Source organism: Spermophilus citellus (genome assembly GCF_964194105.1).
Source record: "Spermophilus citellus genome assembly, chromosome: 5".
In the NCBI taxonomy this organism is placed as follows: domain Eukaryota; kingdom Metazoa; phylum Chordata; class Mammalia; order Rodentia; family Sciuridae; genus Spermophilus; species Spermophilus citellus.
In genome coordinates, this window is record NC_138186.1 from 91,814,368 (window position 1) to 91,886,456 (window position 72,089).

Consider the following 72,089-nt stretch of genomic DNA (forward strand, 5'->3'; position numbering starts at 1 on the left):
GGATATACGTTTTACAGAGTTAAACAGTTTTTACATAATTCTGAACCCCCAATGTCCCAGCATGGAGCAGGGCACTTTTTAAAGCCCTTGATAAATATCTTCTGATTTATTCAGTAACACAGCTAAGGACAGATCATTGCCAAGAAGTTAGATGAAGAAAAATGTTTTACTCAGCTTTTCATCACAGTGACCAAAAGACCTGACAAGAAAAACTTGGAGGTGGAAAATTTGCATTGGGGAATCACAGTTTCAGAGGTTCAGTCCATGGTTAGGCAATTCCACAGTTCTGGGCATGAGGTAAAGCAGAACATCATGACAGAGGGCATGGTGGAAGAAAGCTTTTTGGTTCATAAAAGCCATGAAGGAGAGCGCAAGCACAAGTGAGAAGGAGATATCAGTGCCAGAGACAAAATAAACCCCAAAGGCATGTTCCCAGTGACTTTATTTTTTTTCTTTTTTTTATTGGTTGTTTGCAACATTACAAAGCTCTTGACATATCATATTTCATACATTAGATTGAAGTGTGTTATGAACTACCAATTTTTACCCCAAATGCAGATTGCAGAATCACGTCGGTTACACATCCACAATTTTACATAATGCCCTATTAGTAACTGTTGTATTCTGCCACCTTTCCTTACTTTATCTAGTCACACCCTACCTGTCTACAGTTACATCCAATTAACCCATTCAAGTGGATTAATCCACTGATTATGTTACAAATCTCATAATATAATCATCTCACCTTTGAAGGTTTTTGCATTGTCTCATAAATGAGCTTTGGGGGGACATCTCATATCCAAACCATAATAAGGAGCAAGGTAAATACCAGACCAAGATGCAGGGGTTGTGCCATAATTAAGGCAGCTAAGATTTCCTGAGATGATTCATACTACAGGACACCAACACTAATGAGCAGTAGTGAAGAAAATATCTTGAATACTTGAACTCTAATGTCCCTCTTATTAGCTGACATATGGGTTACATTTTCCTCTGACAGTGAATAACAGACAAGTTTTAGAAAAGAAACATCTATTCGAAATGTTAAGAAAAAGTCCACATAAAAGCGTTTTCTACTCCAGGGGCCTGTGAAACTCACTAATCAGATGAATCACCTGACCTATAGTCCCAGAATGTTAGAACTGGAAAGAGCCTCAAATATCATCTGATACCAGTTCCAGGCCCAAAAATATGAAATGATTTATTCAAAGCAATGTAGCTAGCTAGTGGCAGAGCTGAATCTAGAAACTAGGCTCTCTGGTTTCTAAGTCCCATGATCTTTCTACATCAATTTCATGAGAAGTAACAGAATTCTGGCTTGGTTGATGGAAACTGATTTTCTTCTTTAACCAACTTGGACCTCAATCACTGAAATTGTTCTGCCATGAAAGTTGGATTTTAGTTACCTCACCCATGTGTCCCATTATCCCTGCCCTGAAAAGTTCTAGGATGAAACCAACAATCTGCCTTCTCCATTTCTTCCCCAGACTTCTACCAAGCTGTCTTTATTTACAGTAAACCTTCCTTCCTTTTCCTCCATTTCTCTGTTTACTTCTTTAGGGCATTGATCTATCAACTTCCTCTTTCTGCTATACAACCAACTTCTCCTTTTTTTGTCAGTTTCTCTGAAACACATAAAAATATGCATATCTTTTCATATATATTCAAGAAACTCTTGACTTTCCATTATCCCTGTAGGTCCCACTCTACCTATCCCCTTCACAATCAGACTTCTTTCAGTGAAATTATTCTGGATCATTCTACTTCTTTGATTCTCATTTTCCTCATGGCACACGTTTAACTCAAGATGCTCACTCTACATCCTGAAGCTGCCTAGAAAAGGTCACTTATAACATCTTGACACACATTGTTCTTTTTGCTGGGTTTTTTGTTGTTGTTGTTGTTTGTTTGTTCTGATTTGGTTTGGTTTGGTTTGATATTGAGGATTGAACCCAAGGGCACTTTATTACTTAGCTACATCCCCAGCCCTTTATTGATTGATTAATTGGTTGGTTGATTGATTGATTGATTGATGCAGGGTCTTGCTAAGTTGCTTAGGGCCCCATTACATTGCTAAAACTGACCTGAAATATGTGATCCTCATGCCTCAGCCTCCCAAGTTGCTGAGATTACAGGCACACACCACTGTGTATTTTAGAATATTTTTTATTGTGGTAGAATATACATCATACAATTTACCATTTTAATCACTTGAAGTATATAGTGCTGGCTGGGGATGTGGCTCAAGCGGTAGCGCGCTCGCCTGGCGTGCTTGCGGCCCGGGTTCGATCCTCAGTACCACATACAAACAAAGATGTTGTGTCCGCCAAATACTAAAAAAAAATAAATATTAAAATTCTCTCTCTCTCTCCCACTCTCTCCCTCTCTCTCACTCTTTCTTTTAAAAAAAAAAAGAAGTATATAGTGCTATAGCATTAGTTACTTTCACAATGTCTTGCAAGCATGACCACTCTGAATTTCCAGCATTTTTCTTAATTCCAAACAAATAGTTCATATCCATTGTATAACTCCCCAGTCTCTTCCTTTCTCAGCCCACAGTAATTTCTATTGTTCTTTCTGTCTTTATAAATTTGACTAATCTAATTGGGAACCAGAAGATGGCGGCGAAGGGAGTGCATCACCCCCGTGCGCCGTGTCACTGTGTGGGAGAAAGACGAGGTGAAACAGCTGAAGGCTGTCTTGTTGGGAATTTCGAGCGAAATTGAGGTGCTCCAGAATCTAGCTGAGGGAATTCCATCAAGCGAGGTTTGGCTGCGGGGGCTCGGACGCGGGCGATTTCTCCGCACGGAGGGTCGCATTGCCTGATCGGCGGATCGCCCCACGGCTGGAGTCTGCGGCACGCACTGGGAAGCAGCGAGGTGCCGGAGCGGGGGTGCAGTGATGCGGATTCTGGGGGCTCCTGCCAGCAATGCAATGGTCGTGCTTAGTGCTGAGTTCTGGCTTTGAGACGGAGGAGAGAAGCAGTCCAGTTCGGTTCTCGACACCGGTCGGACCACGGAGGAGGACAGCGGCCGCCATCTTGGAGAGCTGATGTAATCATCCCTGTTTTCTACTGATCGCAGCTCATTCAGCTACGGAACAGGTGATTTCAGGCTGGTATTTGCCTGCGTCTCACAGACAGATCGCTCAGGCTCAGGGCTAGAGAACCTGTGGAGACTACTCCTTGGGGCTCGCTCCTAGTAAAGTGTGCACCGAGCTCTGAGCCGCCGGGTTCTGGTTCCTGGAGCTGCTTTGGCCCAGGGCTGGGGAACCCGCGGAGACTGTGTATTGGAGCCAGCTCCTAGTGGAGCGTGCACTGAGCTCGAAGCGGCTGGGTTATGACTCCCGGAACAGTTTTGGCCAAGGGCTGGGGAACCCGCGGAGACTGCATCATTGAGCCTGCTCTCAGCAGAGCGTGCACCGAGCTCGGAGAGCTTGGAGCGGCCGGGCTCTGGCTCCCGGAGCTGCTTTGGCCCACGGCTGGGGAACCCGCGGTAACTGCATCTTGGTCCAGGTCCTGCTGGGTGCTGTGGGGGCCAGAGGGGCAGAGTGGAGCTGCCGCATGAGCCCAGAACAGGCCAAGTGACCCGCTGGCATGGTATCACGACACCCCAACTGTAGCTGGGGCCGAAGAGAGTAGCCGCCCATGCCTGGAACAGGACCAGCGACCCGACGGCGCGGTAGCCAAGTCACCCCATTTGGAGTAGGGGCTATGGAGAGCCGCCATCTGAGCCTGCAAGGTAGGCAGACCTGCGACCCACTGGCAGGACAGGCCCAGTAGCCTGCCAAAGTGGTGGACACGTAGCACCGAGGCAGTCACGTCACACTGGTTGGAGTGGGGGTGGAGCAGAGCCGCCGCCCGTGTCTGGAAAAGGCCCAGCGACCCGTTGGAGAGGCAGTCAGGTAGCCCCATTTGGAGTGGGGGCTGAGCAGAACTGCCGCCCGAGCCCGCAAGGTAGGCAGACCTGCGACACACCGGCGGAACAGGCCTAGAGGCCTGCCAGCATGGTAGACACGTCACACCAGTTGGAGTAGGGGCTGAGCAGAGCCGCTGCCCACATCCGGATCAGGACCAACGACCCGAGGGCGTGGTAGTCACGTCACCACAATTGGAGTGGGGGCAGAGCAGAGCCACTACCTGCGCCCGCAGGGTGGGCAGACCTGCAACCGACCAGCGTGGTAGACAGATCACCCTAATTAGAGGAGGAGCACAGCCACTACCCGCCCTGCAAGAGAGATCTCCCAACTATACAAGAGCAATATAAATAAATAGGGGGAAAATTTCAAAAACACAACAGTTTCACCAAGCAGAAAGAAATGCGAGCAGTATGAAAAGACAAGGAAAGAAAGGACCAACAAGCAATGCAGGTCAACTCAACTTTAGAAGAGGTAGTAGCTGCAACAGATGGAATGTCAGATAAAGAGTTCAGGATATACATACTTCAGATGATCTGGAGTCTCAAAGAAGACATGAGATAGCAAAATCAGACAATGAAAGATCACTTTGACAAGGAATTACATAAACAAATCCAGGAAGCAAAAGATCAATTACACAGGGAGATAGAGGTAATAAAAAACAAACAAATAGAAATCCTAGATATGCAGGAAGCAATAAACCAACTTAAAAACTCAATTGAGAATACTACCAGCAGAGTAGATCACTTAGAAGATAGAACAACAGACAATGAAGACAAAGTATTTCAACTTGAAAAGAACATAGACAGCTCAGCAAGACTGCTAAGAAACCATGAGCAGAACATCCAAGAGATATGGGATAGCATAAAGAGACCAAACTTAAGAGTCATTGGGATACAGGAAGGCACAGAGCTCCAAACCAAAGGAATAAACAATCTATTAAATGAAATAATTCAAGAAAACTTCCCAGACTTGAAGAACGAGACAGAATCCCAAATCCTAGAAGCCTACAGGACGCCAAATGTGCATAATCATAAGAGATCCACACCTAGACACATTATAATGAAGATGCCCAACATACAGAATAAGGAGAGAATTTTAAAAGCTACAAGAGAAAGGAAGCAGATTACATTTAGGGGTAAACCAATCAGGATAACAGCTGATCTCTCAACACAGACTCTGAAAGCTAGAAGATCCTGGAATAACATATTTCAAACACTGAAAGAAAATGGGTTCCAACCAAGAATCGTGTATCTGGCAAAATTAAGCTTCAGGATGGATGATGAAATTAAAACCTTCCTCAATAAACAAAAGTTAAAAGAATTTGCAGCTAGAAAACCATCTCTTCAAAAAATCCTTGGCAAAACATTACAGGAAGAGGAAATGGAAAATAACAATGAAAACCAACAGTGGGAGGTAGGACAGTAAAGGGGGGAAAGTAATCAAAGAGGAAAACAAATCAGGTTTAATAACATTAATAAACAAATATGGCTGGAAGAACAAACCATATCTCAATAATAACCCTAAATGTTAATGGCTTAAACTCACCAATTAAGAGACACAGGCTAGTTGAATGGATCATAAAACAAGACCCAACAATATGCTGCCTACAGGAAATGCATCTGATAGAAAAAGATATACATAGACTGAAGGTGAAAGGTTGGGAAAAATCATATCACTCATATGGACTGCGGAAACAAGCAGGAGTGTCCATACTCATATCTAATAAAATAGATTTCAAGCCAAAGTTAATCAAAAGGAATAAAGAGGGACACTACATACTGCTCAAGGGAACCATACACCAACAAGACATAACAATCATAAATATATATGCCCCAAACAATGGTGCAGCTATGTTCATCAAACAAACTCTTCTCAAGTTCAAGAGTCTAATAGACCACCATAAAATAATCATGGGGGACTTCAACACACCTCTCTCACCACTGGACAGATCTTCCAAACAAAAGTTAAATAAGGAAACTATAGAACTCAATAACACAATTAATAACCTAGACTTAATTGACATATATAGAATATACCACCCAACATCAAGTAGTTACACTTTTTTCTCAGCAGCACATGGATCCTTCTCAAAAATAGATCATATATTATGTCACAGGGAAACTCTTAGACAATATAAAGGAGTAGAGATAATACCATGCATCTTATCTGATCATAATGGAATGAAACTGAAAATCAATGATAAAAGAAGGAAGGAAAAATCATGCATCACTTGGAGAATGAACAATAGGTTACTGAATGATCAATGGGTCATAGAAGACATCAAGGAGGAAATTAAAAACTTCTTAGAGTTAAATGAAAACACAGATACAACATGTCGGAATCTATGGGACACATTGAAAGCAGTTCTAAGAGGAAAATTCATTGCATGGAGTTCATTCCTTAAAAAAAGAAAAAAAACAACAAATAAATGATCTCATACTTCATCTCAAAATCCTGAAAAAGAAGAGCAAAACAACAGCAAAAGAAGTAGAAGGCAAGAAATAATTAAAATCAGAGCTGAAATTAATGAAATCGAAACAAAAGAAACTATTGAAAAAATTGACAAAACTAAAAGTTGGTTCTTTGAAAAAATAAATAAAATTGACAGACCCTTAGCCATGCTAACGAAGAGGAGAGAGAACTCAAATTACTAGCATACAGGATGAAAAAGGCAATATCACAACAGACACTTCAGAAATACAGAAGATAATCAGAAATTATTTTGAATCCTTATACTCCAATAAAATAGAAGATAGTGAAGGCATAGATAAATTTCTTAAGTCATATGATCTGCCCAGATTGAGTCAGGAGGATATAGACAACCTAAACAGACCAATAACAATTGAGGAAATAGAAGAAACCATCAAAAGACTACCAACTAAGAAAAGCCCAGGACTGGATGGGTATACAGCAGAGTTTTACAAAACCTTTAAAGAGGAACTAACACCAAAACTTTTCAAGCTATTTCAGGAAATAGAAAAAGAGGGAGAACTTCCAAATACATTCTACGAGGCCAACATCACCCTGATGCCTAAACCAGACAAAGACACTTCAAAGAAAGAAAACTACAGACCAATATCTCTAATGAACCTAGATGCAAAAATCCTCAATAAAATTCTGGCGAATCAGATTCAAAAACATATCAAAAAAATTATACACCATGATCAAGTAGGATTCATCCCTGGGATGCAAGGCTGGTTCAATATACGGAAATCAATAAATGTTATTCACCACATCAATAGACTTAAAAATAAGAACCATATAATCATCTCGATAGATGCAGAAAAAGCATTCGACAAAGTATAGCATCCCTTTATGTTCAAAACTCTAGAAAAATTAGGGATAACAGGATCATGCCTCAACATTGTAAAAGCAATCTATGATAAGCCACAGGCCAGTATCATTCTGAATGGAGAAAAATTGAAGGCATTCCCTCTAAGATCTGGTATAAGACAGGGATGCCCTCTCTCACCACTTCTGTTCAACATAGTCCTCGAAACACTGGCCAGAGCAATTAGACAGACGAAAGAAATTAAAGGCATAAAAATAGGAAAAGAAGAACTTAAATTATCACTATTTGCAGATGACATGATTCTATACCTAGCAGACCCAAAAGGGTCTACAAAGAAACTATTAGAGCTAATAAATGAATTCAGCAAAGTGGCAGGATATAAAATCAACACGCATAAATTAAATGCATTCCTGTATATCAGCGACAAATCCTCTGAAATGGAAATGAGGACAACTACTCCATTCACAATATCCCCCCAAAAAATAAAATACTTGGGAATCAACCTAACAAAAGAGGTGAAAGACTTATACAATGAAAACTACAGAACCCTAAAGAGAGATATAGAAGAAGATCTTAGAAGATGGAAAAATATACCCTGTTCATGGATAGGCAGAACTAACATCATCAAAATGGCGATATTACCAAAAGTTCTCTGTAAGTTCAATGCAATGCCAATCAAAATCCTAACAGCATTTCTTGTAGAAATAGATAGAACAATCATGAAATTCATATGGAAAAATAAAAGACCCAGAATAGCAAAAACAATGCTAAGCAGGAAATGTGAATCAGGCGGTATAGCGATACCAGACTTCAAACTATACTACAGAGCAATAGTAACAAAAACAGCATGGTACTGGGACCAAAACAGGCGGGTGGACCAATGGTACAGAATAGAGGACACAGTAACCAATCCACAAAACTACAACTATCTTATATTTGATAAAGGGGCTAAAAGCATGCAATGGAGGAAGGGTAGCATCTTCAACAAATGGTGCTGGGAAAACTGGAAATCCATTTGCATCAAAATGAAACTGAATCCCTTTCTCTCGCCATGCACTAAAGTTAACTCAAAATGGATCAAGGAGCTGGATATTAAATCACAGACACGGCGTCTGATAGAAGAAAAAGTTGGCTATGAACTACATACTGTGGGGTCTGGCTCCAAATTCCTCAATAGGACACCCATAGCTCAAGAGTTAACAACTAGAATCAACAAATGGGACTTACTCAAACTAAAAAGTTTTTTTCTCAGCAAAAGAAACAATAAGAGAGGTAAACAGGGAGCCTACATCCTGGGAACAAATCTTTACTCCTCACACTTCAGATAGAGCCCTAATATCCAGAGTATACAAAGAACTCAAAAAATTAGACAATAAGATAACAAATAACCCAATCAACAAATGGGCCAAGGACCTGAACAGACACTTCTCAGAGGAGGACATACAATCAATCAATAAGTACATGAAAAAATGCTCACCATCGCTAGCAGTCAGAGAAATGCAAATCAAAACCACCCTAAGATACCATCTCACTCCAGTAAGATTGGCAGCCAACAACAACAAGTGCTGGACAGGATGTGGGGAAAAGGGTACACTTGTTCATTGTTGGTGGGACTGCAAAATGGTGCAGCCAATTTGGAAAGCAGTATGGAGATTTCTTGGAAAGCTGGGAATGGAACCACCATTTGACCCAGCTATTCCCCTTCTTGGTCTATTCCGTAAAGACCTAATAAGAGCATGCTACAGGGACACTGCTACATCAATGTTCATAGCAGCACAATTCACGATAGCAAGATTGTGGAACCAACCTAGATGCCCTTCAATAGATGAATGGATAAAAATAATGTGGCATTTATACACAATGGAGTATTACTCTGCATTAAAAAATGACAAAATCATAGAATTTGGAGGGAAATGGATGGCATTAGAGCAGATTATGCTAAGTGAAGCTAGCCAATCCTTAAAAAACAAATGCCAAATGACTTCTTTGATATAAGGGGAGTAACTAAGGACAGAATAGGGACGAAGATCTTGACAAGAAGATTAATATTAAACAGGGATGAGAGGTGGGAGGGAAAGGGAGAGAGAAGGGAAATTGCATGGAAATGGAAGGTGATCCTCAGGGTTATACAAAATTACATATAAGAGGAAATGAGGGGTAAGAGAAGAATAATACAAGTGGAAGAAATGATTTACAGTAGAGGGGGTAGAGAGAGAAGAGGAGAGAGGAGGGGAGGGGAGGGGAGGGGAAGGGGGATAGTAGAGAATAGGATAGACAGCAGAATACATCAGACACTAGAATGGCAATATGTAAATCAATGGAAGTGTAACTGATGTGATAAAGCAATCTGTATATGGGGTAAAAATGGGAGTTCATAACCCACTTGAATCAAACTGTGAAATATGATATATTAAGAACTATGTAATGTTTTGAACGACCAACAATAAAAAAAATAAATAAAATAAATTTGACTAATCTAAGTATCTCATATAAATGGACTCATATAATATATTTCTCATTTTATATCCAGCTTATTTCACTGAGCATAATGTTTCTACTGTGCACTCATGGTGTCACACATATCAAGATGTCTTTTTTTTTTTATATACACAGTGTGTATTTGACCCTTTTTGTTTAATCATTCATTGGTTGATAGTCATTTGGGTTTTTTCTGCCTTTTGGTTATTATTATTAATGGTGCTATGAATATTGGTATGAAAATATTTGGTTTATTAGTTCCCTGCTTTCAATTCTTTTGATTACATACCTATATGTAGAGTCATTGATTGCTGGATTATATGGTGATTCTATGTTTAACTCTTTAGAATCCATCAAACTATTTTTCTTAGTAGCTACATCATTTTACATTCTGACCAGCAATGTTCAGGAAATTTCTAATTTCTTCATAGATCCTCAGCAATATTTACTACACTCTGTATTTTAGGTAACAGCCCTTCAAGGGGAATAAAGTGCTATTTCACTGTGGCTCTGATTTGCATTTCATTAATGACTAGTGATGTTCAGTATTGTTCATGTGTTTATTGGTTATTTGTACTATATTCTTTGAAGAAATGTCTATTCTAGCTCTTTACATTTTTTAATTGGGTTGTTTAGTTTGTTGCTACTGCTGATGACAATTGTCATTCTTAGTCCTTATCTTTCTTAATCACTCTAAAGAATTTCCTGGTTCTAACCTAAATGATCTTTCCATTTGGTTACTTGACTCCACTCTCCTATTTTTTCTTTCACTCTATTCTAATGTTTACTTACTAGTATTCTAACTAGCTCTTGTATATTTTATATCTACCCACTCTAACATTTATTTAGTACTTTATATGTGCCAGACACTAAGCTAAGTGTTTTGCATGAGTTCTTTTCATTAATGCTTAAAATCACACATTAGATAGGGGAATTATTATAAATGCCATTCTATAGATAAGAAAACTGAGGCTCAAGGAAATAAGGCTCAAGTTGATTAAAATATCTAAGGATAGAACTAGCATTTAAACACATGATACTGATTCTAGAGTTTATGTTCTTAAGATTATCCTAATGAGTAGGATGGTGTTAACCACTAAATTAAGCTAATACAATCCCATATCAATAAGTTATATAATTGAATTGTATGGTTGCAAGTAATGAAAACTGGCTTTGACAACCTAAGATGAAAAGGAATTTGTGGTAAGGATATGAGATAATTCGAATAACTGAAGGGAAATCGGAAGAATTAGGCTTAAAAAGAGAGACCTGGATGAATTGCAACATTAAGATTTTAGGAACCAAGAGCAGCTCCTCATCAGTGCCCAACTACTTGAATGAATTGGCTAAAAATTATTTCAACTCTCTGGTCAAACTAAACTTCCAGAAGTGATCATTCTATTGGTCTGCCTGTGACACTTGCCAATACCATGGGTAGAGAAGACACTCTACCCATGGGTCCTTATGGGTAGAGAATAACACATTGATTGACAATTTGAGGTACTTGTATAAAAAAATGGAAAAGTTCATACCTCAAGAGCAAAAGAAGAAACAGTAACTTAGCAAGCCCTAAGCAACCCAGCAAGAGAGACTGTCTCTAAATAAAATATAAAAATGGCTAGGGATGTGGCTTAGCTGTTAAGCACCCCTAAGTTCAATCCCAGTATAAAAAATTAAAAACCTAGAAATTCCTCCATTTTAAATCCAAAATTTACCCCTTATTCAGAAAGTGACAGATCTTTTGTTAGGCAACATGGCTAGATTTGGGGCTCAGAAGCTGTAGTCCACAAAATAATAGGTAATTGGGAGTGACTACAACTTACAAAGGGCTGAAGGTGTCAGAACAATTGACCAGAAATTAAGTGTAGAATTAAAATTGTTGATATGGAACAGGAAATACACCTCCTTGACTGAAACTATTAAGCAGCAGCTATAAAGACTATAAAGGGAAGTGAGAAGCAAGTATCTTGTACGGTTTAACAGCCAATGGTAACTATAGGCAATAATAACATACTGCATTTTAAAAAGTCTCTAAGAGTAATTTAAGTGTCCTCAACACACACACACACACACACACACACACACACACACACAAATGTTAAATATGTGAGGTAATGGTTCTGTTAATTAGTTAGATTTAGCTATTCTACAATATACACACATTTTAAAATGCAATGTTGTACATGATAAATACACATAATTTTTATTTGTCAAGTAAAATAAATATTTAAAAGGAAATAATGAATAATGTTATGAATTTTCAGTAGATTATTATTTTATTTATGAAATAGCAGATTCCCTAGGTTGTAATTATATAGAAATTAGGTTTTGAAACTGCTGATTTAGATTTTTTTTATCAGAAAAACAATGTTTGAGCAAAGTGGAAGCCAAATGATATAAATTTTTAATGGGAGAAGCCAGCAGATATTACATATTTTACATTTCCCAAGGAGGACTTGAGCTTTTCTGGTTGAAATGTTCAATATAAAAGCAACAGAGCCAAAGTTATAGGGAGAAGCACAGAGAAGTGCTTCACAGAGCAACTGCTGATGCAAACAGAGCCAAGAATACACAGTAAGGAGAGCATAAATATCCAAACCTTGGGAAGTGACATTGGAAGTCCTATGATCTCTTCAGTCAGATAAGGCTATGCTCCATGTAGCATAGGGCATTTTCATTCATTTTAAGCTCCTTTGATATTGTAGAAGAACTTTCAATGGCTTCAACAATGCTTCCCTTTTTAGTTCAATGATTCTTTGTGTCTGTTCATGTCAACTAAAGATGGGAGCATAATAAATACTTGGTATTAGTGAATAACTGGCTAAGAGCTGTTTACCTTTGATTTGCATGGAATTACCAGCTCTTAGATTTGAAGAATTCAGTGATGATAACTCTTCATTCATGATCAGCTGGACATTCCTGAATTAAGAAATCTAATGTTTTTTGGTTACTCCTCCACTGCCATTAGTTACAACTTGGGTTCCTGGAGGTCAGGTTATTGAGTAACTAAACCTCCAAGACTATGCACACCACCTGCATGCACTGCTCTCTGCTCCACTGTCCATCTTAACAGCCTTTATCTTTCTAAGCTCTTTACCCTAAAATTAGTTGTTGGAAATCACAAGACTAGAGAAAGAATGTGAATGTGCCAATTAACAATGAATAAAACAGCCATAGACTCAACATCAGAAAGTATCCTTGAATTGATCTAAATTTGTGAAGTTGGAAGGCTTTCAAAAGTGTTAGGATTCTCAAACTTCTTAAAATGTGATTTTTCTTGTTAATGGGAAATTCACATTTGATTGAAAGGATAGACCATAGTCAGTTTAATGTTTTTTAAGGAAACTATATTATATGCTTAATATAAGTCTAAAGCGCAGATTTTGGAAATCTAATTTCCAGTAAGGAAGATGAATTTATATAAATCAAATTTATATAAATCAAACTAACAATGACAACTTTCCTTAGAAGCACGATTTAAGATATTATTCAATAAACATTTATCGAGTACTTTCAATATTCAAAGGATTATCTTGGGTACCAAAAATATATATAAAGATGTTGATGACATGGCTTTTTCCTTGAAGAAGTGTACAGCCTAATAAGGGAGATGAACACACAAATATCTTATTGTGTTTTCTATTGTAGCAAATGTCAAAGGAAATATGAAAACTTAGCATTAGGAATTTGGAGAAGTATGCAATTTCTTCTGAATGATAAAATGATGAGCATGTTGGAAGAGCTGGCATTTGGTTAAATTTTAAAGGATAAAATGATTTCACATAGAGACAAAGGGGATGGGGAAGGGTCCTAGAGAGATGAGTCATTGGAAAAGCAAAGCAAAGAGGAAAAAATCCAAGAAGCATGTTTATGAACTAGCAAATAGGACACTTTGGTTGAAACACATGAGACTCAAATGGGAAAATGGAGAAATAAGGCTTAGAACACCAAACCATGGAAAGTTTTGAATACTAGGCATCATTGAAGGTTTTTTACAAAGAAAATGGCATGATTAGAACTATGCTTCACCAAGATAACTCTGTAGTGAGTTGATAATATAGAATATGGAGACAAGGGAAATACAAGTCTGCTGAGATGGTTCAGGAGAGCTGAAAAAGGTCTTAATGCTCAAGATCTTCAGATTCTGCATGTGTAACATCTCTTGATGCATGTTCACAAGTATCTGCCTTCTCTCTGTTTATCACACAATGCCTGTGTGCCTCAACGTTTTTCAGGGTTTTCTGCTGGATATATCCCTCTAGTCCTGGTGTTCGATGAAAATGCAAGATCCCTTGCCAATCTTCTTTCTGCTAACGTTAACAGAGCCATGCTGGCAATGTATCAGAAGGACCACAGAGGGAAGTGTGGGCAGTATCTTGTATAAGGGGTAAAGCAGTAAATAGGTCCAACAACCAGTAGAAGCAGCAGCAAAGGAGTGCTTCAAAGGTATGGAAAAATCCTGACAGTGAAATGACATGGAATGTTTAAGGCAGTGTTTCAAGAACGAAGTGTTCAAAACCATCTGTTTCTTTAAAATGAATAAAAAGGCTGTGGGTATTGGGATTCACCTTACCTAGTACATACCACAACTGTTCCAATATTTATTACTGCAGAGAAAATATTCCACAAAGGAATGGATTAGGATCTTACTCTGAACCTACTGTAGTGCATGACATGTGAAAGCAATTAATTTTTTCTTAGATCAGTGAATGAATTAACTCAATGTCACCTTCAAAAAATATATTGTTAATTACAAGCTAAGAGGGAGCTGAGGTAAAGAATTAGAAGCAATCAGAACAGGCTGAAATAGTCTCTAAGAAAAGTGTAAGATAAATAGTATAAGGAAAATAGCAGGTGGTTTTGTTTTTGTGTTAGTAGTGGTTGATATTGCTGTTCTTTACTTTGGTCTTTTATTTTCAAGTGTGAAGGAGACTCAGAGCCCTGTATAGATTGTAAAGAAAGGACAATTAAAGAATGACATAGATGGTGGGGACATGGTTTATGGAACAAACATCTGTACATCAGAGGACATACAGAGTTCTCAAAAAAAGAGATACTTCTAAGAGAGGAAGAAAGGAGACCTGCTGTTATGAAAGAATGACTGGGTCAACCTTGTAACATAAATCTTAAACTGGACACAGAAAAATTCTGAACTTAAGTATTTGGTTGACCTTGACCTCTCATGAAAGAAGAGAATGGGAGATTGTGCAGAGCTGAGATTTTATGATTAAGAAAAGTGGAAAAGGTTAGGAAGGCTGCCTTCAAAGTACATTTAGAGACATAATGCAAAGTTATTAGCCCTGAAGGCCCTAGTTGATAACAGAAAGCTCTGCTATATTATAGAAGGCTCAATCAACTAGTTTCGTGACCCCTTTCACCAGCAGCTCATGGATTTGTTACACAGCTACAAGCAAGGGTCACAAAGTAAAGGATTTTGGATTACCAGTGAGAGAACCTGATTGCCAGTCAGCAAGAGCCAGCATTTCTTGTAAATTCATGTTCTTAATTAGTTGGTAAAGCTGCCTCTCCCACTTGAGTGGAAGCCCTTTGAGAGCAGGGGTTACAGTGCACATTCTAATAGTTGGACCTTGATAATAGCTGTTCATGTAAAAAGACAGAGAGGAGTGTGGATAGTAGGACTTACAGAGCTTCTGCTTAGAATCAATGATTATGTTGACATTAAGATGGTTTGAAAGTATTGACCTTTACCAAAGAATACCCACTGTACATTTATAGTAAAAAGTAATATGCTTCAAACTGGTTTTGAATCTCTCATTAAAAGAATACTAAGAGCATGTTGACTGTAATTAACTAGCACAAAATCATTAAAGGCAGCCAGTCAATCAAGTGTCTATAGTTTTTATTCTTAACACAATGATGAGTCTTTCTGACAGCAACATCAGATTAACCAAGAAATCTATTAGTAAAATTGATTAGGAAAATGGCACAATTTATGATCATTACCAAGGACATGTTAAAAAATAATAGTCACCGGATTTTTGTAAAATGCATAATAGCAATAATCTCAAATCCTAGATAAAATGTATTTTTGCTCATCAAATATGTTCTCAAACAATTCTTCAGAATTGTGTTAGTTATTCAAATGAGGGACCCTCCTACATTGAAGGACAGACGGTTCAGTGAGTATATTGTCTGATTTTTTAAAATATGTTTGTTAAATTTGTGACAATAAGAGAGAAATTTTTAAAAATCAGAATTTATATCAATGTTTACAGCATTGTTCAAGTCAGAGGCGTCCTGATTAACAGGAAAAGGTTCAAGGAGTAACTATGACCAGGTCTGAGTGCCTACTGTGCTGTTTAAGTCATATCTCTGCACATAAGAGACTCCATTCTGATAATTCTGCTCTGGCCCTGAGATTTCACCTTGTGACCATATAATAATAAACTTATGCCTTCCTGGGAGACTAGCTTCCCTGAAAGGCTTGTGGTCCTCCCTTTATCCTTCCAAGATTGTTTTAAAGGAAATGGAAATCTGACCCTAAACCTAGCCTAGTACCTTACTTGGTATTGTCTACTGCAGTTACCAAAACTTAGCACAATTTCTGGGACCCTAGCAGCTACCTAATACATATCTGTTATATTGAATTGAAGCATGACCTACCTGGGTTCTCTGGCACCCCTGCCAACCATCTGCCTACAGAGTGTCTCAGGACTGCCACTTCCCACCCACCCTCCATGCTGCTCCTTGTCTGCCCAGCTGCAGATTTGCTGCCAGTCAGGCCATCATCCAATATGGAAGGGCTAGTGTCAAGTCTTAATCCATCTACCACTACATCATTTGAGGAAATAAACAGGACTGACCAGTAATTTCCAAAACATAACAAGGACTATTTGCTCCTGGGTCCAGTGCTTTTTACAGGTGCCTAACTATTAACAAGGTACCATTTTGAACTTGATTTCATCAATCAGCTCGAATTTTATGTGATGTTCCTTAAAAGCTAAGTTCTAGGTGTTTTGACATATTATATGTGGAACTTCTTTTCTAGTGTGACACATGGTCTCATACCCACAGTGCATTAAGTTTTATATTGGTCCCACCTCATATTCTGCTGTCTTCTAAAATTAGCTAGTCAAAAATATAACAGGCTTTTCCAGAACATTCTGAAATTATATTAAGTGGTCACAAACCTTTATTTCTTAGCAAGGGAAATTAGAGTCAACCATAAAAAAACCAAGTATGCTCTAAAGACATATGATGTGACCAACCTTGTGTCAAGTAAAAATTTAAGCAGAAAGCATATATGAGTAGTTAGTTGCCCATTACCAGAACAGAATGTGTTCAGAGCACTTTAATTATCTCACAATGTTAAAATTCTAAGATGTAATTATTACCAGAAATTTGTATATGCCTAAGCCTTTAATTTAACTCAAGCTTTCAGCTTCTCTGTCAAAAACAATCTTCAGTATAGGAAGGTCAGAAGATATAATGATAACATGGAACTAAAACTCAAGCATCTAGATTGTAAAACCAGCTTTAAAGAACTTAATTCTCATAGTCTGTAGAAAATAAATATGAATACGTGGAGGTAAAGGGAGAGTTCTCTGAAATAAATTTTGAAGAGCCAGAGAAAAAAAGATGGGCCATTGTGGTTCATATTTTCAAAGAAGATAAACAGATTCCTCAAATTATATACCAGAAGATCTGATACATGTTTTGGGCAAGATTCTTGCCTAAATTATTAAAAGCTTGGTTTGTAATGCATTAAAAGAAAGTAAGTATAATAAGGAATAAATCATTCCAGATTAAACCGATTGTTGGTAGTTACAAACTGGCAAGAAATAAGGATATAAACATAGCACATCACGATTGCAGCAAGATGTTAAACTGTCTTCTGAAAACATTTTGTCTTGCATTAAAGACAGAGAATATCATTGAATCAGTTGGGTGTAGAATGGGTTTAAAACTTGGGGTGGAAAAGTCAGTATCAAACTAAAGGAAATTCCAAGAGCAATGATTCTACCCCATTCAAGACTTTCACCTGTGGTTTGAATAGGGATTCTCATCAACTCTGAGAATGCCTGCACTGACAGATAGCAAATACCTACGTGATAGAAACAAGACATGAAAGACCTCAATTGGCTTAAGTAATGAGCCAAGTCAAACAAAAATAGTCCTGAAAAGAAACAAATAGAGCCTTTCACATGGGTTGGAAAAACCACAGCATTATTATGAGAGAGGGAAAAATAAAGATTGCAGGACAGGGAATAAAAAAGCAGGGACTTTGGTGAAAGGACAATATATTAGGCTCCTAGGGCTGCCATCACAAAGTGCCAAAAACGGGGTGTCTTAAAGAACAGAAATTATTATCTCACAGTTCTAGAGATTAGAGGTCAAAATCAAGATGTCAGCTAGGCCATGCTCTCTCTGGAAGCTCTAAGTGAGAATCTTTTCTTTCTTCTAATCTCTGGTGGTTCCTGGCAATCCTTGGCATTCCTTGCCTTGTAGATGAAGAATTATAGTCACATGACCATTTTCTCCCTATATGTTCAGCTATCTTCCTTCTTTGCATGTCTCAATTTCCCCTTTTCATAAGGACACCAATCATACTGAATTACAGCCTACCTTAATGATCTAATTTTGCATGATTATTTCTTTAGAGATCCTGTTTCCATTCCCGTTTTTAGGTCACATCTTGAGGTACTGGGGATTAGGAATTTGACCCATGACAAACAGCTCAGTGTGAATTAACAATACTGTGCCCACCATGCAAAGCATGACTGCAGGGATCAGGAATAAACAAAAAGCTGTCTCTTTCTGCAAACAACATACCTGAGGAACTGCAGTCTGGTCTGGGCCTTTGACAGGCATATTCAGGGGAAAGGGATCAGGATGGCGAGGGAACTTAAAACCAAGTTATTGCAGCATGGTTTGGAGGAAATGGGAATGCTTAGCCTGAGGCAGAGCAGGCATGGGGGAAATGAAAGTGGCCTCAAATACATGATCAGCTGGCTGAAAGTAGAAATCAAGTTGTTTTTTTTATGGCTCTGAGGTCAGAATTATATTATGAGAGGATTGATTCAACTCAATGAAAAGATTCTAAAAGGTAGTGTGTCCAGAGGCAGCTGGAATATCATGGGAAATACTGAAACCTATCTTTGGATGTCTTCAAGCAAAGGGCTTAACAGAGAGGGAGGAATCAAAGCATTGGAAATTAGCTTGGCTCATGGATCTTCTGAGCATGATATTCAAGAATTTTATGAAAGCTCTTCTTTTAAGTAAAGAATATGCATGCCCAAAGTAAACCATAATATCTTATAAGGAAATGGAATGTGCTAACCAAAATTTAGGATTGTTTTCTATTAAAGAAAATGTGGAGGAATGAAAAATGAGAAGAGTCACATATTTTAACCCCACAAATAAAAAGTAGATGGTCTAAATAAACATAAAATATTCTCAGTAAGAATATAGAAAAACCACAAGATCAAATAAAGGAAAGCAAAAACCTTGTCCAAGTCACATGAATTTTAAAAGACAAGTAGCATTTCAAGTTTTAGAGAAGAAATATGAAATGTGAAATCTAAAATAGGAAATAGAATATTCAACAAGCACCAGCAACTTTCCCCCCAATACCTCAATACCCAGGAGTAGAGGAAACAGGAAGAGCAGATACTAATCTGGTGAAGTGTTTTCTCTGAAGGAGGTTTGGAAGGGTGAAGAGATCTGGTTGAAATGGGCCAATAGATGGAGACCACATGGGCAGAGGAAAGGGCACCAGGTTCGGAACAAGTCAGAAGACCAGCTGGGCTTGGCTCAGTCATCAACCAGCTGCACAAGGTTTCACAAAACACTTCTCTGCTTCTCAGTTTTCTCTGTTATTTAAGGGGGAAAAAAAGGAATCAGATGATGTTTTAACAATTTCATCCAGCTGTAAAATTGTGACGCTGATGAATATCCACAGATAGGGAGTAAGGAAATATTTTAGCACCCTAAAAGCACAGAAGAGTTCAACTTTAAAAGACCAAAAGTAAAAAACAGCCAATGTAACTGCTTAAAAGACTGAAAATGAAAGTAAAGGATTAAAATATAGTAATAGCGGAATTTGTTATGATATATGCATACATGCACATAGCATCATTTGGTGAATTTCATTCCTTAGTTTTCTCCTTTACCAAACTTTCTCCCTCCCCCTTAATCCCCTTTCCTTACTTCACTGTTCTCCCTTCTATTTTAGGGAAATCCCTCCCCCTTTCCTTATTTATTTCTAGCTTCTACATACAAGAGAAAACATTTGACCCTTAACTATCTGGATCTGGCTTATCTCACTTAACATGATGTGTTTCAGTTCTATCCATCTACCAGTAAATGCCATGATTCTATTCTTCTTTATGGCTGAGTAAAACCCTATTGTTTACATATACCACATTTTCTTTATGCATTCATTGATGAGCATTGATGGCCTGATTCCATAACTTGGATATTGAGAATTGAATTTCTATAAACATTGATATGCATGTATCACTATAGTATACTGATTTTTTTTTTAGCTCTTTTGAATAAATCCCAAGGACTAGGATAGCTGGGTCACATGGTGGTTTCCTTCCTGGTCTTTTGAGGAATCTCTACACTGCTTTCCAAAGTGGCTGTGCTTATTAATAATCCTACCAATAATATATGAGTGGAACTTTTCTTCCATATCCTTGCCAGCACTTATTGTCATTTGTATTCTTCATGATTGGTACTGTAACTGGAAAGAGATGAAATCCCAGTGTAGTTTAGATTTACATTCCATTTTTATGTATAAGTGTAATGCACAAATTTTAAAAACAATAAATATAACAAAGACCAATAGAGTAGAGGAAGACAACCAAAGAGAAGGAGGAGAGGAGAAAAGGGGAAGTACTGGGGATTGTAATGGAGCAAATTATGTTTTATATACATTTGTGAATGTCATAATGAACCTATTGTTATGTATAACTACAATTCAGTAATAAAACATTAAAAATAGCAGTAGTTTTTCTAAATAGGAATGTACTAATAACTTTTGCAAAAATCGTTTCATAAAAAATCAGTATATTACTTATTACATATAAAATGTTAGCTTTGAGTTACCAATGAGTACCTGTAAGCACCTATTTACAAACATATCTACAAACCCACCTATACCCAGGACCTTAGTGTGCTGTTATCTGAGATGTAATGTTTTCCTAAGCTTAAGCCTCCACATTGAGTTTCCCCTTCCAAATAACGTCTTCTTCTAGGGAACATTATTTATATTTAAGTTCTCAGGTACTTCCTCTGCAACAGAGATTTCATAAAAATTTTCTACCATATTCAGTTCAACATACATTTAACAACTACTATAAAATTCATCAAATGATTTTTTCAATCTAAAGAATTAGATTTTAAATCTAAAGAAAAATGGTTAATATTTATTTATCATATAGAAAAATATATACAATAAAGCAAGTTTCAACACACAGAAAAGGTTTTATTGGTGCATTATAGTTGTCCATAATGGTGAGATTTATTGTTACATATTTATACATACATAAAATATAACAATATTATTTGGTCAACATCATTCCCTAATATTTCCTTTTTCCATCCCCTTCCCCCTGGTCCCTTTCTTATATTCTACTGAATTCCTTCAATTGTTATGAGGCAGCCCCACACACGTCCTGCAACCTTTCTTTTCCTTTTTCCTCTCTACTTTCTACACATGAGAGAAAACACAAGACCCTTGACCTTCTGAGGTTGGCTCATTCTGATTATAAGTAGGAGTTTATTCAACACAAAAATGGAGAAACATTCCCAGCAGAATGTTCAAAGTCATGGAAGCAAGAAACAAAATGAAAGATTTTGGAAATTACAATTGTCTAAACCTTTCTGTAACAAAGTACAAGCAGTAGAGAACAACAAGAGGTAAAAGCGAAAGAGATAACTAGTTCACAAAGGACTTTCTGGGCCATTCTTTTTTAAGGGCAATGAAAAAAATCACTAGAGAACTTGGAGCACTGATAGGCTCAGCTTGGCACTTGAGGAAAATGATTCCTGCAACAGAGTACAAGGAGAATGTGAGCTGAGAATAACTGAGGAGATAGGCAGGGCAAGAGAGGGGAGGGACCTGAATTAAAGCCACGGCTGAGCAGAGTGACTGCTTAGATAGAGATTTTGGGATTGGAATTGCCAGAATTTGGCAACCCACAAGACATTTCAAGCCTGCTATAAAGCTAGTTACAGAGAGGGACCATAGAAGGAAAAATGTTTTGGGGACCAATAAGGAACATTATCAAATTTGATATGTCCAGAAGGTGTACATATTCACCCCTATATCATCTTTTGTCCTTTATAACCCTGAACATTTGAAGAGCTTATTTTGAAAGGGGAAAAAAAGATTTTTGTTAAATATGTTTTAAGAGCATGAGAGGGAACTATGTTCTTCCTCACAGTAAAGTCAATAAAGTTCCAGATTACCAAAACACCTGCTTGAAATGATGTAAAAGTTGTTATCCAATCAGAGATAGTTAATCAAATATTTTATCTGTAGAACATAACTGGACATGCCACATCTGGAGGATCACAGTTTAGACAATAGGAAGGCAAAAGATATACTTGATAGCAAAACTGAACACAATGTTATCTTCCAGGATTCAAAGACTCCTGGGTTGTTTTGGATGTGCTCTTAATGCACCTCTCTTCAAATTGGGGGGTACATGTGTGGAACTGTTCTTGCCTTTGCTGAAACTAAGATGACCATCTTCTTCTTGGTCTGAATTTGGTTTGGATAGAAGAATCTGAGGGGTGACAGCATTTGTAAAAGACAGGGGGCAATAGGCCAAATTTGCATTCCCTTTTGGCAATGTAAAGCCAGACTTGTAGGAATGTGGTCAAGACATAATACTAAGATTAACTGATATTTTACATCTTGTAGTTGAGAAGGCCACAAAGCTGCTGCAGTGTATGTCAATATGCCCAATGAGAAAAACAGGCTGTGCAGAGTATTTCCAAAAGTCACACATTGGCAGGCTGACTGATACTAACACATTTGAGTAGCAATAGCCAATCCAAAGTGGTCTTGCATAATTAATAGATTTGGTAGTCTTGAAAAAGAATTTTTCCATGAAGAACTTGCTTTGAAAGCAAGCTTTCACTGCCAGGTCTCTGGGGAGACTCATTTTTTCCAGCACTCACTATCACTATCTCTGACTCATCTCTTCAAGTTTAAGGAAAAGTATTGTTATGAAAGGGGTGTAGGGGGGACATGTGGGTTCACAATGGAACTTTGTAAGTGTCTCCAAATGTCCCCTGTTATCAAAGCATCATATGACTTTGTTGAAGCTCAGATTTGATGACCTCATCTTTGGGCTCCATGCGGGAGTGGAGCAAGCAGGTGAACAGCAGGGGCAGCCTGCTATTCAGAGAAAGTGCTTCAAGGACTGCCAGTGGTTCCCCCAGATTGGGACAACTGTCATTATTGGAAGTAATGATTTACTCTTTAGAAAAGAAACCAAAAAAATGTTCTAGGCAGTGTGGGGTGGGAAGTCAGAATGAGAAGAGGAAGGAAAGACTATTCAGACACTTTAAGAAATGACTAGAAAATACCAAACAAGCTTGGGTGGCCTTCCTAAGTCCCTGCAAAAATAACCCCCACTCAACTGGCTAATGATGAAAACAAATACTGTGCAGAAGAATAGGCTTTTGTTGGCTTAGACTCTTGGATAAAAAAAAAAACAAACAAACATTAAGGAAAACAAATCAGTTCTCCAATGCTACAGTGATAAAATATGTCATTCTTGTTGACTTGATGAAATGGGCTATTTTAATCTTTCATTTTGTTTTCTAGCTCCTTCTCAGTACCTTTGGATTATGTTTATCAAAGGATGGGTGGGTGGAATAGAGAGGTGCAGATGGTGGCAACTACTTTTTATCTAGTTTGTTAATTATGACCCACACAATTCTAACCAGTAGACTCTGCTTCATACCACTGAACAAAATTTCTTGGGACCCTCAGTTTTTTCAGTGGTCTGAGCTGAAAATGATTCTCTTTGCCATAGTACACAGCAAGAAATGGAGCTCTTTCAGACAGGTAAGATCAGCACAGTGGCCAAGAGGAAAGCATTATGCCTTGGTGTTTATCATGGCATCCACCTCTGCCTCTGGAGACTCCATTACCAGGGTTGATACAGCTTTGGCATTGGACAAATTATAGAGAAGAAAAATAAATGGCTTCTCCTTTGGGGGATGAGATTTTCAGATTTTTTTTTCTATAAAAACATTTTACTGTTCTATAAACAGTTTCCTATGGCCCTACTTTTATTTTAATTACATGTATCCATCTTTATTTTTTCTTCTACTAAACCTGGGAAGTAAAGTATTGCACATTTAAAAGAAACCACATACAGAAAGAAACCACATTCTTGGAATGAAACACCCTGAAATAGCATCTACATTTCTTTGGACTGATGTTCACAGCTTCCATATACATGTGTCTCTGTTACTGAGCAGCTTTGAGATTATTGGGAACAGAGGTGTTATAGGCTATTGGCCTACTTATTGCCTATAAGCCAAGAACAGTGCGAAGGCAGTTTTCCTGGAATTCTGGTTTACTTCCTATCACAATATAAAGGATCCTGATATCACATTTGCAACTCATGATTCATACTGAAGGCCCAGATTCCAACTATGGAATGAAAGACTCTTCCCCCTGGAGTTTGATGTTATATATGAAAATTTCATGTAAATGCACCTACATATACATATATGCAATGATGTAATTAGTTTAATTAACTCCTCAAAGAAAATAATAATATTTGAAGAGTATATTATGCTTATATAATGAGGAGATGCTCTTGGAGAAATGGAGTCATGACTATACAGAAAAGCCTTCAGTGAAGGCCCCATTGAAGTACAAGATACATAAAAATAACACATCATGGGGGTCATAGCAAACAACTACAGGAACTCCAAAGAAGGAGAATCCCCACATGGAACAAAGCATCAATGGCCTAGGTTAGAGTGAACTGTTATCCTCCTAAATGTCGTGGGTAGAATGTATAACTTTGAGCTGTGTATCAGTGCTCTTCTGGAGAGTTGCCACCTTCTAAGTGATAGCCATGGCCCTCCCACAGGAGACAGCCTGTGTCTCCCAGACCACCACAATTATGCCTCGCCTCTCCTGGCCTCTGCCCACAGGATGGGTCAAGATGCCACTACCCACTTAGAGTACTCTCTCGTTTAGAATCCCAAGGGGATGTCCAACACCACATATGTGAATTTTGGGGAAATTGTCTACAGAAAAATAAAAGTGGCATGCGTCAGAAATAGTAAAACAATAAAGCCCGACACACAGTTTTCAGAAGTTCATATATTTGATAATTCCACAAAAACTCGTTTATCAAATACTTCTAAATATGAGTGATCTGATGAATAAAATCTAAAGCATGATTACACTACTTCTTGCTTTCTCAATTCCTAAGCATAACTTTATAATGATTAATAAACGAAATTAATTTCCTACTGTTCAGAACTTAATCTGGTACCATGTGCCCTTCCTGTAGATCCCTGTCCTTATCCCAGTTCACCCAAAATGGATCCTTTTGTAGGCTCCTTTACATCTCTGACTTTTGACACTTGCAGCCTCATTCAGGCACATCAGTTGTTTGAAGTAATCCGATGCCACTCTGATCCTTGTTTTCACATGCCGGAGATCTTCTCTTTCCTCCTGGATCAGCTACCTGGGCGAGGGGGGGAGCCTATCCTGAACTGCTTTTCTACCCAGCCTCTAGAAATAATATTTCCCTAGATAGAGCTTAATTTTTTAACTTTTTCTTTTGACATTTATCATTATTTTGATTTTTTACATTTATTTATGAGCATAAGTAGTTGATAATAGTAGTTAGATTTTATATACTCTAGTTTATCCCATTTTGCCTTAAAATTGTGATCAGAACAAATGGATTTTTCTTGCAGCACTGGGGATCAGACCCAGGGCCTTACATATGCTAGGCAAGCATTCTATCACTGAGAAATTTTATATAAAACAGCTTTGTAAAAATATTTTTAAATATTTATTTGTTGTTGAATAACTTTGTAGTAAGAATTCTGGCTGTCCAAAACTAAATTTGATATAGCTGGTAGATGAAACTAAACCCAACCCCACTACAGGTCCAAACATCATTTACCTCTGCAGACATTGAGAATCTCCTTAAGGGGGAAAAAAAAACTCTCAAAACAAGTCTACCATTGGAATCAAACCCTTAGTTCTAGTGCATGGACTAGAACCTGGCTTATGGTAGGTGTTCAATAAATAAATTCTGTAACTAATCAAACCAAATTTAACTTTATCTTGGCATGCATAAACAGAGTGTATGATTTTTTCTTAGAACATACTTTAATCCTCAACCTCACAAAGGGGTAAGGATGTTGGTAATTGAAAATGTCAGCGAGGAGCTAAATTCTGGGAGTCTTAGTGAAATGGTGGCCATTTTGTTGCCTTTGTTCTCTGTTTTAGCTGTCATATCTTGATTCCTGAGGTTTCAACTCAGGGGAGATAAAGACATTTATGGAAAAGGATCTCCTGCGTGATAAAGACAAAGGCAGGGATGATGGGGAACACATAGATTACTGAATGCTTAGAATGGCACAGGAACCCAGGAATGACCCATGCAGATCAGGTACTCGCGGAAGAAACCCCTTGCATGTCCTAGAAATAAATGGGTAGAATTTTCAAGGAAAGAGTTCCTACATTAGAAAAATATGGCTCTCACTATCTGGTAAATTTGGTTTTACTGTCAATGTGATAACATTGTGCCTAAGAGTAGATATGGAACTCCTGGTTTGTTTTTTGATGTTATTGCCTATGTGACAGTAGGCAATTTGTAAGGAACAGAGATGTATTTCACTCATTTCTAGAGACTAGAGATTCACAGCTCAAGACACGAGCAGGTTCAGTGTCTGGTGAGGGGCTACTCCATCAGCTTCAATGTTACTTGTAGCAACATCTTTACATGGCAGATGGCTGAAGCCCAAAGAGGGGACTAGTTAGTACCTTCCAGACCTCATATAAGATTGGTCTATCCTTATAGCATCATCACCTCCTAAAAGGCCCCACTTCTTAATATTTTTACATTAGGAATAAGTTTCAGCATAAATTTTGGAAGGAACACAAACATTCAAGCCATAGCTGGAACCATCTGGAAAATGAATGGATAAATGAATGAACATGTAGTAAAACTGATTTCTGAGAAAACAAATTTCCCCCATGTTTAAAATATTAGTGAAAACATATATTTAAAATTAGATAACATCAGAACTAATGGAGAGCTTAGTAACCAACCAGATTGAAACCTTTGCTTTGTTGATGAGAAAACTTTTAGTCCTATGGCTTGCAGAGACTAGCAGGCAGGCTTGCTGGTACCCAGGACTGCAGCTTTCTCTGTACAAAAGAGATGCTCCCTAAAGCATGATGTGGAAATCAGTTTTACTTGGAGCCAAATTGAAACCATGAGAGATGTTCATTCTGAAGACAATCAGGCTCTGAGCCTTGAAAGCCATGTCAAACCAATAAGTATTAATGGCTCCTACTAATGAAGAAGTCAACTATTTTCCATTTCCACTAAAAGAAATTTAGAACTAAATAGTGTCTCAAAAATTTGATCATCCCTTTAATCAAAGCCACAGCAAAAAGCATACTTTCCTTGAACCATCACATCTTGGAACAAAATGACTTTAAATTGCATGGACTCTGAGAGGCTTTTATCAAATTCAGGGAGAAAAAGAAAAGAAAATTTATTAGTAATAGAAAAAGAATAAATGCATCTGGAAATTTTCATTTGGCATCTGAAATTCTGCTTAGAAACCTGTGTGTGTGTGTGTGTGTGTGTGTGTGTGTGTTTAATTATAAAAGAGTTTTAGTTGTAATAATGTTAAGCCTTTCACCCACTTAAAAAAATATGTATTAAGGTTCAATATCCTTCCAGGAATAATGCTACAGAAAAATCACAAGTACTTTGTTAAAGCTAGGCTAAACACAGAGGTGGGCAGCACAAATGACTTCCCAGAGGAGCCAAGTCTTGAGGGACAATAATTGTTCACCAAATAAGGCCTGAGGTTGAAGGTATTGCAAACATAGGCAAAGAGAGAAAATCTTCAGAAGCAGAGAAAATCTCAAGTGAGTCTGAAGCACTGAGTGTGGAGAAGAGGTGGCGAAGGGGTCTAGTTAGTGGTTAGGGAGAATGGAGTGGGAAGAAAGGCCATCTCAGAAGTCTGAGTGTACCCCTATACGATAAGGAGCTAGCCAAGAAAGTGTGATTGGACCTAATTCATATTTTAAAAGCAAGCAACATTTAAAGGCTCTTAAACAGCATAAGTCCATAAGAAAGGAGTCAATAAAAAACAGAGATACCAAAATACTGGTTCTCACCTGTGAGATTAGCCAAAAAGAAAAATTAACTCGGGTGAAGAAACAATCATTTGTTTATACCTGTGGCAAGAGTAATAACTATTTGGCAGGATATGTTAAAATGACAAGTACACATAAACTTGGAATTAGCAATTCCAATTCTATCTCAGAATTATTCTCACATCTCTGTAGAGTGACATATATACAACTTTATCCACTGCAGCATTATTTGTAGTAACAGAATGTCCATTAGAAGCAGATTGGCTAGATATGTTTTGCTAGCTCAACAGGATAGAACACCTTGCACATTAAAGAGGGAACTTCCTTAAAGGAAAATATCACCAAGATACATTGTAAGTACAAAACAGCGTGTACACGTGGTATGTTTATGAAAAACAGAAGATACATGGATATATTAATACATTTTATTCTACATGTATAAAATATTTCTGCAATCACACATACACAAGGGAATTGGGCAGCTGGAAGGTAGGTAAAAGAGGGTCCTTTCCAGTGAACAATTAACTTTTGTGATCTTTGTTCAAAGTGTTTCCTGGAGTGATATGAGCAGAGCCCAAAGTGCAGCAAGTTGAGTACTGGATTACTTAGGAAGTGGTAGACATGAGAAATGTTTCAAGAAGCCTGGCTATTGATAGGGAGAGTGAGAAGGTAAGGTTTGGAGTGGTTTGGGGGGGCAATAAGATCAGATTTAAAGTCTCTTTTGCTTAAGAAATAGACTTGAATTTGTTTTTAAATGTATATACTCAGGGAGTCAGGACAATGAAAGATACAGTAAAAAAGAAAGAGATATTGATGAAATTAGGCAAGAGAAAAAAATAAATACTGTGAATTTCTAAACGAGCTTCAAAATTACTAATCCAAGAAATAAATTTCTCCTTCTACCCACCTCTCTCCCCGCCCCCTCTATTCCTCTCTCTCTTCTTTTTTCCTTTCTGTTCTTATCTGTCATCTATTGTATTTAGAATAATGATTTATATTAAATAGGGCTCACTAAATGATCATTTAAACTCTGAAATCATGGTGCCTGAGCTCATGTTTTGGGATTATCTTCCTTCATTAAACTTTAACTGCTACATGGCACATCTTCCCCTGCTGTCTCTGGAAGTGCAAGGAGTTTTGCTCCCAGCCACCTCCTTGGCCTCTACTCTCCACCCTGTCAAGAATGCTGTCTACAGGTGAAACCTCCATCAAGGTTTTTGAGACCCACAGTCAGTGTAAAAGGCAAGACACATCCCCACATATTTCTTTCTAAATCCTCATTGTTTTCTGTGCTCCAGCATTATCAATTCCCCTTTCTGGAGTTTTCTAAGTGAAAAATTTGTCTTACACTCCCCCTAGTGACAGCCCCAGGAATGCCTTTCTGTGACTTAAAGCACACCACCTTGATAACAAAGAGAAAGAGCCAGCTCTGATAATGATAGGAAAGTAAATACTCCCTCCTCCCAGGCTCCGGATGACGTAGGCTGATGCTACTCTGTGATTAGAAAGAAGGATTTGGTATTTAGAAATTGATAGATTGGAGGGAACGAACGTCAGTCTTGAGTGTCAGTTGTAGTATAAGCGTCACCAGATCTTCCTTGTTTCCTGAAGAGGAAAATGTTAGAAGCAGGAAGTCTCCAGACACATAAAGGGGACAAGAATGTAAAATATGCTGATCTTTCTTGGTCTGCACTGGTGAGCCCAAAGCCAAGGAGGTAATCACTGCCACACTTGGGAGGCTCAGCTTCAGAAGACAAGAATCATAGGTTTCAGTGAGCAGAAAACATGTAACCTGTAGAAGAGACAGCTTAAGTGGGACTTGATACCAGTGATTAAATATTTGAGAGACTGACATGTAGAAAGTTAAACTTCCTTATTCAAAACAACGCCAAATTAGTGATTCTGAATCATTTGAGGATCAATTTGAGAACTGATGGATCTATGGACTTTGTCTCAGAAAAAAAAAAATGTACTTTCATGTCACACAAGCAGAGGAAAAAAATTAATGCTAATAAGCATAGAACAATATGCTCTGTATCATTTAAAGGTTAATGACAAAATAACAGGAATATACTATTTTTTTCTGTCAATTGGAAAAGACAAAAAATTTTAATAATGCCAATTATTATCAAGAGTGTGAAGAGGCAGTTACTCCTACCACTATTGATGCACTGTAGTAGCACCACCTTTTTGGAGGACTTTCATATATTAAGCGATCTCTTTCATGCTATAGATAGCTTCAGCTCCCACCTTGAAGGCTGAGATACTCTAATTTAGCTCATCTATCTGGCTCAATCATCTCTTTGAGCTTTTAAAACAAATAATCAACTATGAATATCTTCACTTGACTATCTCAAGGGTTCTTCAAATCCAACATGCTCAAGACAAATCTCAAAACCTCCCGTAAACTCAACCCCTGGGAATGTTCCCTGACTGTCCTGCTCCTCAGAAATCTCCAAGGAACCTTTGGCATTTCTTCTACTTTCCCTCATTCCCCACGTCCCCACAACAGTTTAAGCAGGCATCATTCCTCGCTTGGATGACTATAACGCCTCCCAACTTATGTTTTAACACCCACTCGATTCTTCTGATGGTTATCCTCAGTGCAGTCATCTTCTCAAAAGTTAAACCTAAGTATATCAAAGCCCCCACTTAAAGTCTTGGCATTATTTTTAAGATGACAGAAATCCTAACCACAGCCTCCAGACCCTGCACAGTCTACTTCCTAAGAAGATTCCCAGGTGCTGCAACCAGTGTGGCCAAACTAGCAGGTTCCAGCAAAGGGCAATGGGAGATTAGAAAAAATAAAGAGTCACATATGCAGATCTTGAAAATAAAGCTGGGGTCAGGTGAAGCACTGCTCTCTGATGGAGAAGCAGGTCTAAAGAATTACATAAGCAATCTTTATTTTATATATATATATCTCATTAATTAGATTAAAGACCATGCAAGCATTATTCTTTGTATTCATGAAAGTTACAGAGTTAGCAACAGTGTGCAGGTATTTCCTCAGTTATATTCTATAGTTGCAATGTGAAGTGTTAGGAGCATTGTGCAGCTCTCAAGAAAGTCCACTGTTTAAAGTTACTAATTTGCTGGCAGATTCAGGAGCAGCAACTGGTGAAACATTGTGGTTATCTTAGCGAGGAAGTTCATTCATAGGAGCAGCAAGTGCCTGAGAATAAGATCAAAGCTGATAAAACAACAGAGTGTCCCCATGGAGAGCATTGCCATAGCAACCCTGCATCCTACACTTTTGCATAGAGACTTTCCCAGTCACCAAGCATGCCACAGCCATGAATTCATCAGAGACCCCAGTCTCAGACACTGGTCTCCCAATCACTATCACTGCTTTCCACATTTCTCCCTTTTTTATTTTTTAAATGCAAGTGATGGATCAAGACTTGAAGTCATTTAATTTCTCTTCAGAAGATTTGGCATCCTATTGTTACAATAAAAAATAGAATTGTAGCAAACATATAATTCCAAAAATGTACTAGAATATATGTTTTAATATATTTCAGGGATTAAAGCCTTTTACAACATTAAGTATTTGATTATCAACCCATGCAGGATCCATAGAAGCAATTTGATCTTCTTGAATGTCCTTGATATGGTAATTCCATAAGATCTAGGCTACCATTATTTTTCTGCCAAATGCCCAATAAATGATTTTTAATTTTCTTCCAGTCCCATTGAGAAGCATTATATTTTGCTGCTGAAAAACAAACATATATATAATTAGCATGGCAATGAAGATTTTGTCTAAATTTAAGGGCAGCAAGATCATTTCCAGTATTAATAACTGTAGCTTCTAAAGCATTCAATTTTGCTTCTATTTTATCATCAATATTTGCTTGGTTTTGCAAAGCTTTTGAAGTATTTTTTGATAAATTCTTAAAAAATGGAGCATTATAAATACCGTTGGATAAAGCTATGGCAGCAGTCATGCCAAAAACTAAAATAGATATCAAAGCAACTATTCCAACTACTATAAGGCCAAGAGCATGGTACTGTCTTTTTAACTGAGCATGAATTTCCTGTAAAACTTGAAATCTAATATCAGAATACAAGCACTCAGAAATATTAGCTGGAGTCATAATAAAAGAAGGTTGTCTTAATAGTAGTGTGTCTTGTCCTTTATTATATCTAGTAATACAGTTAGTCAAGTTGCAGCTGTAGCAAGTTAGATGGTATTTTTCTCTTGTCCTGTTTACTATAATATTTCCAGTCATTAAAACATAAGGGGATTGTACGCAGGCTCACAAGCCATAACAAGGAGCCTCTTTACAATCCTTATTGTCATGATCAGATAAAGGAGTGCCACTAAAGTTAACGAAATCTGAGGTGGCAATCAAGTGCCAAAGATCTCTTTGTATGCCACGACCACTGGAGGTTAAAACATTACTTATATATCCACCAGGGGTCATAAATTTTTGATATAAATGCCTTTCATCAAGTTTATTAGGCCAATCCAAGATATATTCATAACTTCCATAGACATTATGATGTACTGGCCAAGGGTTGGCATAATCTATTCATTTAGGAAAGGCACCCAATTCTGTAATAGTATGATTAGGACAATAAGGTAAAAGTAGGTGTTCCGTAGTGAGCACAGCCACATCATTGGGTATTCCTATTTTTAACTGTCTGAATATATTTAGTTACATCCCAAAGGCCAGTAATTTGGGCTACCTTGGCTCCCCCATATGCTGTACTACCTTCTGGGACCATCTTAAAACAGCCAGTATTGTCATTGTGGAAACAACATATAGGTAAGCTCCCACTGAATCCAGTATAAATAAATCCAACTGAATGGACAGATGTAATATGTATATCTGAAAATCCTCCCATCATGTGTGTGTCATTAGTAACCATAGGTACAGATTCTCTAGTCCACACAGCTGGGTAAACTAAAGGTGGATCTGGAAAGTCCAGTAAGTTTCCTCAAAACCAACACTTACCTGACAGCTTAGTAAAGTCAACATGGCCACAAACATTGTGGCAGGAGATTTTATATTCACCTGTTGTATTGCCATCTGTTCAGCCTGGTGGGTTAAATTCTTCAAATGTCCCCATGTTCTCAAGCCTGTCTTCTGGGTTTGTCGAGTTCTCTGCCTCTTCTTCCTCAATTTCTTGTTCTTGGTGGGTATGGGAATCAACACTTCCAGCGTCAGTTTTAGTCATTTGAACTGTGATTTGAGGTTTTCCAGGATGATGTTTCAGGTACCCAAATAGCACAAGTTGTTCTTTCTGGAAAAATACGAGCATGACCATACTCCATATAATAATCCACATAATCACTGAATTTGGTCCATTTCACTGTCCTGTTTGTAAGTCTTCCACCAGACCAGACCTGCCGAGCCTTCTGTTGTATGAACCATATGTCTCTCAGCAGCAATGCGACCCTCAGCATCACAATTCAAAAAATTTAATATAAATAGAGCATGATTTAAACAAATCATGGGGGGGTCCCATTTTCTTTTTTGTTATTGTATTGTAATTGTAATTTTATAGTTAAATAGCTTGTTTTATATCAGTCTGGTCTTAAGGATTGTAAGGTATATCAGTTTGGGGTTTAATATGATATTGATCATAAAATTGTGAAAAGATGAACTAGTATAGGCTGCAGCATTATTAGTTTTAATATGTAGTGGATGGCCCAACATTGTAAAAGTAGTTAAACTGTGGGAAATGATTTGACATGAATACTCCCCTGTATGAGCAGTAGTAAATATAAAACAGGAGTGTCAATAGTAATATAACATAACCTTGTTTACCAAATTGAGGGATGTGAATCACATCCATTTGTCATAATTGATTTGGGCGAAGGCCATGAGGATTAACTTCAGTAGATAAAACTAAAGTATATATTACATAATAAGGACATTGATGATCAATTTGATGAGTTTGTTTTTTGAGTAATATGAATTTTTTGTGTAAGCTAGAAGCATTTTGATGACGGAAAGTATGAGAAGCTTGAGTATAGTTGTAAGGAGTTAATTGTTCACAAACTGTAATAAGACAATCAGTTTTATTATTTTCTGTTGTCAAAGGATCTGGAAGTTTAGAATGAACTCTAATGTGCCCAATAAAGGAAGGATATTGATGTATTTGAATTGGTTTTTGTAGGGTCAGGAATAAATAATTTTTTAGATTGAATATGTCCAATTGTAGCAGTTTTAATATGTATAGCAACTCCCATTATATAAGTATCGTCATTGTAAATATTTAGTGGCTTATTAGTAAAATAGATTAAAGTATTAATGAGAACTTGATGCTTAGCTTTTTGTGTAGATTTGTAAGATGTTTGAAATATTTTAGTATGAGCAAGGCTGTAGTAATCAGTTTTTCCTGAATTGGAGCCATCAGCAAACATAGTTAAAGTTTTAGGTATAGATTGAGTACAAACAATTTTTGTAAAAACAAAAGAAGTTATTGCAGTAAACTGAATAAGTCTATTTTGAGGATAATGATTATTTACTTGACTAGGAAAATTAGCAAAAGTTATTTGCCAAGCATGAGAAGTTTGTTAAAGCTAGAATTGTTTAGTTAAAAAAAGGTACTGTAATATGGCTTAATTCCTATTAACTGTAAAACTTAATTTTTATCTATCTATTTATTTATTTTTTATTATTAGTTGTCCAAAACATTACAAAGCTCTTGACATATCATATTTCATACATTTGATTCAAGCAGATTATGAACTCCCATTTTTACCCCGTATACAGATTGCAGATTCACATTGGTTACACATCCACTTTTTTATATACTGCCATACTAGTGTCTGTTGTATTCTGCTGCCTTTCCTATCCTCTACTATCCCCCCTCCCCTCCCCTCCCATCTTCTCTCTCTACCCCATCTACTGTAATTCATTTCTCTCTCTTGTTTTTTTTCCCCTTTCCCCTCACTTCCTCTTATATGTAATTTTGTATAACAATGAGGGTCTCCTTCCTTTACCATGCAATTTCCCTTCTCTCTCTCTTTCCCTCCCCCCTCTCGTCCCTGTTTAATGGTGATCATCTTCTCATGCTCTTTCTCCCTATTCTGTTCTTAGTTGCTCTCCTTATATCAAAGATGACATTTGGCATTTGTTTTTTAAGGATTGGCTAGCTTCACTTAGCATAATCTGCTCTAGTGCCATCCATTTCCCTGCAAATTCCATGATTTTGTCATTTTTTAGTGCAGAGTAGTACTCCATTGTATATAAATGCCACATTTTTTTATCCATTCATCTATTGAAGGGCATCTAGGTTGGTTCCACAGTCTAGCTATTTGAATTGTGCTGCTATGAACATCATTGTAGCAGTATCCCTATAGTACGCTCTTTTAAGGTCTTTAGGGAATAGTCCAAGAAGGGGAATAGCTGGGTCAAATGATGGTTCCATTCCCAGCTTTCCCAGGAATCTCCATACTGCTTTCCAAATTGGCCGCACCAATTTGCAGCCCCACCAGCAGTGTACAAGTGTACCCTTGTTTGACTTCAGAATGGCTGCCAATCTTACTGGAGTGAGATGGTATCTTAGGGTGGTTTTGATTTGCATTTCTCTGACTGCTAGATGCCTCAGTCTGGCTGGGCACAGAATCACGAGCCACTCAAGCAGGAACAAAACTTTATTTTTGAGAAAGCCGGCAAGCCAAAACCAGTCCACCCACGCATGCGTCTACCGGAAGGGGGGGGCCCCACCTCCCCCGGAATTCCCTCCTACTATCCTTCCCCAACCAATGGGAACTCTCCAGGAGTCCCGTAACATGAGTCCCTAGCAGGCCAAGGTGAACAGCAGGAGTCCAATTTCCATATGAATGTAAATCTTAACATAATCATATCATCTCAATGGCTAGCTGGCGTCACCTTACAACCGAAAGTGCCATGCATCATATTATTTGCTTGTGGCTCCTAGCAGCTAGAGATGGTGAGCATTTTTTCATGTACTTGTTGATTGATTGTATGTCCTCCTCTGAGAAGAGTCTGTTCAGGTCCTTGGCCCATTTGTTTATTGGGTTATTTGTTATCTTATTGTTTAATTTTTTGAGTTCTTTGTATACTCTGGATATTAGGGCTCTATCTGAAGTGTGAGGAGTAAAAATTTGTTCCCAGGATGTAGGCTCCCTATTTACCTCTCTTATTGTTTCTCTTGCTGAGAAAAAACTTTTTAGTTTAAGTAAGTCCCATTTGTTGATTCTTGTTATTAACTCTTGTGCTATGATAAATTTTATCTTTAATAAGAAGTTGAGCAACCAGATCATGAAATAAATTTAAAATTTTTTGATGAGAGTAAGATAAAGCCATTTTATAATTTTTGAAGATTGCCATATAGCTCCTGTAGATGTATGAGTAGCCAATATAAGAATATGTATATATATATATTTTTAATTAATCTTAGTAAGTTGAGCATTTTTAATACTAGTTTCAACTTTTGATAAGGCACTTTTAGCTTCTGTTGTGAGTTGTTGAGAGGTCGGAGAGGGATCTCCACATAAAGTAGCAAATAAAGGTTTCAAATTTGCAGTAGATAATTTTAATAGGTCTGAGCCAATTAATATCCACCAGTAATTTTTAAAAATCATTGAGAGTATGTAATACATTAGTTTCGATTTGTAAATTTTGTGGCTGAATGGTATCTTTAACTAAATTGTTTAAATATTGAAAAGGAGAAGTTTGTATTTTTTTTTTTTTTAGGAGTTATGCATAGACCCATATTTTTTAAGAGAAGTTTCTAAAGAAGCATAAATTTGTAATAATACATTTGATTCAGGATGAATTAAAAGTATATTATTCATATGAATATGAATATCTGTATATGTATCAGTATATTGTTTATGTATAGAATCAATTGTTGGAGCCATAAAAGTTTGACATAGGGTAGAATTATTAGCCATGTTTTGTGGCAATATTTTTTAATAAAGTCTTTTAGTTGGTTCTTTAAATTAATAGATGGAATGATAAATGTAAAAATGTTTATGGTTAGTTGGATCTAGAGGTATAGTGAAAAAATATTATGTTAATTTTATAATAAATTATAATAAATAATATTTTTTTACTATACCTCTACTTCCAATTAACTATTATATCCATGGGAGAAGGAAGTCCAGGATATAAAGTATCTATTAATTTTATAGTTTTATTAATTGTTCTAAGATCTTGTAAAAGTTCTTTAGTTTTTAGATTTTTTTTCTTAATTACAATATTGGAGTGTTCCAAGTGTTTAAAGTAAGTTTAATATGATTAGTTTGAAGCTGTTCTTGGATTAGCATTTGAGCTATATAAAGTTTTTCCCCAGTTAGGGGTTATTGGTTTACCCAGTAGGGTCCTCTGATAATCAACTAATTTTTTTTGCTGTCTGTTGGGTAGGAGAAGATATTAAGTTCCTTTAAATAAAGGAGGATCAGGAGTATATTTCAATTCATATGGTCTTTGTTGGGAAGATTATGATACTGGAGAATATCTTTCTTGTTGATTTTTATTTAAATCTTTAATGGGAAATAAATCTTTGATTAAGAATTTGGGAAATGACCATGGAGTTAGGACTTATTAGGAAAAGTCCCATATTATTTAAGATATTATGATCATATAAATTAATTGATATATTGTTAAGGACATAAGGTTTTAAATGTCCTTTATTTTTATTTGAATCTTTCCATTTAAGATAGTAATCACTTTGTGTAAGTTGAGAAATATGATCTATATCTTTTAATTTAGAAGTCTTATGTAAAGACCAATGTTTAGGCTAATGTAACAGAAATAATAGAAATATCTGTATTATACCAATAATACTTTGAAAAAATTCTTATTTATTTTAAGTTTTAATTGTGGGCTTTTTTTCATTAATTGTGTTTAGTATGTTTTATCAGATAAGCCAAATCTTTTACCATCCTTAGATGTTTATGATAAAAAATTTTTCTGTGGTTTTGTAAGGTAGAAGAAGAATTTCAGCATGTTGTTTTTTGGAAGTATTTGAACAACAGAATTAGTAGTTTGAGCCATGATTTTTATTTTTCCTGTAAAATTTGGATTATCATTTTAGGTAGTATTTGAAAAATCTCTTCATAGTAAGGCTACTGTAACCTAATATAAGTCCTATTGTGCCAGAAGGTAAAGGGCGATAAATGTCAGTAGGGCCTGAGATCCCGTTTCTGGTGTTAATCTGTGGTGGTGGGACAGAAGTCCAGTTCTGCACTTCTTGATATTCCCCTGTGGAGGGCTTGAATGGTTAAATGAAGGGATGGGCTAGATTGTGTATTTGTTCTGGAGTGAGTGATAGAGCCCCTAATATTTGATGGAACCAGGGCTGGCCCCTTTTGTTTTCCATCTGGGGAGGTAAATATTGTCTTTGGAAAATTGAGAATGGAACCACCATTTGACCAAGCTATCCCTCTCCTCAGTCTATACCAAAGCACTTAAAAACAGCTTACTACAAGGACACAGCCACATCAATGTTTATAGCATCACAATTCACAATAGCTAAATTGTGGAACCAACTTAGATGTCCTTCAGTAGATGAATGGATAAAAAGAAAATGTATATATACACAATGGAATATTACTCAGCAATAAAAGAGAATAAAATCATGGCATTTGCAGGTAAATGTATGGATTTGGAGGAAATAATGCTAAGTGTAGTTAGACAATCCCAAAAAACCAAATGTCGAATGTTTTCTCTGATATAAGGAGGCTGATTCATAGTGGGGTAGGGAGGGGGAGCATGGAAGGAAGAGATGAAATCTAGATAGGGCATGGGGTTAGAAATGAAACATAGTTTTTTGAAAGATTTATTTTTTAAAGAAAGCTGTCAGGTTTTTTATAAGGTTGTTTTTTTAGGGCCCAGTCAAGGTTATTTTTCTGAATATATGTATTATTGATATTAGCATGTAATCAGAAACCCCTTTTTTTTTTAAGAATGGATACCCTTTTGGCAAGTCTTATTAACATTTTTAAAAGCCAATTGTTTCATTAGTAAATTGCTAGCTTTTGGGTTTCCAATCATATGACTTATAGCTTGATATAGTTTTGCAATAAAATTTGTATATGGTTTATTAGGACCTTGTTTGATTTTTATTGATATTTATAATTTTTTTCTCTTAGTTGGTAATTTTTTAAAGTTTTTTTGTAGTCGTATTTATTTGTAAATAGATTTGTATATTAAAATTTAATCAAAGAGTTATATCAGTAAATTGTCTAGTTCCAGTCAACATTTTATAAGTAATATTAATATCATGAGCTTTATTTCTGTTTGTTTCAAACAAAGTTTAGTCCAATTAGATTTCCCTATCAGATAATTATCTGCTGATAAATAGGTTTTGGTTACTGTATGCCAATCATTAGGTGGTAAAGCTTTATTGGTAAATGATTTTAATAAACTTTGTATAAATGGAGATGTAGGTTTATATATAGAACATGTAGTTTTTAGTTGTTTTAAGGTTTTAAAATGAATGAGCTTATCTGATCAAAGTCTCTGACTATGATTGTTTGGATCATCTTGTTTAAAAATAGGATATATTTTAAATTACCCTGTATTTTTTTCAGCTGTTTTGGCTGCTTTAAGATCTTGTTGTATTAGTGACAATAGTGGTGGTTTAAAAGTATTTCATTTTATGTTCTACTTTGGGTTTAGATCACATTACTGGAGTAGAGATAGCCATCGCCTGTTGGGAGCTGCTCTGGAAATACACATCCGTAAGTCCTGAGAGAGAGATACTGAACAATTATTGTGCCCTGCAATAACTAGGGCTTTACCTCCACTTGGATAATGAGGTGTGGCTCCAGGAGTTAGGCATCACCCATCACCAGGTGGGGCTGAGTTACACTCACCTGTTCCTTTGTAATCCTTCCCCTTCCCTCCTTTGAATGGCTTTTCCCCAATAAACCTAGGTTCCAGGAGTGCTCTTCTCTTTCTTGCCTGCCTTGCCTTTTTTGAGAGAGCTGGGTCAGAGGAGCGATCACAGAACCCAAAGAAAAAGGTATCTGTCTGTCTTTGTGTGATTATTTCATGCCAGCCCAGTTCACCTGGAGTGACCCTGACTGGTTTAGTCATGTGTCACAATTATAGCAAAATTGGAACAATCATGAATTAGTTTTCTCTTATTATCTATATCATCTTTAAAATTTTTTAAGAGTCTTTATTTCCTCCATCTTGAGTATGTCCACTCAGATCTTTTTTTCTAAATCTTGTTTATCTTCAGACAATGAAAGCTTTGGTGGAAAAGGGGAAAGTTCTGTTGGTATAAGATATTTTGTAATTTTTTATCATCTTTTATGGTGTTATCAAGATCAGGGTTTGCAGCTGGCTGAGGTACATTACCTGAGTAGGACTAAGACAGTCTTGAATCAAAGTCCATAAAGTAAAAGTAGGTATAGGTAAGTTGTCCAGGCCTTTAGCTTTAAGTCTAGTATGAAGATGTTTGCCAATTTTATCTCATAAGTTTAAATTTATTGTGATTTTTTTTGAGGAAATAGAGAATAAGTTTCAGTAATATGTTTTATAAATTATAAAAGTTGTACTTTTGTAACGGAATTGTCTTTTTTAAGTATATTTTAAAGAATAGATATATAATCATCCTTTTCTCTTTGAATCTTGTATTCCCATGTTTTATAGTTAATTTTAAATGTTTCTTTTTATATATCTCATTTATCTTAGAGGCCTTTCTTTCAGTTTATAGGTATGTGCCTAACAGAAAGGTCTTTTCATCTGAGATTGAATAAGTTCACCCTTATGGGCCACCAACTGCCGTGACCACTGCGGCCAAACTGGCAGGTTCCAGTGAGGGGTGATAGGAGATTGGAAAAAAATAAAGAGTCATACACACAGATCTTGAAGATAAGGCTGGGGTCAGGTGGAGCTGCTTTTTGATGGAGAAGCAGGTCTAAAGAATCATACCTGCAATCATTATTATATGTTTCATTAATCAGATTAAGACTATGCAAGCATTATTGCACTGCTCTACACACCCAGGCTCCTCTATCCCATTCTATTCTTAATCCCCACACTCCTGGACTCTGGCTTCTTTCTCTTGTTTCTTTTATTATGTCCCATTGTCCTATTTACAGAACAGAATATTTAAATTGAGCAACAAATACACCACTTATGGTAACTTTCAAATAAGTATGTTTTAAAGTCTATTTTTTTGAGAAAAGTAATAGGTGAATAATTAGTTATAATATTCACTTGTTAGATGTATTAATATTATTAATGATAATATCTAATAAGCTATAAATTATGACTTTCAACCTATTTTAATGCACCTGTATCATTTTTATGTGCTGCTTCTTTCTGAAGTGATCCTTCCCCTTTCTTTACCTACTTAAGTCCTACCCAGGACTCAATCACAATACCCTAAGGAAGGCATCCCTGTCACATAAGTTCAGCTCAGTTCTCTTTGGTCACTTCACAAATGAAAACATGAAACTATGCTTTTTCTTCATGGCATTTACAGTGATTTGTAATCATGAACTCATCTAAGTGATTATCTTAGCTCTATCTTTTCCTGCTACTAGACTGTAGTCTTCGTGATGGCAAGTTCTCATCTTTTCCAACATATGCTAGTGTGTCTTGAAATGGTGAGAGGAAGGTACCTTGTGTGTACATGTAAGTGTGTTTACATGTGTGGTAGAAAATGTAAAGAAGGAAATATGCAAAAATATTAAGTGGTTATCTCTAAGTGATACATATTTTCCATCTATATTTTTTCTTAGGCAACGGCATGCATTCATTTTTAAACAGACAAAATCAATAAATGTTATGCAGTTTTTCCTAATTGACTGAATATCAGAGGAAATGACTACCCATACCTGTACAATAGGAATGAACCACAAAGGATTACCAGAAAAAAACTGAGCAAAACTAATAACATGTTACAGGGTCTTAGATGAAAGTTAAAATAACTAGTCACTGAGTGAACAACAGGCTAGAGAAATCATTTTTAAAGTCTGCATTATTATCCTCAGATACATTTGGGGATTACTATTTTTATCATAAAATGGTCTGAAAGAGTAATCAGAGAAAAAGAGGTTTATGTAATTAAAATGTATTGGCAGGCTTCTGAAGATGGCCAACAAGAGGACGGCTGAATTTCTAGTTGCTCCATGGCTCAGAATTCAAGCAGTGGCTGTATTGCATCTCAGTGAGCTGAGTGAAAGAGGAATTCACTGAAATTCAGTATTAGTCAGTTCGGGCATCTTACAGACTCAGACATTTGGGACCATTAAACAAAGAAAGAAAAAATACAGTGGAGCTGAGCCACTTACAGTGCAGCAGCAGCAGCAGCAGCAGTGCTGGTTCACCCCAGAGGGAGGGAGGGAGAGCAGAGAGAGAAATACCATGGACAGATTTGGTACGAAAAAACCTGAGATCAGAAAAGTAACCTGACCTTGGCCAATCCAGGGCCTGCACTGTGCACTGGTGTTTGAAAAGTGCCGTTTCTCAACTTGCTCATGAGCATTGAGGTGGGGTCATCTTGAAGCAGCCACACTGTGACTGCTGCTCTGCAGCTGGAAGATCAAAGCAAACACTGTCAGACTTTCCTAGCAAGGACCTTCCACATGGCCTAGGGTGTATCTAGCAGAATGTGAGTGAAACAGACACAGAGAAGATTATATCCAGAGAGATCCAAGTCAGAAAAGTGAAGGAGATCACAACTCTCTTCTTTGTGTCTGGCAGTTCACGACCAACTGAAGCAGGTCCTGAATCTGAACACGTGGGTGTGAATATACTCAGGGACTAATCCTGGAAAGCCTGTGCTCATGCACAACGAGTGGGTGGAGGATTGGTTCCCCTGACCACAAGTGGAATCTGGCAAGGCTCTTGAGATCCAGACTCCATGGAGATCAGCAACTGCCAGGCCCTAGGGGTGTGTTGATCTAATCTCTTTAAAAATTGTGTTGATCTAATCTCTTCATAGCACCACCCAACAAAGCACCACCTGCCAGAACTCCCTTCATAAACCCTGCAGAAGCTTTACCCTGGATGTTCTCCCATTCCTCCCTCCCCTTGTTCTATCAATACATAGCTCGAGAAGAAATGAAAAGAAAGACAGTTGGGTATAAACAGTGACCATCTACTCTCATCAACTATTTGAACAACTCAGTATAGATGATTTCTTCATTTTTTCATTAAAAATCTTTCTTTTTTCTTTCATGTGTGTGTGTGAGTGTGTTTGTGTGTGTGTGAGAGAGAGAGAGATAGAGAGAGACTTCTTGATGCTTACTGATGGGCTGATTGATTCAAGGACATATGTACATACACACATTTTGTTGTTGTTGTTCTCATTTTTTAGTATTAATTATTTTTCCTTGTCTAGTTTTGAGGGTTAGGATTTTTTAGTTTGTATATATTTAGTTTTGTATTGATTTCATTTGTCTATTTCTCTTATTTCTCTTTCTTTCTTTTCTTCTGTTAAGCACCAACTTCTACTGTTCTCTCTTCCTCTCTCCCTTTACATGCTTCTCCCATTTTTTCCTCCTTCCTCATAACCATCACCTGCTACATCTCTTCTGCAGTCTTTGTTCACTTTTTGAAATTATAAACTCTTTTCTACCTTCCTAGAACATTTTCTTTTCTCCTAATTAACTGTATTTTTACCATCTTTTAGAAGTAACTGATTTATATAATTTCTACCTCCACCATTAATACTGATGCAATTATTAATGCTGTGGATGACACAGTTGATACCTGCTGTTTGCTTTAAAGCCAGATTCAGTTTATGGTTACTGTTTTTACTGTTGACAATTGGTGACCCCATCATTCCTGTTTTTTTGTGGTAATTAATGTTGTAGATGCCATAGCAGGAACTGGGTGTTTAATGCTGTGTATGGTTTGCATCAGTTGTTACAATTGTTTCATCCTAGTCTGTTAGGTGTTGGGAACCTACAGGTACACTATAAGTTCACAAGGTAGACACTTTGATGCTTAACTAAACTCAAAAGACAACACACTTTGCTCCACACACAGAATAATGAGTTTCAATCCTCAGATACACTTTAATTCAAATAATAGAAGAGTCCAGGCAAAAAGTGCACAGTTGTAATCCCAGCAGCTCAGGAGGCTGAGGTAGAAGAATTACAAATTCAAAGCCAGGCTCAGCAATTTAGCAAGCCCCTAAGCAACATAGGGAATGTGGCTCAGTGGTTAAGCACCCCTGGGTTCAATCACTGATACCAAAGAGAGAGAGAGAGAGAGAGAGAGAGAGAGAGAGAGAGAGAGAGAGAGAGAGAGAGAGAATAAAACAGATAAAAACCCAAACTAATGATTAGACTACGCAATTTCTATCTCATTCAAGATGTTGTGACTATTAATATAGTGGACAACAGAGTAGACACCTGTTGTCAAATGCATGATCTAGTTCATGGATTTTTATTATTAATAGTGTTGTTAAATGCTGACTCTTCCTTTCCTATATAGGTGGCAATTAGTGTCATAAAGGTCAAATACTGAATACTTATCTTAAAGTTTCATAATGTTTCTTGCATTAGTACCACCTCTATCTCTCTCATCCCTCTAAAAAGGGCCAGAAAGATATTGGGAGACTTTAAGATTACAGAGTAGAGATCCTGCAGCTGAGATATACATCTCAACCAAGCAAAAGTGAGTTTCACACAATCTAACCCCACCTGATCCCTGACATTACTGTAACTCAAAGAATGGAGGAAACAAAAGCCCCAAACCAACAATAAGGACCCAAGGAGGAACAAAGAAATGAGATAGTCATCCACATACAGGAGTTTTACAGAACTCAAATAGACCTATTTAAATGAGAAGCTCTCCAAGACATATCCTAATCAAAATGCCTTACATAGAAAACAAGGAAAGGATATGAAAAGCTGCAAAAGAAAAACATCCAATCACATTTAGAGGCAAACCAATAAATCTTATATCTGATTTCTCAATTCAGACCCTAAAATCTAGGAGGGCTTTGAATGAAATATTGCAAGCTCTAAAGGAAAACAGCCAAGGTTACTATACCCCCAAAAAAGCTTAGTTTCAAATTTGAGGTGGAAATTAAAATTTTCCTTTATAAGAATAAACTAAAAGAATTTAAGAGCACCAAGCCAGCACTACAAAATACTCAAATATAAACTGTACACAGATAAACTAAAAATCAAAACCCAAAGCTTCCCAAAAGAGGAAGATCAATAGAAGAGTAATCTACTAGATGTGAATAAAGATATTATTAAATATAGCAAAAAACCAAAATGGCAGGAAACCATGAACACATATATATACTCATGCCAAATAGTCTCATCTCTCCAATTAAAAGACACAGATTAGCAGAATGGATCAAAACACAAGACCCATCTATATGCTGTTTACTTTGGAGACTCATAGGCAAAAACTCCCTCAGGCTGAAGGTAAAAAGGATGGAAAAAATATTTTATGCCTACAGACCCTGAAAACAATAAGGAATAGCTAGCTATTCTCCTATCTGGCAAAGAAGATTTTAAGCAAAAATTAATCAGAAGAGACAAAGAAGGCCACTATCTCCTGGCAAAGGGAACAATCCAACAAGAAGGTATAACAATAATACACATTTATGCCCCAAATGTCAGCTCACCCAACTGCATTAAAAAAAATAATAATTATTCTCCATGATCCAATACAGACCCTAACACAATAATACTGGATGATTTCTTATCACTAATAGACAGGTCATTAGAGCATAAAATCAATAAGGATATTTCCAACCTAAATAATAAAATAAATTAAATGGCCTTAACAGACATCTATAGACTATTTCACCCCAAAACACCTAGAAGAGCAGCACATGGAACTTTTCCCGAAATAGGCCATATTTCACATTACAAAGCAAATATTAGCAAGTAAAAAAAAATAAAACATGTGTCTTATCAGTTCATAATGTAATGAAACTAGAAATAAACAGCTATAAAAATAATAGAAACTACATAAACACATGGAGACTGAACAATACTCTCATAAATGAAGAATAGATCAAAGAAGAAATTAGAGTAGAAATCAAGAAATTCTTAGAAATGAATGAGAACAAAGATCCAATTCATCAAAACCTCTAAAACACTATGAAAGCAATTCTGAGAAAAATTTATATCAATAAGTGCTGACATTTAAAAATAGAGATATAAATAAATAAGCTTATGCTCCATTCTCAAGGCCTTAGAAAAAGAATAAACTAATTCCAAAACCAGTATAAGACAGGAAAAAATTAGATCAGAGCTGAAATTTATGAAACTGAGAATAAGAAAACAATGCCCAGAATCAATATGAGAGTTGGTCCATTGAAAAGATAAGATTGATAAACCCCTTGCCAAACTAATGAAAAGACAGAGAAGATTCAAATCAATAATTTCAGAGATAAAAAAGGAGATATCACTACAGAGTCTTCTGAAATACAGAGGATTATCAGAAAATTTGAAAATTTATACTCAAGTAAACAAGAAAATATAGAAGACATTGACAAATTCCTAGACATTTATGATCTACCCAAATGGAATCAGGAAGATATAGAAAATCTATACAGACCAAGATCAAGTAATGAAATTGAAACAGCAATTAAAAGACTTCCAGAAAAGAAAAGAAAAGTCTAGGACCAGATGGCTTCTCAGCGGAGTTCTACCAGACTTTCACTGAACACCAGTCTTTCTCAAATTATTCCATGAAACTGAAAGAAAGAGAACACTCTCAAATACATTCTATTTAATCAAAATAACCCTTATCCCAAGACCAGACAAAGATACATCAAGAAAAGAAAATGACAGACCAATATCCCTTTTGAACATAGGTTCAAAAATCCTGGATAAAATATTAGCAAACTGTATACAAAAACACATATAAAAGGTAATAAATAATGATCAAGTGGGTTTCATTCCAGGGATACAAGATTGGTTCAACATCTGCAAAGTAATTTAATACTTAAACAGAATTAAAGAATCACATGATTATCTCAGTAGATGCACAAAAGACCTTTGATAAAATCAGCACTCATTCTTGTTAAAAATCCTGGAGAAGTTAGGAATAAAAGGACTTAACCTTAACATCATAAAGGCCATTTATGACAAACCCAAAGCCAACATCATACTGAATAGAGAAAAACTAAAAGTATATTCTCCAAAATCAGGAACAAGACAAGGCCATCCATTCAATATAGTCCTTGAAACATTAGCCAGAGTGATCAGGCAAGAAAAGGAAATCTAAGGGATACAAATAGGAAAAGAAGTCAAACTATCTTAATTTGCCAATAACATGCTCCTTTCTATATCTAGAAGACCCAAAAAAAACTCCACCAGAAGACTTTTAGACCTTAAAACTGGGATTCGAAAAAATAGCAGGATACAATAACAACACCAATAAATAAATATATTTCCTATACTCCAAACATGATTCAGCCAAGGAAGAAATCAGGAAAGCCATCCCAGTCACAAAAACCTTAAAAAATGAAATGAAATATTTTGAAATTAATCTAACCAAGGGGCTAGGGATACTGGAGAAAAGACAGCCTCTTTAACAAATGGTGCTGGGAAAACTGGAGAGCTATATGCAGAAAAATGGAACTAGACCCTTATCACCCTGTACAAAACTTAAATTGAAATGGATTAAAGACTTAGGAATTCAACCAGAAACTTTTCAACTACTAGAAGAAACACAGGGTCAACATTTTATCATATAGTTGCAGGCACTGACTTCCTTAACAAGACCTCCAAGCGCAAGAAATAAAACCAAGAATCAGTAAGTGGGATGCCACACTGGGTGTGGTGGTGCACACCTGTAATCCCAGCAGCTTGGGAGGCTGAGGCAGAAAGATCTTGAGTTCAAAGCCAGCTTTAGCAACTTAGTGAAGTCATAAGTAACTTAGACAGACCCTGTCTCAAAACAAAAAAATTTAAAAAGGGTTGGGGATGTAGTTCAGTGGTTAAATGCCCCTGGGTTCAATCCCTGGTACCAAAAACTGAAAAAATGGGATGCTATTAAACTAAAAACCTCTGCACAGTAAATGACACAATTAAGAGCATGAATGGGAGAAAAACAGAATGGGAGAAAATCTTGGCCAGCTACTCCTCCAATAGGGGATTAATATCCAGAATATACAAAGAATTCAAAAAACTTAACACCAAGAAAACAAATAACCCAAATGGTCAAAAGAACTAAACAGAAACTTCTCAAAATAAGAAATCCAAATGGCCAACAAATATATTTAAACACCTCTATCAACTGGATAAATGCAAATAAAAACTACAAGGAAGAAATTACATCTCACTCCACTCAGAAACACAATGTCAAGAATATGAAAAATAAATGCTGGCAAGGTTGGTGGGGGGAGCTATACTTGTACATTGTTGGTGGGACTGCAGTCTCATTCAACCATTCTGGAAAGCAGTATGGATATTACTTAAAAAAAAAAACTAGGCATTAAACGACCATATAACCTAGCTACCCTACTCCTTGGTATTTTCACAAAAGATCTAAAATTGTCATACTATAGCAATACAACCACTTCAAAGTTTATAGCAGCACAATTCACAATAGCTAAATTATGGAATCAACCCAAGTTCCTGTCAATAGTGAATGGATTAAGAAATTTTGATATATATGTGCACACAATGGAGTCCTATGAGCCATAAATGAGAATAAAGCTATGGCATTTGCTAGTAAATAGATGGAAATGGAGAACATCATGCCATGTGAAATAAGTCAAACCCAGAAACACAAATGAATGCTTTCTGTCATATGAGGATGTTAGAATAAAATAAAGGAAATGATAGGATATCATTATGATAGGATATAATAAAAGATAAAGGAAAGACCAGTCATGTACAGAAGGAGATCAAGAGGCAAAGTGGAAGAATGGGAAAGAGGAGGCAACGCAGAATGAATTCTCTAAAAAATAAGGTTATGTACATATATAAATATACCACAGGGAATTCACCTTTATGTATAAGTAAAAAGAACCAATCAAATATAAATAAATAGATGAGTGAAAGGAAGTCTAATAGAGTAGAGAAAGGAGAATTGGAGAGGGGAAGGAGGACAAGAGGAAAAGGAGAAGGAAAAAGGGAATCGTGAACTGAAATGGAATTCTATGTCATGTGTTTGTCAGAATGAACCCAACTACCATGTATAATTATAGAAAAGCTCTAATTACAACAAATAAATAAGTAAATAAATAAATAAGAGTTACAAACACACACAAAAAAAATAAAACATACTGACAAAAAGGCAATGAATGAACTGCATAAAATATCTATATTGCAAGTAGTAAATAAGCAGAAGAGTAAATTAAGGCAATGTCCCCAAACAAAATACTTAAAACAAGGTAAAACATGAATGAGAAATTAAAATATGTGAATGACAGTGGGGTTTGAAAAAGAGATAGTGGGGACAACGTAGAACAGAAGGAGAAATCGCAGAAGAAAAATTCTCCAAGCTGGAGATAAAGTCTTTAGCTATCAGTGACCTACTAATAGCCAAATAATCAGAAATTGCAGGGAGAGGAGTTTTAACACATGAACCCAGATATGCAGTCTATAAAAGCAATTAACTAAGTATATAAAGAAAATTCTAAGGCTTCCGGTTGGGACTCAAATTATCTAACAGAATCAATTTTCTTCAGTCTAAAAGATGGTCATAAACAATAAAGTAATGTCTTCAACTTCCTAAGAGAAAATTATCTTGAATCTAAAATTCTTCAGTCAAATCCTTAAACCAGAAAAAAATAAGACCTTTGTATACCTCATCACCCATGCATCTCATATGTAAAAAGAATCCAGGATATATTTCAACAAGTTGAAAAAGACATATATGAAAGTAGACAACACAATTGATTCACTTAATAATATCTTTGGGGTTTGTTGTTGTTGTTGTTCATTCAGTTGTTTGTTTCAAAAACTACTCTAGGGAATGGTTATATAGTAATAAGCAAAAAAAAAAGACAAAAATGGAGACAATAAGTATAAGTAAATTTTTACATTTATTTTACTGTAAAAGAAAGAAAAATTGTAAGATAGCTTGAAAGAAATAATGGAATTGAGATAGGTTTTTTAAAAATTATATAAATAACACTACATTTGAAGGTTAATGGAAAGATAGAGTTCAGAGAGGAATATTAAATTGATGATTCAGTGATGAAAGGGTGAATTTCTGGAGCAATGTTTTTAGGTAGGCAAAAGGGGCTAGGATCTGAGGCAGAGTGAGAGGGGTTGGACCAGGCTCAGAGCCCAGAAAGCTCAGCTAGAAACAGGAGCAAAGGCGACTTAAGTGGATACAGACACAGAGTGAGCAGCTCCGACAATAAGGACTTGTGGATATCTTCTCCTTTTTCCTCAGTGCCACCTACTTGAGCATGACAACTGACGTGAGAATAGAGGAATGTCCTCTGCACATGACTCAGAAAAGACCAAGTATAGAAAAGAATCAATTTAACCTTGTGCTTAATCTCCTTTAATAAATTTAATTGAGGGGTTATGGTTTGCTTTAAAACTTACATTTCCTTTTTATGTGTTTAATCATATTTTTGCTTCCATGGTAATGTTTTATATATATGTGTGTGTGTGTGTATGTATGTATGTATATATGTGTGTGTGTATAAATGCACATATATAAGGTAATATATAATTTAATATATGTAATTTAATCATATTAAATGCTATTTATTCATTTCAACATTTAGAAACCACATGTAAAAACTGAAGTCAAATATAATTGAGTAATATAATAGAAATATGTAAACCTTGACAATATTAAAGTAATATAATAAATAGAATTAGGAGGGCTGGAGATGTGGCTCAAGTGGTAGCGCGCTCGCCTGGCATGCGTGCGGCCCGGGTTCGATCCTCAGCACCACATACAAAGATGTGTTCACCGAAAAAACTAAAAAATAAATAAAATTCATTCTCTCTCTTTCTCTCTCTCTCTCTCTCTCTCTCTCTCTCTCTTTAAAAATAAATAAAAATAAATAAATAAATAAATAAATAAATAGAATTAGGAGCAAGAGAAATGAGAAGGAAGTAACTGTACTAAATCTCATTTTTGTGATGAGTTAAAAGAGCCTATGTAGAATTTATATATTGAAACACAGTTCTACAGGGAACATCCAGAAAAAACTAAAAATGATATTATAACTTAACCCATTTTAGAAACTCAGAAGGCAAAAAGAAGTTGGTTAAAGTTCTTTTAATTCCTCATCTTATAAATCATTAATAGATATAGTCTAAAGTTGATAAATCAAGAAAATACACTATCATTTAAAATTATAATGGTCAGCATGATTCAGTGATGCTCACCTGTAATCCCAGAAATTTGGGAGGCTGAAGCAGGAGGATTCCAAGTTCAAGTCTAGACTCAGCAATTTAGCAAGGCCCTATCTCAGAATAAAAAATTTAAAAGTCTAGGGATGTAGCTCAGTGGTAAAGCACCCCTGGGTTTAATACATAATAATAAAAATAGTTAAACTAAATTAAAATGGTTAATTCCAGAAGAAGAGAGGAGAGGAGAGAGATTTCAAATTTCAAATTTAAGTATCATTTGATTTATCTATCAACATATACACATGTATTATTTGTGAGTTTTTTTAATTCAGTAATTTAAGAAATCATAAAGACTATCTTAGAATCAAGTAGTATCTCCCAAAGTTTTATATAATAAGCACTTGGTAAAGTCCGGCTCCTTTCAAAATTGACTTACTAAGTGCTAACATAAATGTGCTAGCTTTCATCAAAGATTGCATTGAAGAAAAAAATATATATTTTTTATTGTTTACTCCAAAACTGTTTTTGAGGAGATCTTTTATTTCATGACTCAGCATACATGGAGTTGTTACCAAATCTCTTTCAATCTCAGTGCTAAATAACTTCTGCTAAAGGACTGTTTGCTTTCTCCTCTCTAATTAAGAGAACTGTTAATAGGTTATGTTTGCCCCTTTAACCAGAAGTTAGACCTGAAGCCTTATCCCAGCACCTTGTGTTACCTTACATGGGTGGCACATGTGTTTCCTTCCCCATGTTGTCATTGAATTTTACTTATATGTGATGTAAACTAAGATAGAGAAATTATTTGGAAAGGGAAGTGGAAAATAGTCACATAATTAAATGTATTTATGACCATTGATAAATGGTCCTTCAACTTTCTCAAGCTGTCAACTTTGACTCAAAAGTTCATTTTCCCATTATTTTAGGGGCAATATGGGATAAATTTTAATGTGATTACATAAAATAAAAAGTAGGATATCCTCAAAGATTCTCAAATAAGCTGGATAAAAGTTCTAAGCATAGAAAAGGCTCAAATACAGCAAATATGCCAATATAAAGGAACATTAACCAATAGTGAGAGCAGTCCAATTATGGGAATGGAGTATCCCATCCCCAAGAATTTATTCTCTCCTAGAGACTCTTGGCATTTGTTTTGTTGTTGTTGTTGTTGTTGTTTGTGTTTTTTGTTTTTGACGGAGGTCAAGAAACAGAAAACATAGTTAAGTGAACCTCATTAGCAGACATCATCTAGTATCCCTGCCTCTGACCATTCTAGCATTTTAAAATATCACAAGATTCTATTGCAAAAGTCAGGGTGGGAGTCTGGATGCCTAAATCTTCCCCAAATCCCTTCCTCTTCCTCTTATGAGCGTATCCCATATGTTCCACAGTCTCCACAGCCATGGTGGAATATCAGGCTACTTATAACATTTGTCTTTCATCAAGTATAGGATTAGTAAGAAGATGTCTTCAGAAGCCAGGTGTGATAATGCATGCCTGTAATTCCACCTACTCAGGAGGCTGAGGCTGGAGGATCACAAGTTCCAGGCCAGCCTTCCTAACACAGCAAAGCCCTGTCTCAAAAGAGGAAGGGGAAGAAGTAGGGAAAGAAGAAGGGGGAGAGGAAGAGGAAAGTGGGGAAGAAGGAGGAGGAGGAGAACATTTGTAAATGACACACAGTGTTGTATCAACAGTCATTTATATAAAGAATTCTTGGGATGCTGCAAAGGTATGAACCACATTAAAATTGGCACACGATCCTTCATAGGCTTATCTCAGTGTCAGAACTCAGTGAGACATTCTACTGATTCCTGCTACTCTGAAAACATCACCTAATACTTAGGACCCTTAGTACAATTTATAATCCTCTATTTTCGTAACTTTCTGAATTATCTACAGAGCCCATTTTCGTTTATCTGTTACGGTTATCTGTTAACTAAGTATACTTAGTTAAACAGACATGGTTACTCAGCATTACAGACCAGAATTTCTTCTGAGGTTTTGAACGGATTAGGAAAGTCTCATGGAAGAAACTTCAGAGAACTTGAATCATTTAAAGAATCATACACAGCAATGCCATATAAGGTCATAGACCAAAGCTTCACTGGACCACCAGGGATTGTAATGACTCATTAAGACCAAAAGGGGCACCAGTGCCTGATAACCGCAGTATTCAACTCAGCTCAAAATGCAGCTGTTTCCAGGGGTGGAGGCCTGGGAAGGAAACTCAGGAACTGAACAGTCAAATTCAGACACATCCCCATCTGTATTCAAGAGAAAAATACCATCTGTAAAACTCCATCCATCATCATGGTTTTGCTATTTTTTTCAATTTTTCTTAGTTCTACAGAGAAACTTCATAGTGAAAAATTCAAAAATTACAGAAATGATAAATTAGAAAAATCTGTCTCAGTCCACTTTACAAAAAGACTTCTAGCTTCTCAAAAGTAAAGGGTATAACATTTTTTTAAATGACTACATACCATTATACACTTCCCCAAACATGATACAATTTTGTCTTAGAGTCCCAACAGCAAAGACCATATTCAATGCACAATCTCTAGCCCAAGATTTGTCAGTCATTTACATTCTAGGTAGAGAATTTAGTGCTATGCTAGATGCAGGGGGTAGGGTGGGGGAGATTCAGAAATATAAGATGTTCCTTTGCTTAAGAAGTTTAAAGTTTAACAAAATTTAAAGTTTCATTAGGAAGACAAGATGTGCATATGAAGTAAGTAGCAACAAGACAGAATTTATTCTGAATGTTGGAGTACGTTCTGCAGGAGCTTCAGGATATTCCAAGAGCAACTAAGGATAAAGGGGTCTAGGGAGGTTTCATGAATAAAATAGGAAACCAACAAGCAAGACCAGACAATTTCCCTAGATGGAGGGAAGCAATGGAAGGTATGCAAATTTGGAACGGGTGTGGAAGCTAAGAAGATAGTCAGCAAACTGAAAAAGTAACTTCTAGAATATAACACTTGTGCATCTTTTTAAATGGATGAGTCATATTTTAGACTCTAAATAGACTAAGTAATATAAGATAGCAATTACTTCCATCTCTATTCCTCCCAATAACATGAAAGCATATGAATGAATCAAAATTTAAAAGAAGTTAACTGATAGCTAATGGTAATAAATAGGACAAGACTTCAACTATTGACTAGGCAGGTGCAAAACACAACCTCACTTTTTACCAGTTAAAATATTGTGTTTTTTTTTCTTTCCCTAGCAACCAAATCAATCCTGATGACAATTCGAAGCAAGTTTCCTAATGATGGTCCACAAAGATTAACTTGAGAGGGTTTTTGTTTGTTTTATTTTTTATTTAATGGTATGTAGTTGAAAAGATACTGGGTTTGAATATGTATAAAATTGCTTTTTTTATAACCTATAACCAAAAAAAAAATCTCTGATGCTTCCTTGCTCTCGGTGCTCTAGGTAAAAATAGTAAAGAGAATATTTTAATATTTTGACCTGAAAATCAGCAATATAAAAGCCAGTCCTATATGCAGACAAATGGCAGGGTGACAAAGTAACCTGGTTCCTCTAACTTCTTCCACTCCTGATCTCCTCTCTCTTTCCTACCCCCACTCATAAATGTATTTTTAAAAAGTGGTTGTGCTATTGCTAATAAAGGCAAGGGTGATCTGGAGGCCACTTGTGGAATTCTCAAGTCCTGACTTCCCTCAGAGGGATTCTAGGGAACACCACAAGATGCTTAAAGGAGTGTCTCATCCTAATGGCATTTAGTCCTCCACCAAATCACAGTCTGCATGACTCAGCAGTGGCAAGATCAAACTTCTGTCTTCATTTCTATAGTAGGTATGGTCAAACAGGAAACTGGTTGGAACTAAGCACCCAGATAGGAGAGTGACCTTGATATTTTATGTAGCAAGGCAAGGTCTTGACTATGAATGAGTCTTCATGTCACCTCTCTAGGAGATTCCAAGGTATAACTATGACTCTAGTGTTGACAACCAATGTAGTCAGTGGCACTTATGTGGCCTAAATGAGAACCAGTTTAGCTGCTCTGGGGGATAAAATTGAAAATCATCTCACTTTGTGATTGAAGCAAAGTTTGGAGCAGAGGGATGGTCAGAGAATATCTCACGTTGTGATTGGTCCCAGGGGAAAGTAGAAACTTATTCCAACTATAATCCTCAAACACCTGTGAAGTTTGAAGCTGAATGTACCACCATTCTTTCTGTATTTACAAGTTGGCATTCTACCTTCACAAAGAGCTTTCCCTTCTTGCCTGTTAATTAATCTCTGTATTTTCAGTATGGAACTCATGAGTTCTTGCTTATTGTATTCAATGAGTTATAATTTACTGGTGCTCACACTGTCCCAGATTTGACACAAGCTTACTCTTGTCTCTTTTGAATGTGACCCCATCTTTTTCTTCTGGGTTCCATGACCAGCATGGCTGAACCCTAGAAACTGGTGAGAGATGATGAGAGATTAAGAAAGACATAAAAGAAAAGAAACAAAGCTAGGACCATGTGGTCCACTGACCTCTAATGGAAGAAAAGTGACCCAGAGTTAGCTTAGCACATTGATCATATAGGGTCTGAAATCAAAAAGTTAAAACTATAGGGACATTGTTCTTTGCACACTAAAAAGTTACAGAACTAGAAACATTTTTGTAGCTATCCTACTGTTTGCCAGAAACATCCTGTTATTATCCTGCTGCACACAAGAGGCCCATTGTCCAGAGTTTCTGCAAAGCAGGCAGGCTTGAAGGTTGCAGTGCTTACAAGATATTGTGGTTATCTTGTCATGCTCAGAATTTTCTATCCCTAGCAGCTAGTGTCTGAGCTCAAGTTATTGTTTTGTACCTTTGCACAGAACTTACTCAGGCAGGGCTTTACCATAGCCCCTAGGCAATCTTCACCTGCACCTTTGTACAGAAAGTTCCCGGCCACAACTCCGAAGCACTCAAAGACCATGGTCCAAGTCATTGTTCTCCACACTTGGGTACTTTCTGATTCTCAGGTACTAACAGGTATTCTGGACTGAGATTAACTATAACTCTAGGTAAATTATTTAGTCAAAAGTTTAAGACCGATTTCTTTCCCTTTAAGAAAGCAAACTGTGGGATACATCCATTACCCAATCTCTAGTCTAGACACATAAACTGAGTGATACAAATAAATTGTAACAGGAAACCTTGACATTGAGCTAATACTGAGATGCTGGAATATGCTGATATCATTCAAAATCTTTCATTGAATATAAAAGCACAATTATGAGCAATTATTGCCCTTTCTATAATTGCATGCTGTAATTCTAACAACAACAAAAAAAGAATAGAGGGAAATTGGTTGGGGGACCCCAGGGAATGCTGTTTTTGAATCTCTCTGCCTTCTTCAGATTACAAAACAGTGAATATGTATAGCCTGGTATTTCCTGAAATCTAGATTACCATATTGGTAAAATGTCACTAAAAAAAATCTCATTTCCATAAATACTTATTCATAAGTATATGAATAAAGGGAATAACAATAGATACTAAAACATTAATTGATAAAATTTTGTTCCAACTCATGTCTGAATGCTCTAATTCCTGTTTCAGTTGTCTTCAATTTATTTTCCAATTTAACTTCAAGGTCATTTCAGATCAATGCTCAAGAAAGAATTTTGATGCACTCTCTTCTTTTTATTATCACCATTCTCCACTGCAAGGTCAGAAAGAGAGGATTTGAGAGTGATGGTGTGATTATAATTATCATAAGGGCTCTGTGTGAAAAATACTTTTATCATTCTTTCTTTTGTTTTTTCTCATGTGTTCCACCTTTAAATCTACTTCAGGTATAAGTTCAATTACAGTAAAGCAGATATTGTTCCATAATTTAAGAACATAGTTTTCCTTTTGAAAAATTTTTTAATAGTTGCTTTTTTTTTCTGTTGTATCCAGAATTGAACCCAAGTGTACTTAATCACTGAGCTACATCCATAGTCCTTCTTTTATTTTTTTTATTTTGACACAGGGTCTTGCTAATTTGCTCAGGGCCTCACTAAGTTGCTGAGGCTGGCTTTAAACTTGCAATCCTCCTGCCTCAGCCTCCCAAGCCACTGGGATTTCAAACATGTGCCTCCACACCCATCTGTTTTATTTTTATGGTAAATAAACTGCAACAAATAACTCATTCACCTAATCAAAAATCACTGTTAACATCTTGAAATACATGTTCTCAAAAGGTGAGAAGTGTGTCAGTGTGCATGTTCATCTTTGCATATGTATGTTTTCAGATGTCTTTCCAGTGTCAGTACCTTTAAGCCCTGATCTTCCCAACCCCTGTGGGTCCAGTACCAATAATATAACACTAGATACAGTTTCTACCAACTGGTAGGGGCTGAAACTCACTTTACTACTGTGGTTTTATGGTGGCCAAAATGATCCTTAGGTTCCTATGAGTGTGTGGAACCACATTCTTCCCAGCCATGTTGAGTTTGTGAAGTCCACAAATCTGGGGGCAAATGCCTCAATTTCCTGATCTGTACTTTTGCTCCCTGTCCAAGACCTGAAGCCCTGTTCCATCTAAGGTTCTCAGCTGGGACCTAATTCCCAGTTCAACTTTTTTCAATGGTCTCCTCATTCCTGGGCCACTGAACTCTGTGTCCTGAGCCCTTGGCTGCTGTGCCCACCTGCCCATGAACATTTCCTGGAGATTTAAGCTGCAACACCCTACCCATCTCCAAGAGGACTGAAATCACCAGGCATCTTTGACATTGACTTTGAGTCACTTTCATCAGAAACCAACTGCAGGATGGATCCCCTGACTTTGGTGCCCACTGGTCCTAGCAGTTTCTCCTTTTCCACCAGCCTTCTGCTGACAAACACCCCAACATCTGATTCACTACATATGTGCATGTTCTGTATTTTCTGTCATATGCTTTCAGCCATTTGTTCTCTTTTATTTAAAACTGGCTCCTCATTATGAAGCACTGGGTTATTTAAACTGCAGTGGAGGTATCAGTGACAACATTTTAATTAATTGCCTACCATTGTTTCAAAGCTATGAAAATTTACATTGACACCAAGCTTTCCTACAAACACTCAATACCACCTGACACAAATTAGCTCTCACATTATAGCCTTGTCATCAGGAACAGCAGGAAGGAAAAAGAAAGAATGAAGAAATAACCAAGGGAGATTTATCACATAATATTTCTCATTCAGGGAGGAGAAGGCAAAGTAAGTGGTGTTCTTTCATCCACTAATGTGAAGATGGTCTGCTTTCCTTTGATGTGTTTTCATTTGGTTTTGAACTAGTGTGCTGGCTATCTCGTTGCCTTCAAATATTAAATAACAATCCCTCAGGGAAGACTATGGTGCTATTTTGCCCAAAATCACATATATGGGATTATTTTAAAAGTGAAAATGTGCATAGTCCTAACAGACAAGTTTGGACAAGCTTAAGTGGCAGGTTTTTCTTTACAACAAGGAAAATCCTCAGGAAGGTGGTTAGTGGCATCCTGAGCTCTTGTTTCCCTGATGTAACTTTTTTTCCCCTAAAAGATAAGTAACACTCTTCTTTCAATGGCTTAGCTAATGAGCACATCGTATTGATGCAGTCAAGAAGAACTGCAAACCTTGCTTCAATCTCAGATGTCGGTTTTCCATTGGAAACAAGTTATTTATTAATGCAGGGGCTGCGCCCTAGGTGTAAAATGAGTGTGTGGCTACCAATCAGTGTGAATCGAACATCATTATCCCTTCCTCTCTTCCCAGCAGTTTGCACCACTATCAATTCATACCACAAGAGATATGAGGATGAGTGGAGGGCAGCCTCAAAGTAGGGGTTGCAATCTCAGCCTATTCAGAGCTAAGCAGGGAAGTGGTAAGATGGAACCATGGTAGCCAGAAGAGCAGATGTCTCATCTGATGGGCCAGCTCCTGCCGAGCCCCAGCCTACCAAGGTCCTGTGGAAATGCCAGCCCTGTGTTGACAGACACTCTGAGGCTTTGCAAGTGAAGGCGGAAGGAAATTTGGATATTTATGAGAATTCTCCAGATTTTTAAATGTTGGCAATTGACTTAAAGAATTTTCAAGCCTTTGGCAAACCCAACAATACACATGTGCAGGCCAGATGCAACTCTCAGACTTTTAGTTTGTGAGCTGCATCCTAGAGCATGAGGAGGAGGGAGAAGCTTATGGCAACTGGTGAGGCCTTGCAGAGGTGACCTACACAACCCAGAGCACATCTTCTACAAGGGGCAGAGATTCGAGGGGCCAAAGACACTCTGATCAGGTCAAAACTGTAGTCAAATTGTTCACAGCCCATAGATAGATAGATAGATGAGATAGATAAATGAGATAAATGAGATAGATGAGACATTATAAGATAGATAGCTAAGATAGATTAGATAGATAAATATAATAGTCAGTTCTTAACTTACACATTCTGATAAACCCATCATAAGTAGAAAATAAGATAAACCAAATGAACTTAATACACCTAATTTACTGAGCATCATAGTTTAGCTTAGCGTAACTTAAATGTGCTCAGAACACATATTAGTCTACAGTTAGACAAAATTATCTAGCACAAAGCCTATTTTTTAATAAAATGTTCAATATCTCATGCAAATGACTGGGAGCTGCAGCTCACTGCTGCTGCCACGCATCATGAGAAAATCATACTGCAAAATTCAAAATTTGAAGAAGTATTTCCAGTTTGTGACGGTATTAGTTTTACACCATCATAAAGTCAAACCATCATTAATTTGGGAACCATGTTTATTCATACCTTTAAATATTTACTGTATGTTACATATCACCTATAAAATTATAAGCACTTTGTATTAATGAACACACTCACATAGACTCACTGAATGGTCTTTTAGTCACTATTGATTCCTCTACATGATACCACTCACATTGCCTTGCACAAAGAGGGAGCTGCTACCATTTAAAAAAATGCTCCTTGAACTAATACATGCCAGAAACTGTTGTATGATCCTGAAATAAACCAACAAGCAAAACAAAGACCTCAGTCTTCCAGGGAGTAGATTTCCCATGGTAAACAGTCAGACAATCAATAAGAGCCTAATAATTCCATTTTGCGGAAGGAGACCATAAGTTCTATGAAAAGAAAAGCATGGGAGGAATAGACGAACTCTAGATAGGGCAGAGGGGTTGGAGGGGAAGGGAGAGGGCATGGGGTTATAAATGATGTTGGAATGTGATTGACATTATTACCCAAAGTACAGGTATGAAGACACCAATTGGTGTGAATATACTACGTATACAACCAGAGATATGAAAAATTGTGCTTTATATGGGTAATAAGAATTATAATGCATTCTGTTGTCATATATAAATTTTAAAAAAAGGAAACAAAAAAGAAAAGTAAAAGTGGACTAGAAGTACTGGGATAAGCATAGCCTGCAATATCAAATGGGGTGAATTTGTTTTACCTTAAAACTAAGCATATTAACAGCTAATATTAGTCTAACTTTAGTCTAATAGCTATTATTATAGGCAAATAACTTCTCATTTCACAATTTTTTGTACTCATGTGTTAGCAGGTCATCAAACAAACAAAGGAAAGTTGATATACATTCATTCAGTTTTGTTTAATGAACACTTACTATACAAAAAACTCCAACTCAGGCATTCATTACAAAAGAAGGACATGACAGACAGAGAAAGAGAAGACTTTGGTAATACAACCTCAGAGGCATACACTTCTGTGTAGCAAAGAGCCTCTTCTCTGCCCCATTCCCCAGGAATGAGATTCTTTTAATAGCCAATTTGGATTTCTTGAGAACTATTCTTGAGACTAGTTGGGGCTAAAGGTGACCTTCTAGCCTGCATTCCAATTAATTCTTGTCTATAGAAACTGCCATATTTATCCATCCACTTGGACTTGGGATGACACCTATGTAATTCATGATACCTCTATTTTTCTATCTAGTCAGAGACACAAGTCCATAGCAAAGATTATGTCAAAAAAGTTTCCATGTGTGCTATCCACAGTCAATACTCTGATATATCTGTGATTTAATTTAATAGTTTCATATAGTTTGGTTTTTTTTTGTGGGGGGGGGGGTGTGCATGTGCATGTGCGCTGGGTATTGAACCCAGGGCCACATAACAAGGCCTTCTTTTTTATATTTTACTTAGAGATAGTGAATCTCCGAACAGCTCAGTGAGACCCTAAGTTGCTGAGGCTGGCTTAGAATTCAAGATCCTCCTGCCTCAGCCTCCCTGACCACTGGGATTGCATGTGTGCACCACTGCACAAGGCAATATTTATGTAGTATTTAATCCATCCTCTATGACAATGGTATGGATAGTGACAATACTGATGGTTTTAGAAACTTGACTTGGGTACATGCCACCATTAATCCTGCCTCTTGTTAATTGTAAGACCTTGTCCTTAGAGTTGCAAAATGAAATAAAGACATATGCCCTTTATATTTAGAGTATTCTTGTGAGAGTCAAATGAATCACTGTAAACTCTAAAGTGCTAATAATAACATTTTTAAAAGCTAGCCAGCAGCAATTTCTTACATATCAAGTATGGTTCTACTTTATCTACAATAACTCAATTAATGCTCACAATAGCCTATGAGGAAGATGGTACTACTACCCCAATCTCAAGATAAGGAAACCCAGACACAGGGAGATTCCAAGATTGATAGCTATCAAGTGGCACAGGCATGAATCATCCAAACTCTGTGGCTACAGAAACAAAGCATTTAAACTCACCTGTAAACACTACCTCATGAATTAGAGAAGCATGATACATACCTTACTGTTCATCACCTTAAATTTGCAAAGCACTAAACCAAATAGCATGAGAGATATCCAGATTAAAGACTCAAAGAAGCTAACAAATTAGAAGGATAACACAAAAGTCATTGCAAGCACATGTGTGTGCCCATGGGCAACACACACACACACACACACACACACACACACACACCTGTGTTCTTTCTGGACTCAAACTCCTCGCCATCAGTAAGACACACATGAAAGTACTTAGGTTGGTTGAAAAGAGCCCACAAAAAAGAGGGAATCACCAAGCTCTGTGGTATAGGGGTCCTCAGGAATAGAGGAACAGTGGAAGTTGGCTGTCTGGCACTGGAATTCTCCTCCACCAACAGCCACTCCACAGATGGTCTTTGAATTGGAGGCAGAAGGTAAAGAGATTTTAACCAATGTCACATTTTAAATTGGATCACTGTCACAACCTCCCAAATGATGCCAAGGAATAGCTTATACACAAGAGAGTTAGTTTCTCATAAAGCAGAGTGAGGAGAGGATGTAGGAAGCTCTTGTAGATATGTGTTTCTATAATCAATGCAAATGTTTTCCATTTCTGTCCCCTAAACACTACTCCAAATAACTTGGGGCCTTTGCTGCTCTGATGTGGTGGAAGCAGGTCTTAACTGGAGATCCTTGAGAATTTGTTTGAAATTCATTCCCCAGAAAGTAATCAAGATCTGGTTATTAAAATTTATTAAAGCACCAATGCATGTAATGCCTTTGCTCTACTTTGTTTCTTAAAATTCCCAATGAAAGTTATACCGTGTTTGGTCTCCCATGATCCACTGCTTAACACCCGCCACCAACCAATTTTTTTAAAATGCAGATCCTAATGTTTATCACTATTCTACTATTCTGTATATCACAATAAGAAGGAAAATGCAACTATTTTCTTTAATTTTATAGATATTTGAAGATACACTGAGTTAAAAAGTGGTTAGAAAGCTAGCTGTAATATATGAATTGTGCAGCTCAGATTTGGGGAAGTCCCCAAAGACCCATTCTCCTTCAGGATTTTTCCAGATAGGCCAAACATGAAAATAAATGAGGAAAATTTAGAACCCTCAGCGTCCATTCTCATTCCCAATTTCTTCCTCAAACCATTTAGGGACTCAATTTACTTTTGCCTTCTTGACCTGAAGATGTAGGGGAAAAAATTTCTCTTTTACAAAAAAATTCAGACTAACTCCTCATGGAAAACAAAATGAATGTCCCAAGTTTTGGGAGGATTCGTCTATAAAGAACAGGCAAAGGGGACAACCAACTGAGATAATCCAGCAGAAGAGCGGACAGTTCCAAATGGCAGGTTCCAAGTGAGAGAGAGACTGAATTTCATCCTGATGATGTCTTGTTCCTCTTGGTCTAAACCATTGGTAATGAGAAGGCCAACTAAGTAGGTATGGATTTCGTGAAAGTTAACCAGTTCAAAAAGTTTACTAAAAAATCTTAGTATCTTATTAATTAAGATTTCCTCTATTCTTCCTAATTAAGAAAAACCTTAGACATTTTATATCCAACTTAGAATCCCAAAACTATAAGCACATATTTTAGCTTTTGAGATCTCTCATGTAAATCAAAGGAAAATTGGTTCTCCTACCCCTAAGTCTATTTAAAGAATCTACTTACCATTCCTCACCACTCAAGGGCTTTTTTCATTTACCACAAATACTTTCAGTCAACTCTAGATACTGTAGTATGTGCTTGTTTTGACTGCCTTACATGAGGAGAGAAAAAAGAAAAAATCTGAATTAATCGAATCTTGAGTCTACTCTTGTGAGAAACACTAGTTGCATTGGGCCACTGGCAATTGATGGGAATGTTTCAAACTGATGCTTAAGAATACTTGACATCCAGAAAGAAAGAAGGAAACCCTACACACTGAAAGGCAATTGCCCTGACCAAAAATATCAGCAGACAAAACTAGAGGACCAATTACATTGACTTTTACTAACATATATGTACATCTGCAAAAAGTTTATACCAGGACAAACCATGAACTATATTTCCTCTTTGTCTCTTACTTATAACCTTAAAATTGATCACACTATTCCATTTGCAAGTTGTGTCTTCTATAATTGGATAAAGGGCTGTATCTTTGGGGGGACACATAGGAAATGGGGAAGCCTGTCATTGCAGATAAGCTCCCGACATTAATGGAATCATGAATAAGAAGAAGGAAAAAACAAGATGTTTTTTTCACCCTCAAAATTTGACATGATTGATTGAAATGACTAATCGTGGAGCAAAATATACATTTCTTCATGTTCATTGCTTCATAAGTCATTTGCTTAATTGCATTTGACTAACCAAGCTGAATGTACACTTTCCTTTATATAGTTTTATTGTTAGTCTTCACTTCCAGTTATTAAACAATTTCATAGGTAGAAATCTCAAGACTATAAAGTAAGCAAAGAGTTATTAATAAAAAACACAAACTATTAAAATGAAATTCAGTATTTTAAAATAAGAATTTTTGTTCATAAAAAGGCATAATAGTAGAATAAACAGGAAAACTGCAAATGAAAGAAGCCATTAAACTTTATGAAGATTTCCTATAAAATTTTAAGAAAAAGATAATTCAATTGACAAGTAGAAACATGAACAGACATTGCACAAAACAGAATATCTAAATAAGCAATAAGGAATGCAAAGGTACTGGACCCCTTTAATCATCAGGGAAATCCAAAGTAAACCTACCCTGAGATACAACTAGAGGTAAACAAGAACAAAGGACTAAAATAACACAGAAGGGAAATAGTGGTGATTAAAAAGCAGAATTGCAGGCACTCACATATGCTGTTGGTGGGAATGGTAATTAGTTGGAAATCTGGAAATATCAGCTAAAGAGAACATGTACATATCATGTGATCAGCAGAAGTGTGTGCATGTGATAACCATCAACAGCACTAGAATGTTCATGGGAGCCCGGCTAGTAATGGCCCTAAAACTGCAGCTATCCAAATGCCCATCAACAGTAAAATGAATAAACAAACTATGACATTTTCACACAACAAAATACTGATCAGCAATGTGGACAATTACCCCATCACTGTGTATAAATGTGTAGATGACTTTCATAGACTTACTATTGAAGAAACAACCCAGATACAAAATTATGTAGACTTTATGATTCCAGTTATACATAAAATAAAAATTGGCAGAGCTACTGATGCTGTTAGAATTGGTTACTCCTGGGATTGGGAGGCAGGCACTGGAAAGGGTTTATTCTGGTTTTTGATCCGGGTGTTGCTTATAAGGGATGTTCATTGCATAGGTGAATCCATTGAATAGTGTGCTTAGAATGAGAACACTTTTCCATATCTATGCTACTTATCAATACATTTATCAAAGAGTAAACAATATGGACAAGAATAATTTGCATTTCACGAAAACACTTTCAGTCCACAGAGAACATTGTATATTTTGATGATTGAAATTTGTTTTTCTTTATTTAACCTCCTTGTAATTGCAGAAGTGCGTTCTTTGAAACATTTTCTTCTACCACAAAAATGCAACAAAAAGTTCCAAACAATTATAGCTAACCTTTTCTTCATCAAGTACAATAATTCCTTTTACTAAATTAAACAAATGATGAAATACAAGAAGTCTTGTACTAATGATAATTACACTGTTTTGGTGTATCCTAATGGAAAGTTAAAAACTTTCCATTTTAATACATAGCTTCTCTCCCCTGAGCCCTCTGTGTGAAGTAGAATAAGTGTTTATTATTATGAATAAGAACAAGTATTTGTGTTATTATTATGAATAAGAAATGAAGCTCAGAATGTGGTATGTCCATGATCACAACTGTGCTTAGATCACCTAGACTGACGTTCTTGATGGAAAAATAATCTACTATATGAATACTCAGCAAATAGTCTTATTTTAATTTTTCCTGTACTTCTAATAACTAGAAGTAAAACAATCTTTTTCATCATTCTAGTTTCATTTCTCTTTCATTTACCAAAATTAATATATCATTTATAATATTTTTCCTTATTAAAAATTTTTTATGCCTGAATCATTTCTTCAATGTTTTGAATATGGGGAAAAAAATCTACCCTCAATATGTTAAAATGAGTTCCCTTAGGTAGCTTATTTTGATTCCAAAATAATTGAAACAATGTTACAATATGTGACTTACCTTTGACTTTTACTTAGTGACCTTGTCTTGAAAATCAGAGGGGGGCAAAAGGGGATACATGACAGAGATGAATCCACCTAAAACTTGGTTTTAAAGACATATTCTAAAACCAAGGCACCACTTTCTTTAAGTAATATTTTAGCAGAGGAAGGATAGGATTTTGTTTCTGTACAATTTTTTAATTTTCCAGATCACCGCACCTCCTTCTATACCCTGCTTTTGAACATGACCAATCTACAAATGCAGCCATTTCATCTGATCAGGTATCACCTGGTTCACATCGAAATTATTAAAAGTCAGTGTTCACCAAAATGACATAAATTCTTTCAAAGAACACAGTGCTACTGTGATTCTAAAAATGCCTGATTGTTCTAAAATAGTTGTTAAAACAGATCATTCTTTTTGACTGGAAGTAAAGTCTGACTTGTTTTGGTGATAGAATTCGAAGATTTCAGTCTTTAATTCATAACAAAATGTATTATTTTTCTGTTGCTGACATAAAAAATTACTATAAATGAGTGGCTTCAAACAATACAGATTTATTGTGTTGGAGTTCTGTAGGTAAGAACCTAGTGTGAGTCTCACAGGATCACAGTCAAGGTGTTAGCTGTCCATGAGCCTCTCTGAAAGCCCCCTGGGAGAATTCATTTCCTGCTCACTTGGGGTGTTGGCAGAATTCGGGTCCTTGTGGTTACAAGTTATAGGTTGAGATTGTTGTTTCTTCACTGGATGTCAGCCAACAATTAGTTTCCAGCTTCTAGAGGTCCCCTTCCTACAACTTCAAAGTCAACAGTGGTAACCTATTGCATATCTTTAACCTACTTATTTTCTTGAATGTTTAGGGTCTCTCTGGATTAGACTGAGCCCACCTAGATTATACCTAGATAATCTAGTACAATTTCTCCACTCAAAGTCTTGTACACTTAATGACTCTGTGAATTACCTGTCCCCTTCAAGAAAATACATTCATTCATACATTTCAGAGGTTAGAACATGGTCATCTTTGGGAGAACATTATTCTCTTTACCATGCCAATCTTATGCATATATTTATCCCCTGCTGAACAATAATTTCCTCTATTGAACAAGATAAGCTTACCAAAACATTTTTTAAATTGCTGACTGGAGAGAATGGCAATTATCAAGAATATGAATAATAACAAACGTTGGCAAGGATGTGGGAGAAAAGGTACACTCATACATTGGTGCTGGTACAGCAGATTAATACAACCTCTTTGGGAAGCACTGTGTAGATTTCTCAAAAAACTATAACCCAGCTACACTACTCCTCAGTATTTAGTCAAAAGAACTAAAACTAGCATACTATAGTCATACAACCAATTCAATGTTTATAGCAGCACAATTCACAATGGCCAAATTATAGAATCAACTCAGATGCTGGACAATAGATGAATTGATCAAGAAAATGGAATACACACACACACACACACACACACACACACAATGGAGTTTTACTCAGCCATAAAAAAGTGAAATAATCACCTTTGCCAGCAAATGGATGGAAATGAAGAAAATCATGCTAAGTGAAATAAGCAAGACTCAAAAAATAAAGGGTTGAATGTTTTCTCTCACATGGAAGCTAATGCAAAATAAGGGAAACAGGAGTGATATCATAAGATATAGGGATGATCAGTGAGGTAGAAGTCGGATAGTAAAAAGGAGGGAGGAAGAAAGGGAAAGAGAAACACGGAATGAATCTAACAGAATTGTGTTATATACATTAATAAATATACTAAAGGAAATCTCTCCTTTACATATACATAGAGAAAACCAATTAACAAGTAAAGGAGTGAAAGGAAGATCAGTAGAGTAGAGGAGGTAGAAAAGGGGGAGCAAAAGAAGGGGAAAGAGGCAGGAGAATGAGGATTGAAATCAAATGCCTGGAATGTCAATAAGTTTGTCAAAAGGAACCCAAATGCTATAAATATAATGCTCTAATTAAATAATGCTGAATGGAACATGAATTTTAAAGAAATTAAACTGGAAGGTATTTTTTGGTTTTTTTATTTGTTCTATTCTCATTCTCTATCAGTAGAGTCTCCATGGAGAGATGAAAGGAGTAATATGGAGCTAAGGGCCAACATTCATACACTGAAAACCTCACTCCAGATGTGATGGTGTTTGGAGATGGGGCCTTTTGGAGATAATTAGGGTTAGGTGAGGCCATGAGTGTGATCTTCACCATGGGGTCAGTGGTCTTACAAGAGACACTAAGCAGGGCGCTACCCTCCTCCCTCTCCTTCCTTTGCCATATGAGGTCACAGAAGGAAGGCAGCTGTTTGCATGCTGAGAAGAGGGCCCTCATCACCTCTTCAGAACCTGAGCATTCCTGGCACCCTGATCTCAGACTTCCAGCCTCTGGAAGAGAAATAAGTTTTGGTCACTGAAGCCACCCAGTCTATGGTGTTTTCTGTGGCAGTCTGAAAAGATCAAAACAGAAAAGTAGATATAGACAAAAAAAGAGTCATCCCACTATTTTCAGTCTAAGGAAATATAATTTCATAATGGAAGTAGCCTAATCTTTAATCAGTAAACTTTAGATTCCATAAGATATTATTTAACCACTGATTTTTTTCAGCTAAGAGCAGAAATACCTTACCCAGATATATTGTGATTTCAAAAATCCTTTCACACTGGAGTGGTTTGAGACCTTAAAAATATGATTTGTAATAATAATTGCCTCATCTGTATGAGTATAAATTTGGACTCTTATCAACTAAGAGTAATAATATCAAGGAATAACTTCCTTTGAATGTGAAACTTAGGCAAACTATCCATAACTTGAACCAATTGTTAAGGCCTAACAATGGAATTCCCCCCAACTTCACTGTACACAGAATGGTTTTTATAAATTTGATACAAGGAACATTGAGGATCCTAATGACCTGATTTTTCTATGTGTCTCAAATTTTAAAATAATGCTTGTTTATTTTTTTAAAGATTGGGGCAACCAATCCCTTAGTAACAGAATAGCAGGATAGAAAGAGAACAAACATAAAAATCAAGATGTCTGTTTCGGTAGGTAGCCACGCCATGGCATGGCATCAAGAATTCAGGAACGTTCTTTTGATAGAGAGTCTCCAAAAATGATTACATCAGTTTCTACCCTCCCTGCACAAAATTTTCACTCCCCTTGAAAGAGGTGGAGTTTATATTTTCTCTCATAGAATTTAGGTGGCCAACCACTTTTGACCAAAAGAGTACAGCGGAAGCAATAGCACTTCTGAGTCCAGCCTAGCAGCTTCTAAGGATAGTCCCCAACTTGTGATGGTTTCTCTTATGATTTTGTGACTTGACAGTGATGTGAAAGCTATATGCATTCAGCATAAACTCTACATTGCATTTTGAATTTTGATCTTTTCCCAGATTAGAGATACATGGCAGGATATTCTCTAACAGTGAGCCAGAGCTGTCAGGGAGTCACACAATCAGTGTGCACCTTAGCGATATTTTCAATGAGTTTATCAGGCAGTAACCTCATCATCAACTGTACTTCTTTCCTCTTACAATGTTCCCTATGGAAACTCAGCCACCAAACCAGTGAAGGAACCCAAACATTTTCATAGGAGGTCCACACAGAAAGCTAGGTGCCTCGCCAACAGCTCCTATTGAGCTCCCATCTGGCAGCCAGAAACAACTGCTAGACATATGTCTAAGCCATCTGGATCTTCCAGGCATCCTGGCACCCCAGGCAACATCTCATAAAACAGAATTGCCCATCCAACCAAAATTAAAGAAAAGTGAAAAATAAGATCAGGATAAGAAGGAAGGTGAGCACTACAATTTTAAATAGACTATTGACAGGAAAAATCTCATGAGAATGTAACGTGAATGAGTGATCATGTCAGTATCTGGAGGAAGAGTGTCCCAAGCAAAGGGGAACAGTCAATACAAAGGACTTAATCCTTGAGTACCTGGTATGTTTGAGAAAAATCTAGAAATCCAGTATGGCTACAACAAGGTGATCAAGGGTCAGAGTGGCAGGACAAAGAAATCCAAGCACTAATAGGGGACTATTATAGATGGGGATCTGGAGAATGTTCATTGATGGTCTTTAAAAAATATGTCTTCATCCTAACCCTCCAAAGCCCCAAAATATGAATTTATTCAGAGAAAGAGTCTCTTTGCAAAAACAAATAATTTAATGATCTCAAAATGAGACCCTCTGTAGTTAATCTGAGAACTTAACTATAGTATTAAGTGTTCTTATAAGAGGAAGAAGTGGAGGCCTTGAAAAGATGGAGGCAGAGATTTGAGTTATGCTGATATGAGGCACAGAACAGCAGGAATCACCTGGAAGAGAACAGGAAGGATTCTCTCCTAGCCTTCAAAGCATATCCCCACCTTGAATTTGTACTTCTGGCTCTCTAAAACATGGTGAGGACTTTTTTTTTTTTAATTGGCAGAAAATTGGATCCACTGTAGGGCCAGATCAGAGAAGCAAGATAATCTAGCTAATACATGTTTTTTTTTAAATGACTGACTGATAGGTTGAAAATAAATTATAAAATCCAAAAGTAGAAGCAGGAGACCTATTGGAAGACTAACACAACCCAAATGAAATTACAGCACAGGCCAGTCATACAGCAGTGTCAAAGGCAAGGAGCAATTAGATTCTAAATATATTTTCAATATAGGATATTGAAGATGTGGTGGGATAAGTAGAAGGCTGGGACCCGAGAGTGCCAAAGATATAAGCTGTAAATGTAGAATAAACCAAAAGAAAGAATCTTAATGCTATAGTAATGAAAACCAGAACAGACCAGAGGGCACAAGCCCTTCTACTGATCTTCAAAGAAAAGACAGAAAAGAATTTTTGAGATGAACCAAAACAACTTCTTTATCCATCATACCCATACTAAAAATGTCTTGTACAAAAAAATGTAATAATAATAATAACTCTTATTTGTTCAAGTTTACAGAAGATAAGGAAGCCTAGGGGTCTTTCCCAGGTTACTTCCAACCATCCTATCTTCTGAGATGATTTCCTTCTGATTTATAGTATAGATTTTGTTTTGTTGTTGTTGCTGCTGTTGTTTGGTACCAGAGGCACTTAACTACTGAGTCATATCCCCAGCCCTTTTTATTTTTTTATTTTAATATATTGAACTTGTTTAGGGTCTAAGTTGCTGAGGCTGGCTTTGAACTCGAGATCCTTCTGCCTCAGCCTCCCAAGTCACTGGGCACGGTATACTTTTAAGTTAAATGTTCTAGTATCCGCAATCCCCCCACCCCAAACCTTTAACTCTCTTTCCTAAATCCCAATTTATAATCTTTACTTTCTTATTCTTCCCTAATCACTAATGTCTCCTAAAATTAAAATGTAATGATTAAACCAGAATCTGACATCAGAGCCTCACTCACCCATGCCAAGAAAGCAGGAGAATTGTCTTGTGATTCTCCTAAACACCTGCTTTCCCAGTATCATGTCAGTAGTGGGTTGAGTACTTTCAGGAAGCAGAGACCCACCCTCTAATTGAGTCCAAGCCAAGGGTAAAACATGGTCTCATTGAGCCATCTTGCACCTGGAGCTATGGCCCCAGGGAGATGTGCAAAAATAAACAGCACCCCAGGGGGCTAGGCCTCATTATATTTTTATTAACACAGTAACTCTTTTAACCAAGCAATATCCCAAATTGGATAATTACCTCCCACATTGCTTTCCCCTTGACTTCAGAATTAAACACCAGGCTCTTTCTCAATTAGTGCTCTGAGCTTTGAGTCAAGTTCCTTATGTTCTGTTACCCAGCTGCTGTATAACTACCCAGATGTTACATGAAGCCCTTCCTAAATATAGCTCTTTAGGCCCATTCAGAATCCTTCAGGAAAAACTAAATTATGTTATTATAAGATTTCACTGACAAAAAAATCAATATTGATCACTAAA